General features: G+C 38.7%; 2 protein-coding genes and 1 pseudogene across 2 annotated transcripts in view; 2 read left to right on the forward strand and 1 right to left on the reverse strand.

The window, feature by feature from the left end:
• Positions 1 to 200, reverse strand: part of LOC147000483 (28S ribosomal RNA) — a 1,705-nt pseudogene extending 1,505 nt beyond the window's left edge.
• A 15,143-nt stretch (positions 201 to 15,343) lies between these two features.
• LOC115029732 (uncharacterized) lies at positions 15,344 to 30,868 on the forward strand. The gene is made up of 5 exons (XM_085833140.1): positions 15,344 to 15,517; positions 17,174 to 17,263; positions 20,863 to 20,918; positions 24,017 to 24,143; positions 28,425 to 30,868. The coding sequence occupies exons 2-5, from the start codon at positions 17,227 to 17,229 to the stop codon at positions 30,587 to 30,589; spliced, it is 2,385 nt and encodes a 794-aa protein (XP_085689266.1). The 5' UTR covers positions 15,344 to 15,517; positions 17,174 to 17,226; the 3' UTR covers positions 30,590 to 30,868.
• A 33,637-nt stretch (positions 30,869 to 64,505) lies between these two features.
• LOC147000484 (uncharacterized) overlaps positions 64,506 to 72,089 on the forward strand; it is a 9,660-nt gene continuing 2,076 nt past the window's right edge. Inside the window, exons 1-2 of the mRNA XM_085833141.1 lie at positions 64,506 to 64,628; positions 68,909 to 72,089. The exon at positions 68,909 to 72,089 is cut by the window's right edge and continues 2,076 nt beyond it. Of these exons, the coding sequence (XP_085689267.1) occupies positions 64,586 to 64,628; positions 68,909 to 71,073 (2,208 nt within the window). The 5' untranslated portion in view covers positions 64,506 to 64,585 and the 3' untranslated portion in view covers positions 71,074 to 72,089. The remainder of the gene's footprint in view (positions 64,629 to 68,908) is intronic.

Below are 72,089 nucleotides of genomic sequence, written 5' to 3' on the forward strand. Positions count from 1 at the left end.
CTGCAAGGGCAGAGAGACGGTGGCGTGGGGGACGAAGGGGAGAGGAGAGGGCGTACGGGAGCGGAAAGGAGGGGGTCTCCCCAGAATGGGAGGGGGCAGCCCCGCTTTGCGCCCCAGCCTGTCAGACCCAGCCCTTAGAGCCAATCCTTATCCAGAAGACACAGATCCAGTTTGCTGACTTCGCTTAGCTACATATGCCGGAGGAGGCTGTTCACTTTGGAGACCTGCGAGGGATATGGGTATGGCCTGGCGCCAGATTTACACCCTCTCCCCGGATTTTCAAGGGCCGCCTAGAGCTCACCGGACAAATGCCACCAGAACCTTGAGGCTTTCCAAGGCATGGGCCCCTATCTCACAGCGAACCCATTCCAGGATGCCTTGCCCTTCACAAAGAAAAGAGCTGTTGTTTCATTTATATGAAAATATTTTTTACTAAAGAGTTTCCATATATTTACAATTAAAAAAAATTAAGTCTTGTTGTTTTCAGAGTTTTGGTTTTTGTTTTGTTTTGGAGACAGGGTCTTTCTATGTAGACATTGCTGTTCTGGAAGTCCCTGTGTAGACCAGAAGAACCTTGAACTCACAGAGATACATCTGCCTATGCTTCTTGAGTACTCAGATTAAAGATGTATGCAACCCTACTGGTTCTTAATACAAACTTCTCATATTTACCATACATAATTGTTCTCTGAAATAAGCACAAGTAAGACCAATACTGATGCATGATGAAACAGATACAGTAAATGACATCTTCTGAAGTACTCTAAGACAAGTAAACTAAGAAATCTTTTGGATAACACTAGTATTGGAGGCCTTTAGTGTTTAACATCATACATACGGAGAGGAGGTCACTCTTTGTTCAGAAGAAGCCTCATTCGGATCTCCACAGCCTCACAAGAACTGATAAAAGCTTTTTCATTCTTTTTTTTTTTTTTTTTTTTTTTTTTTTGGTTTTTCAAGACAGGGTTTCTCTGTATAGCCCTGGCTGTCCTGGAACTCACTTTGTAGACCAGGATGGCCTCGAACTCAGAAATCCTCCTGCCTCTGCCTCCCAAGTGCTGGGATTAAAGACATGCTACGTGCGCCACCACCTCCCAGCAAGCTTTTTCATTCTTTTTTTTTTTAATTTTTAATATTTTTATTACATATTTTCCTCAATTACATTTCCAATGCTATCCCAAAAGTCCCCCATAGCACCCCCCACTTCCCTACCCACCCATTCCCATTCTTTTGGCCCTGGCATTCCCCTATATTGGGGCATATAAAGTTTGCAAGTCCAATGGGCCTCTCTTTCCAGTGATGGCCAACTAGGTCATCTTTCGATACATATGCCGCTAGAGACAAGAGCTCCGGGGTTCTGGTTAGTACATCATGTTGTTCCAACAATAGGGTTGCAGATCCCTTTAGCTCCTTGGGTACTTTCTCTAGCTTCTCCATTGGGAGCCCTGTGATTCATCCAATAGCTGACTGTGAACATCCACTCCTGTGTTTGCTAGGCCCCGGCATCGTCTCACAAGAGACAGCTATATTTGGGTCCTTTCAGCAAAATCTTGCTAGTGTATGCAATGGTGTCAGCGTTTAGAAGCTACTTATGGGATGGATCCCTGGATATGGCAGTCTCTAAATGGTCTATCCTTTCATCACAGCTACGAACTTTGTCTCTGTAACTCCTTCCCTGGGTGTTTTGTTCCCAATTCTAAGAAGGTGCACAGTGTCCACACTTTGGTCTTCATTCTTCTTGAGTTTCATGCATTTAGCAAATTGTATCTTATATCTTGGGTATCCTAAGTTTTGGGCTAATATCCACTTATCAGTGAATACATATTGTGTGAGTTCTTTTGTGATTGTGTTACTTCACTCAAGATGATGCCCTCCAGGTCCATCCATTTGGCTAGGAATTTCATAAATTCATTCTTTTTAATAGCTGAGTAGTACTCCATTGTGTAAATGTACCATAATTTCTGTATCCATTCCTCTGTTGAGGGACATCTGGGTTCTTTCCAGCTTCTGGCTATTATAAATAGGGCTTCTATGAACATAGTGGAGCATGTGTCCTTTTTACCGGTTGGGACATCTTCTGGATATATGCCCAGGAGAGGTATTGCTGGATCCTCCGGTAGTACTATGTCCAATTTTCTGAGGAACCGCCAGACTGATTTCCAGAGTGGTTATACAAGCTTGCAATCCCACCAACAATGGAGGAGTGTTCCTCTTTCTCCACATCCTGGCCAGCATCTGCTGTCACCTGAATTTTTGATCTTAGCCATTCTGACTGGTGTGAGGTGGAATCTCAGGGTTGTTTTGATTTGCATTTCCCTGATGATTAAGGATGTTGAACATTTTTTCAGGTGCTTCTTTGCCATTCGGTATTCCTCAGGTGAGAATTCTTTGTTCAGTTCTGAGCCCCATTTTTTAATGGGGTTATTTGACTTTCTGGAGTCCACCTTCTTGAGTTCTTTATATATATTGGATATTAGTCCCTTATCTGATTTAGGATAGGTGAAGATCCTTTCCCAATCTGTTGGTGGTTTTTTTGTCTTATTGATGGTGTCTTTAGCCTTGCAGAAGCTTTGTAGTTTCATGAGGTCCCACTTGTCAATTCTCGATCTTACAGCACAAGCCATTACTGTTCTATTCAGGAATTTTTCCCCTGTGCCCATATCTTCAAGGCTTTTCCCCACTTTCTCCTCTATAAGTTTCAGTGTCTCTGGTTTTATGTGAAGTTCCTTGATCCACTTAGACTTGACCTTAGTACAAGGAGATAGGAATGGATCGATTTGCATTCTTCTACATGTTAACAACCAGTTGTGCCAGCACCATTTGTTGAAAATGCTGTCTTTCTTCCACTGGATGGTTTTAGCTCCCTTGTCGAAGATCAAGTGACCTTAGGTGTGTGGGTTCATTTCTGGGTCTTCAATTCTATTCCATTGGTCTATTTGTCTGTCACTATACCAGTACCATGCAGTTTTTATCACAATTGCTCTGTAGTAGAGCTTTAGGTCCGGCATGGTGATTCCACCAGAGGTGCTTTTATCCTTGAGAAGAGTTTTTGCTATCCTAGGTTTTTTGTTATTCCAGATGAATTTGCAGATTGCACTTTCTAATTCGTTGAAGAATTGATTTGGAATTTTGATGGGGATTGCATTGAATCTGTAGATTGCTTTTGGCAAGATAGCCATTTTTACAATGTTGATCCTGCCAATCCATGAGCATGGGAGATCTTTCCATCTTCTGAGATCTTCTATAATTTCTTTCTTCAGAGACTTGAAGATTTTATTATACAGATCTTTCACTTCCTTAGTTAGAGTCATGCCAAGATATTTTATATTATTTGTGACTATTGAGAAGGGTGTTGTTTCCCTAATTTCTTTCTCAGCCTGTTTATTCTTTGTGTAGAGAAAGGCCATTGATTTGTTTGAGTTAATTTTATATCCAGCTACTTCACCGAAGCTGTTTATCAGGCTTAGGAGTTCTCTGGTGGAATTTTAGGGTCACTTATATATACTATCATATCATCTGCAAAGAGTGATATTTTGACTTCATCTTTTCAAATTTGTATCCCTTTGATCTCCTTTTGTTGTCGAATTGCTCTGGCTAGGACTTCAAGTACAATGTTGAATAGGTATGGAGAAAGTGGACAGCCTTGTCTAGTCCCTGATTTTAGAGGGATTGCTTCAAGCTTCTCACCATTTACTTTGATGTTGGCTACTGGTTTGCTGTAGATTGCTTTTATCATGTTTAGGTATGGGCCTTGAATTCCTGATCTTTCCAAGACTTTTATCATGAATGGGTGTTGGATCTTGTCAAATGCTTTTTCCGCATCTAACGAGATGACCATGTGGTTTTTGTCTTTGAGTTTGTTTATATACTGGATTACGTTGATGGATTTCCGTATATTGAACCATCCCTGCATCCCTGGGATGAAACCTACTTGGTCAGGATGGATGATTGTTTTGATGTGTTCTTGGATTCGGTTAGCAAGAACTTTATTGAGGATTTTTGCATCAATATTCATAAGGGATATTGGTCTGAAGTTTTCTATCTTTGTTGGGTCTTTTTGTGGTTTAGGTATCAGAGTAATTGTGGCTTCATAGAATGAGTTGGGTAGAGTACCTTCTGTTTCTAGTTTGTGGAATAGTTTGTGAAGAACTGGGATTAGATCTTCTTTGAAGGTCTGATAGAACTCTGCACTAAACCCATCTGGTCCTGGGCTTTTTTTAGTTGGGAGACTATTAATGACTGCTTCTATTTCTTTGGGGGATATAGGGCTGTTTAGATCATTAACCTGATCTTGATTCAACTTTGGTACCTGGTATCTGTCTAGAAACTTCTCCATTTCATCCAGGTTCTGAAGTTTTGTTGAGTATAGCCTTTGGTAGAAGGATCTGATGGTGTTTTGGATGTCTTTAGGATCTGTTGTCATGTTTCCCTTTTCATTTCTGATTTTGTTAATTAGGATGCTTTCCCTGTGCCCTCTAGTGAGTCTGGCTAAGGGTTTATCTATCTTGTTGATTTTCTCAAAGAACCAGCTCCTTGATTGGTTGATTCTTTGAATAGTTTTTCTTGTTTCCACTTGGTTGATTTCGCCCCTGAGTTTGATTATTTCCTGCCGTCTACTCCTCTTGGGTGAATTTGCTTCCTTTTGTTCTAGTGCTTTTAGGTATGTTGTCAAGCTGCTAATGTGTGCTCTCTCTAGTTTCCTTTTGGAGGCACTCAGAGCTATGAGTTTTCCTCTTAGAAATGCTTTCATTGCGTCCTGTAAGTTTGGGTATGTTGTGGCTTCATTTTCATTGAACTCTAAAAAGTCCTTAATTTCTTTCTTTATTCCTTCCTTGACCAAGGTATCATTGAGAAGAGTGTTGTTCAGTTTCCACGTGAAGGTTGGCTTTCTATTATTTATTTTGTTATTGAAGATCAGCCTTAGTCCATGGTGATCTGATAGGATGCATGGGACAATTTCAATATTTTTGTATCTGTTGAGGCCTGTTTTGTGACCCATTATGTGGTCAATTTTGGAGAAGGTACCATGAGGTGCTGAGAAGAAGGTATATCCTTTTGTTTTAGGATAGAATGTTCCGTAGATATCTGCCAGATCCATTTGATTCATAATTTCTCTTAGTTTCTCTGTGTCCCTGTTTAGTTTCTGTTTCCATGATCTGTCCATTGGTGAAAGTGTTGTGTTGAAGTCTCCCACTATTATTGTATGAGGTGCAATGTGTGCTTTGAGATTTACTAAAGTTTCTTTAATGAATGTGGCTGCCTTTGTATTTGGAGCATAGATATTCAGGATTGATAGTTCCTCTTGGAGGATTTTACCTTTGATGAGTATGAAGTGTCCCTCCCTGTCTTTTTTAATGACTTTGGGTTCGAAGTCAATCTTATCAGATATTAGAATGGCTACTCCAGCTTGTTTCTTCAGACCATTTGCTTGGAAAATTGTTTTCCAGCCTTTCATTCTGAGGTAGTGTCTATCTTTTTCTCTGAGATGAGTTTCCTGTAAGCAGCAAAATGTTGGGTCTTGTTTGTGTAGCCAGTTTGTTAGTCTATGTCTTTTTATCGGGGAGTTGAGTCCATTGATATTAAGAGATATTAAGGAAAAGTAATTGTTGTTTCCTGTTATTTTTGTTGTTAAAGTTGGCATTCTGTTCTTGTGGCTGTCTTCTTTTAGGTTTGTTGAGGGATTACCTTCTTGTTGTTTCTAGGGCGTGGTTCCTGTCCTTGTATTGGTTTTTTTCTGTTATTATCCTTTGAAGGGCTGGATTCGTGGAGAGATAATGTGTGAATTTGGTTTTGTCGTGGAATACTTTGGTTTCTCCATCTATGTTAATTGAGAGTTTGGCTGGGTATAGTAGCCTGGGCTGGAATTTGTGTTCTTTTAGTGTCTGTATAACATCCGTCCAGGATCTTCTGGCTCTCATAGTCTCTGGTGAAAAATCTGGTGTAATTCTGATAGGCTTGCCTTTATATGTTACTTGGCCTTTTTCTCTTACTGCTTTTAGTATTCTATCTTTATTTAGAGCATTTGTTGTTCTGATTATTATGTGTCGGGAGGTATTTCTTTTCTGGTCCAGTCTATTTGGAGTTCTGTAGGCTTCTTGTATGTTCATGGGCATCTCTTTCTTTAGATTTGGGAAGTTTTCTTCTATAATTTTGTTGAACATGTTTGCTGGTCCTTTGAGTTGAAAATCTTCATTCTCATTCACTCCTATTATCCGTAGGTTTGGTCTTCTCATTGTGTCCTGTATTTCTTGGATGTTTTGAGTTAGGATCTTTTTGCATTTTACATTTTCCTTGATTGTTGTGCCGATGTTCTCTATGGAATCTTCTGCACCTGAGATTCTCTCTTCCATCTCTTGTATTCTGTTGCTGATGCTGGTATCTATGGTTCCAGATTTCTTTCCTAGGGTTTCTATCTCCAGTGTTGCCTCATTTTGGGTTTTCTTTATTGTGTCTACTTCCCTTTTTAGGTCTAGTATGGTTTTGTTCATTTCCATCATCTGTTTGGATGTGTTTTCCTGTTTTTCATTAAGGACTTCTACCTGTTTGATTAGGTTATCCTGTTTTTCTTTAAGGATTTGTAACTCTTTAGCAGTGTTCTCCTGCAATTCTTTAAGGGATTTTTGTGCTTCCTCTTTACTGTCTTCTACCTGTTTACCAGTGTTCCTTTGTATTTCTTTAAGTGTGTTATTAAAGTCCTTCTTGAAGTCCTCTACCTTCATCAGGAGATATGCTTTTAGATCCGTGTCTAGCTTTTCCGCTGTGTTGGGGTGCCCTGGACTGGGCGAAGTGGGAGTGCTGGGTTCTGATGATGGTGAGTGGTCTTGGTTTCTGTTAGTAAGATTAGTACGTTTACCTTTCGCCATCTGGTAATCTCTGGGGTTAGTTGTTGTCGTTGTCACTGTTTAAAGATTGGAGCAGAAGCTGTGTTCCACTCACCAGCAGTCTCAAAATCCTGTGGCGGGGGTCGTGGGTAGCTGGCGGTACCCCGGTGCTGGTCCAGCCGGAAGAGGCCTGTGGCCCTACTCAGGCCGGTTTCTGCTTCCCTAACTAATCCAGTCTCAGGTCCCACGAGCAATTGGATTGGAGCAGAAGCTGTGTTCCACTCACCAGAAGTCTTAAGATCCTGTGGCGGGTGTTGTGGGTAGCTGGCGAGTTTCAGCCAACCCTGCGCCCTAGCTACCCCGGTGCTTTTCTGACCGGAAGAGGCTTGTGGCCCTATGTAGGCCGGATTTCTCTCTCCCCAACCAGAGCAGTCTCAGGTCCCGCGTGATTGGACTGGAGCAGAAGCTGTGTTCCACTCACCAGCAGTCTCAAAATCCTGTGGCGGGGGTCGTGGGTAGCTGGCGGGTGTCAGCCGACCCTGCGCTCTAGCTACCCCGGTGCTGATCCGGCTGGATGAGGCCTGTGGCCCTACTCAGGCCGGTTTCTGCTTCCCTAACTAATGCAGTCTCAGGTCCCATGCGCCGCTTTTTCATTCTTAACTGAACTGCATACCATGCAGAATTTGGGACAAATAGATAATGAGGCAATAAAGAATTTGGGAAAAGAGCATTCCAACTGTTGATATTTAGAATGTTTCTCTGTTTTTAATTTGTTTTTTTTTTTTTCAGAAAATTTGAAGAAAAGTTTAGTCCAACTCTAAAATCATGGTATTTCATTAAGTGTTCTACAATGAATATCCTTGCTCAGAATATTCAAATTTCTTTTAAGATTAAAGCCTTTTTTAAAAAACTTAGTGAAGATTTTTAGATTTATTTTAAGTTATATGTATGAATGCTTTGCTGGCATGTATATATTTGAACTATATATATACCTTCAAAACCTTGGGATCCATTAAAGGGCTATTGGAAACTGAACTGATATTTTCTATAAGAACAGCAAGTACTTTTAAACACTGATCCATCTTTTCCACCCCAAGGAATTTTTTCTTACACATTATGTCCATTAAAAGTAATAGACAATATTTTTTCTAGATATTACATGTTCTGTGTCATGGCAGTTTGTTATATTGCTGATTTCTAGCTCTACATTGTGTGACTTCTACACACACACCTGTGTATTCCCCATCTTTCTTTAAATGGACATTCTCAATGTTACTTCTTTAACCCATTACTAAGATGATTTTTATGGAAAAATGTTTGTGTGTTCGCCCATGGAAAACGTTGAAAGTTATAATAGAAAGACATATCTGCAATAAAGGAAATTAAATAATTTTCCTACATCATCAATTGACATCAGATTTATAATATGCAACATTAGTACAATCTGAGGAAGGGACAGAAAACTTCACACACTTATTCTGGAAGAATGTACAGACACAGAAATCTAAATTTTAGCAACTTTCTTCTCTGAAATCTCTAAAACAATTAGAAAATCCTGCCTTTACATAGTAGAACATGATACCAAGATCACTTGTGAAGAATAAGGAATGGCAACTTATGAATCAGTAGCTGGGATAGTTCAGTTATGAAGAGGCTGGGACAGGAAGTCCAGGTGCTGAAAAGCCACAGAGCTTATGTGAAATGGATGTAAAAAGGGGGCTGGATCAGGGCAGGTGCAGAAGTCATCAGGAGGAATCACATTTGGGAGAAGGAAACCCAAAATATGGAGTCATGGGCTGAAAAGATAACACACTAAAGAGAAATTGTTCCTCTTCCAGAAGACACAGGTTTGCTTCGCAGCACCCATTATGGCTGAAAACCCTCAGTAACTCCAGGTCCAGGGCTTCAAATAACATTTTTTGACTTCTGTGGTTAACACTCACTCACATGTCTCATACACATATCTACATACAAGTAAAACCACGATATACATAAAATAGAAAAAAATAAATTTGAAAACATCTTTTTTTGTTTGTTTGTTTTTAATTTTGTAATTATATTTATGTACAGAAAACTTAGTGTACATTTAACACAATTTAGTGGCAAGTTCTTTAGCCTTTGCCTTTTCCAGCTTGGCAATGCGAGCCACAGACTTAGGACCCAGGATGTTGCCTCCCTAGTGTCATTATAATTGGTCCTAATAGCTTCCACCAGCTTAGCCAGAGCACCCTTGTCTTCTGAGTTAACCTGTGTGAAGGCAACACTGGTGCATGTCTTCCTCTGGACCAGGCGCCCCAGCCTGGCCTTTCCCTGGATGATGCAGTAGGGCACCCCCATCTTTTGACACAGGGCAGGCAGGAAAACCACCAGCTCAATGGGGTCTATGTCATGGGCAGTCACCACCAGCTGAGCCTTCTTGTTCTCCACCAAGGTGGTGGGACTGTATTAACTCCTGCTCGGAGGACAGGTGGTCTCTTAGTTGGGACGTCGCCTTTGCCAGCAGCTTTCTTCTCAGCACAGGCCAGTAGCCTTTGCTTCTTCTCTTGCTTTGTCTCTGGCCTGTACTTGTGGGCAAGCTTAAGCAGCTGATAGCTGTCTGCTTGTCCAGGGCCTGTTCACCCAGGCCCTGAAAACATCTTTTAATGTAGACGATTCACTAGAAAAAGTCAATGGGGAGAGGGCGGCTGGAGAGATGGCTCAGTAGTTAAGAGCACTGACTGTGCTTCCAGAGGTCCTGAGTTCAATTCCCAGCAATCACATGGTGGCTTACAACTATTTGTAATGGGATCTAATGTCCTCTTCTGGTGTGTCTGAAGACAGCTACAGTGTACTCATAGAAATAAAAATAAATCTTAAAAAAAGAAAAAGAAAAAGAAAAGGTCAACAGTTTGCATTGTCTCAAAGACCTATACAGAATTGTTGAAATATGAAGTGGTAAAAATAAAATAAACCTTCAAAGAAATGGAAATCTTTAGAATGAAAAGGGAGCCTAGAGAAGAACACCTTCATTGGTCATTCTTTATATGGCAGTGAAGCGAATATCCAGAATATATCAAGAAGTAAAAAAGATATTGTGTTTCTTTTCATTATCTATCACTAAATGTTAGATGTTCAAACTCCTCAGCATTACTGTCTATTTTCTATGACTGTGTCACATGTTTGGAAAGTTGTATAAAATACATTCATATGGATAACATAGCCTTCTAGCAAATGGTATGTTTTATTATTGCTCAGTATTCTTCCTTTTGTGTTTTGATAGTCTTGCGTTTGATTGTCTGCTATCTTCCATTGCCTTGGCCACCCGTCTTCTTTATTGCTGTTTATACTCAATGATGTAACTTTTAAAACCTTCCTTTACACTCAGTCTTTTGCATCCTTACAATCTGAATAAAGAAGGCAAAATATTCAAAAGAAGTGGTTGTTTTTCTAGTAAATACATTCAAAATCAATGTAATATATATTTATTCTGGGTATGTCATGTATTTAGAACATGCAATCTGTTAATTCTCAATTTTTCAGATTTTTACATGAGGGCTTGAGAAATGGCAGAGCAATAAAGAGCGCTTGATATTCTTGCAGAGGACTGGGATTCAGTTTATAGCATCTACTGGTGGCTTACAACAGTCCATGATTCTAGTTCTAGAGGGCTTAATGACCTCTTTTGACTTTGCATAATACTATGTGTACACTCTGTCAACATGGATATGTGCAGGCAAAAAACCAGTCATACACATAAAAATAAATCTTAAGCCAGGCAGTCGTGGTGCTCACCTTTAGTCCTAAGAATTCTGAGGCAGGGGCAATTAGATCTCTGAATTTAAGGCTGGCCTCATCGACAGAGTGAGTTCTAGAACAAGCAGGATACACAGAAAAAAACCCTGTCTCTGAAAACCTAACTAATTATATATATATAAACTGTCATCTAAAGTATTTCTTGGCCATGATGCCCCTTTTCTGATAGTCAAAATGTACCCATTAATTTCATGGCTCTTATGTAGCACAGCCTGTCTTCATTCTGTCATCCCTGGATTTTTGCTGCTATTGAAGAGGTATGGGTCTGCTGCCTTTATGTCTAAATATTTTAGTGTGTGACATGTATAATCCATTTCCCTCTATTCCTCTCTTTCAGTCATTTTACAAAACATAGCTGCATATGTTACCAATGTGTTAACTATACACACGTGTGCATACAGATATACATTATTTAACTAACGTGTCTTTAGTGTTTGATTCAGGCCAAATCAGACATTGATTATTTACTCCCAAAAGCTTTGTGCCACATTGCCCTAGCATATTTTGCAGTAAGAACAGATTATAGATCAAAGGCTTTTTGGTTGCATTGGTGTTCACATTTCTTGATATGTAGCCTGCAAAGTGCCTTCCAAATCACGGATATTAGAACATATGAATGAAGATTCTATGTAGGCATCAGCTTGACCTCTCCATATTCAGTGAGTTGTGGGAGTCTTGTCTTCATCAATGAGGCCTTGCAATCAATTTGTAGAGAGCACCCTATTTGGTGGCAACAGCCTGGATTATTTGGGTATTTCCATTGAACTCCTTTTGCCAACAAGTCAATTGGATATAACCCAGTCCTTGTACATGAAATTTCTTTTCTGGACAAGAGATGTCCAAATGGGATTCAATCTCTCCCAGTATTTGGAGAATTCATCAAGATCATCTTCATATCTTTACAAAATAGCACTTTTCAAATTTTATTGTTTTCTTACAAACATCCTACAAGAAAGTACAGACAACAGAACTTCGAGGAGTGTTGCTCTGTAGTTTTCCTTTCTTACCCATTGGCAGAACCATAGTGTGGCAATGCAATATTATGAAAATATATCTTATATTCTATGAGCATGTATATCACTTGCTGAAAACATCAAATACAGAGGCTGAAAGTAAACTTCTAAAATGAGCATGCATTTATGGATAATGGTTGATAAACAGTGATGCTTGTAATACTGTTTGTTATCTTGATCATTTGAGGTCAATTGGATCCTGTAACCTAATCCCTTGTAAAACTCCCTTAAAGATTTCTGCAAAATGTCCCATTCCTTCTCCACGTGATGCTTTCAATGCTATTCAATAAAGACAGCAAAACTCTTTGTTAGGGACAGACATAGTGACAACAAAAAGATGCATACACAGAGACAGAAGGGAGACATGGGGATACATTCATAAGACAGCCTTCAGGCTGGCATATGTTCAAACTCATGCAATAGACAGAGGTTGGAAGGCACAGGAAGCATGAAGTAGAAAATTCAAATGTGGACTTACTGGTAGTCAAATAACTCCTAGAGAAAAGGCTTTCAGGTGACAGCAGATGCTGGCGAGGATGTGGAGAAAGAGGAACACTCCTCCATTGTTGGTGGGATTGCAAGCTTGTACAACCACTCTGGAAATCAGTCTGGCGGTTCCTCAGAAAATTGGACATAGTACTACCGGAGGATCCAGCAATACCTCTCCTGGGCATATATCCAGAAGATGTCCCAACCGGTAAAAAGGACACATGCTCCACTATGTTCATAGCAGTCCTATTTATAATAGCCAGAAGCTGGAAAGAACCCAGATGTCCCTCAACAGAGGAATGGATACAGAAATTATGGTACATTTACACAATGGAGTACTACTCAGCTATTAAAAAGAATGAATTTATGAAATTCCTAGCCAAATGGATGGACCTGGAGGGCATCATCTTGAGTGAAGTAACACAATCACAAAAGAACTCACACAATATGTATTCATTGATAAGTGGATATTAGCCCAAAACTTAGGATACCCAAGATATAAGATACAATTTGATAAACGCATGAAACTCAAGAAGAATGAAGACCAAAGTGTGGACACTGTGCACCTTCTTAGAATTGGGAACAAAACACCCAGGGACGGAGTTACAGAGACAAAGTTCGTAGCTGTGATGAAAGGATGGACCATTTAGAGACTGCTGTATCCAGGGATCCGTCCCATAATCAGCTTCTAAACGCTGACACCATTGCATACACTAGCAAGATTTTGCTGAAAGGACCCAAATATAGCTGTCTCTTGTGAGACGATGCCGGGGCCTAGCAAACACAGGAGTAGATGTTCACAGTCAGCTATTGGATGTATCACAGGGCTCCCAATGGAGAAGCTAGAGAAAGTACCCAAGGAGCTAAAGGGATCTGCAACCCTATTGTTGGAACAACATGATGTACTAACCAGAACCCTGGAGCTCTTGTCTCTAGCTGCATATGTATCGAAAGATGGCCTAGTCGGCCATCAATGGAAAGAGAGGCCCATTGGACTTGCAAACTTTATATGCCCCAATATAGGGGAATGCCAGGGCCAAAAGAATGGGAATGGGTGGGTAGGGAAGTGGGGGGCGCTATGGGGGACTTTTGGGATAGTATTGGAAATGTAATTGAGGAAAATATGTAATAAAAATATTAAAAAAAATTAAATTCTAAAAAAAAAAAAAAAAAAAAAGAAAAGGCTTTCATTTCCTTCCTTAACTCGACTTGGATGCTCTATTAATCACTAAAGTGTTTAATCCATTCACATATGCAGAATCTATTAGCTAGTGACATTTTTGTTTGCTTGTTTGTTTTGCATAAACATAAGCTGGGAAACAATAAAACTCACCACAGTGTGAAACAGTTAGCCCTGTCATTTGAAAGGTGCCCATGGGCTCAGAACCCTGAGCTTTCAGGACAGACCTTGAGCTCTAGGTTTGTGTTTCTGAACTCCCATCTACTTGCAGAGCTGGGATGCCTTTTAACCTGTTATGATCATGACAGCAGAGTTTGAACCTCAAAACACACCAGAGAAATATGGTCCTCATTATAATCATGAAAAATCTATTTCTTAGCTAGACTCTGTAAAGAGAAGAGGGTAATTCTAGAGTATCTTTCCCCCAGCCTATGCAGGCACAGATAGGTGTACACAGAGAATTATAGAGAACAATCAGGAAAACATCTACAAACAAATTGTTCTTTTGCTAGTTTAAAAAAAAAATGTCTGGGGGGATGCTAAACGTGCTATTTCACTCTTCTTTTTTTCCTTCCTTCCTTCCTTCCTTCCTTCCTTCCTTCCTTCCTTCCTTCCTTCTGTATGAAATTCAGTATGAAAACTCCGTATGAAAATTCAGTGATCATGCAGAAAGGTGAGGCTGTCAAAGATGCAGAAAATAAGCAATGTATATGGGCACAATCATAAACAAGTCAGTTACATCATGCCATCTATAGCTCTGGGAATATTAAGGAAGAGGAAGGAGAAAGAAGTAAGGAGAAAAGATGAGATGGCCATGACATGTCATTCTCCAGATTCCATACAAGTATTGTAGTCAGTGACTCAGAGCACCTGTATTTACCTGCACTGACCTCACTCAAGACTAACCCTAGCTACAATCAGTCTCCAAAGAGGAGAGGGTCACAGGGCCCCACCCTGACTGTGGCAATAAGTCAGTTTTAGGAGAAGGGGAAATCACCGTGCTTAGTTGCTTAGTTGTGTCTCATCTGCTGAGACCAGCAGGTTCCAACACAGTTCCAAACCCAGGGTCTCACAGATGATCCTGATTAATCATGATGGGTCACAAAACAAAATGAATCGAAATGAATATGAGAGAGAGAGAGAGAGAGAGAGAGAGAGAGAGAGAGAGAGAGAGAGAGAGAGAGAGAGAGAGATTAGTTGGAAGTATGGGCCAGAATTGTAGGGAGTGGGGAATTACAGTGTGCACTACTTATTAAATTCAGTTTGCGTATTCTACATCGTCCCTACTTCCTTCAGGCATTTGCTATTGTTTTGTTGCCCACAACCATTTTTTTCCTATTTTGAGTTCATTAACATACTTTACAAACTTTGACCTCCTTGAACATGACTCTGGTTTTCAGTTCTGTATATTGGATATTTAAGCTCCTTTCCTTAGGGGATACAGATATGATTAGTGTTTAGAGGCAACAGTGTTCAATTTTTGTTTTACTTTGTTTTGGGAAAAGGATCTGAGTGAGCATCAGAATTTACTCCATGTGTGTGCATCAGAATTTACTCCTGTGTGTGTGTGTGTGTGTGTGTGTGTGTGTGTGTGTGCTGGTATTCCAAGGAGGGGAAGTTAGAATAACATATCTGATGGGATCAGAACCCATGTTGGAGGTCAGATACTGGATGCATCATCCTATTTGATCCAATTCTGGTCAAGCCTGGCAACAAGTATAGGGGAGGCTGAGAGCAAAGATCAAGTCCAGGTCTGGCTGCTGGAGCTGTCTGGCAGGCTGCCCAAGACTGAGTGGGAGGAGCTGTTCCTGATGGGTGGACACCCCTGCCTGAGCAGATGATTTGGGAGGACGGGGGGCGGGGGGGGGGGGGAACAAAACAAAACCAGCTGGGAAGTATTGGAAGCTAATTAAAGTAAAAAAAAAAAAAAAAAAAAAAAAAAAAAAAAAAAAAAAAAAAGGCCTATAGTAAGCGGGTTTAAAGGAATCGCATAACCGGAAGTGGGCTATGTTGGGCGGGTCCAGGAGGAGCTTCTCTAAGAAAACAAGTGTGAGTGACAGGAAATTCCACCTTTCCCTGAAGAACTCAGGGAGCCACACGGTCTGGAAGTGGGGTTGGAAGAACCCGGCCGTGTATTAGGGTCCCCGAAAACTTCCTTAAGACTCAGGTGCCTCTGGGAACATTTTGGAAGCGTCAGCAGCCCAGCAGCGGGAACCTCCCAGGTCAGAGGGGCTTGGGGGCTGGGAAAAGGGTGGGAGCGGAGGAGCAGGGGTGTGTTTTCCTCCGCGGCTCTTAAGGACGCCGCTTTCTTAATTCTGCTGTGGTTATTTTAGCGTTGTCGGGAAGTTCGAGATCCTATGAACTGGGGGTTTATCGTGATGTTTTCATTTATCTATTGGTTGCCAGAATATTTTCCGAAAATAATCTCGTAGAGCATTTGCAGAATCTGCAGTTCGCACGCAGAGTTCTCTTTGCTCCAGCAGTTATAAAGCTCCTCGAATTCAAATTCACTCATGCTTTCTTAACTCCCCTGTTCCACCATTTCCTATTCAAGAGAGTGGCCATTGGCCCGGAGAATGGGCATCCTCGGAGAGTTTTGCAGATATTAGTCATATGAAGAACCAATTGAGATTTGATTGAGTTAGAAAATATACATGACTAAGCACCATAGTTACAGCTGTGAACTTTAAATATTACTGGGCAAAGCTTTACTCCCCGTTTTGGTTTTGGTTTTGGTTTTTTGGTTTTTTGTTTCCATCTTAGATGTACACACTCTGTGATGTAAATACTGCAGTCAGAAAGTGTCTTTATATGTTGAGTTACAACTGAAAACTGAGGACATGACTGCTCTAAGGTATGGTTGAGGAGAAAATTTAATACGTTATGTTAATCCTGAGATTTGCCTGAGACAAATCAGTACCACCATTTGGGCAAGTATTATTAAATATTAAATACTGACCAAGCTATGGACTTTGGCCTCCTGCTACAGGAGTTTATAAAGACAAACCTGCATACATTCCCATGAGAGTTTGTTATTTTTCCAAGAGCTACAACTCCCAGCATTTTAGGAAGTTATTTGGTTCTTGGGTAGGCAGTGCTTACATGTTAATTTTGGGCTTCACAGTATGAGAGAACAGCCAGAGGTATCTGGAAGGGTCCAAACTTAACCTGGCCGTGACTTGGGGGTGCGAAGGGGGAGTTAGGGAATAGGAGGCTCCCAAGAGAGGAACTAGGTGCCAAGGAAACACCTATCCAAAGATGTCCACTATGATATGTTAATAGGCACCTCAGTTAGCCATTATTCCTAAGTTCCTTTGATATCTAACAAGGCCACACCAGTATGCATGCTGTGGAAGGGCAATGTCAAGCCACCTTATTGTTATAGATAGAAAACTCACTATAAATTAAATAAAATTAGAAAGCCCTTTTTGAATAATTATGATTGCTCACTTACATCAGAAACGTGTCTCCTGAGTTCAAGAAAAGCACATGTGGCCAAACTGTTCGTTATTTCATGGTTTGTTGATATTGGATTCTGTGACTGTGGACTTCTTACCTACACCCTGCAGTCAGGGCTCTTTTTCAGAGATCTCCTTTTGGAAAAGTGCATCAGTTTGGATTCTGTGAGTCACAGTAGTTTTCGTGGAGTCTTCCTTGGGGTTCTTGGGAAAAGAACTCCTCAGAATGTGTGTGAACTGTGTGTGAATGAGTCTCACACCTCATAGAATAGAGTAAAATCCTCAAAGAAAAGAGACATTTTTTTCATGTTATTTTGTCTTTCCTTCATGTTTATCCTCTTGGGAAGTGTCAGCATCTTTCATATTTTGTGGCATGAAAAGTTCCAGGTGCTTTCTGAAGAATCTCTTCTCCATATGCAGGTCTGCACTGCTCAGCCAGATCTGCTCACCAGCGACTCAACTAAGAGCCCTGGATGGTGAAGAGAGAGGAGACTATAGTAAGGAATCCAGGTATGTTAGAGGAACTGAACAAGGGGTGAGGTGGGCCTTAAGTGACAATAAAATGAGAATGTGACATTGGTTTTTCCAGATTCTATTTCATTAATCATTCAGGAAATTTTCACTGAGAATAATATTAGATATTGTAAAATGGATTTCTCCTTATAGGTTGTACAGTAAACAGTTTTTTTCAGTATTAATTAGCTATGGATCTCTGAATTAACTGTTGCCCATTAACAAGTTTCTTTGACATAGACTGAAAGCAGCACCAAGCTATCTGTGTGACCAAGCCATTTGCACATGTAGCAAACGTCAGAAGTGAATTTTCTTCTAGGGCCTGAGGTTTCCACTATAACCCATGTATTTCACACACATACACTCCATACCCCATATGGAGCTAGTCTCAGATTGAACCAGAAAATCTTCTGTTACCCACAAGTTTTCTTGGCACTATGGCACCAATGGACATGGCCTTGCATGGCAGATTGAGATTGGAGCACACAGCATACTATAGCTGGGTATGGACATTGATACCTCTGTCCCCTCTGCAGAGCAGTTTTTGACACCATGAATGCAACCACCAGGCTGTCCAAGACATTTGTAGACAGTGTGAGTAGTCTAATCTGAGGTGTTTGGTTTTTTTGTTTTTTGTTTTTTTTCTTTCAAGAAGGTCGACTTTTTTCTGCCTATGTCATATTGTCCTCTTTAAGCATGTCTCCGACCTTGAATTGTGTACTGAGTATGCTCTGAGTTAGTTCTGATTAGAGCACAGTAATTCCACTTGTCCTTTGTTTTGTACTCTGCATTAGCTGTGCCTCTGTTCCTGTCCTATGTTTCATCTGTTCTCACATTCTTGAGGGCTTTTATATTCAGCAAATGTCGTAATGTTACAGAGCTTTCATGTGTCTGTTGACATAGTCATTTTTCTTTTCTCACTGACTCTACATCTTTAGAGTCTGACATTGATTAGTTCGTAGGTGTTAAAATAGTCTTGCATTCTGGATGTGAACTCACCTTTGCTTCCATTTCTGTGTAATATAGAGACCTTGTCTATGTAGATCCTAAAAACTGGTCTGGTTTTAGGTAATAATCTCCTTTAGGCAGATCTCCTAAGGTTTGCTTTTGGAAAGGAGAATTCCGTATAATCTCGTCCTCAGATGCTGTTAGAGAAAACTCCCTGCTTCAGTATCAGCACCTGCTTGATGCGGGTTCTAGTTTTATGATGTAGGAGGTTGATTTATTCACTTGTTTCTAGGAACTCTTCAATTCTTCTTCAATTCTGACTCCTTCATGTATGACTCTTTCCATAGCCCTGCATAAGGTAACACTGACATCCCCACATAGATTGTGTCATGTGGATTATATCAGTACAAATTTTCTAGAGATAATGCTTGATATAGTGCACAAGCCATCTATTTGAAAGCATTAATTAATGTCTCTTCTAATTACTTTGTTCTCTTCTTATCTTTCAGAGGTGGAAGGCTACCCCACTCCATGTTTTTCCTTTCCCTGTAGCTATGTTTTATATAGGTAGAGATTTTCAAGAGAGGTTTTATTAGACAGAATTCCAGTTATTTCTTTAAAATATTATTTAAGTGTGGGAGTATACATCTTCATTTTTTATGTGTACTGTATTTATTTATGAAGCCCATTGAGCCCTGATATAGTCATTAAACCCATGGCACAGGAGACACACAAAATCATAATTTGCCTTGTGTGTAGAGAGAATTAGATTATTTCTATTCAGAAACAGTGAGTACCCTTTTGCCCTAGAGACATTACTCCAGCCCCTACATTTAAATTTCTGGTGCTCTTTCACAATGGAGCCAGAATTTAACACTGAGTTCTATTTTATTGAAAAATGAAGGAAGAGTCAAAAATGATATTTACCTATGTAACTTAAAATCATGTTAGATGATTGAGCTCAAAAAGTGAAGAAAAAATTAGAGCTTGAAATCAAAAGATTCAGATTTCAAATTGAGCAATAATATTCATAAATAATGAAGAGTTAGTATAATTCCTACACAACTTAGTACATTTTTTTTCAATCACAGAAACTCTTTCTCCTTCATCTGAATGCATTGTCATATATGCATTTATTTAGATAGATATTTCTAACTATTTTGTAGTGAAATCTCATGGAATTACTGAAATTTTTATCTATCTGTAGTGGCTGTGTCACCTTTTAGAAAAGTTAGATAGTATTAATGCTAACTTTTCTGTTTACTTCATGGTTGTTAGATATTGTTATAAAATAATGGCATAATGTATTTGATTCTATGTGTTGTTTGTCATGTTCTATGTATGCACTAGTGTTATGCTCCTTACTGTCTCAAGGAAAAAAAAACAAGGCTGACAGCTGTAGAATTTGGAAGCACAGTTTTAATCACTGTAATTTACCATCTGAGATGTGACACTGGTATCCTACTTGAGATCAACAATAGAGTTCTTAGATGTACATTCCTGCATCTAGAACTCAAGTGTTTACCCTATATTCCCTGAACCTTTGCTGATTATGAGACTATCATATCATCCTGCTTTAGAGAGAAAAGAAGATGCAATATATAACTATTTTAAAAAAAATAAATTTTATTAAAATTATATTTTCCTTTTATTTATGTGTGTTAGTATATTTGCCTAAATATATGCATGTGTGCTATGTAGGCCTCATGCCTGTAGAGTTCAGAGTAGAGGACTGGATCCCATGGAACTAGACTTAAAATCTGTTGTGTAGCTTGGGAATGGAGGCGCACACGCACTGAGGAGGCAGAGGCAGTTGAATCTCTGAGCTCCATGCCAGCTTGGTCCAAAAAAACCTCTGGCTTGTAATTCATCCATGCACTCTTCATTTCAGACTCTACCTCCTTTTTTCTAGAAAAGGTACAGCATTGTATCTAGGCCTCAGGATCTCAACTGAGCATATTAGAATAGTTAAGCAGGTGAGACCTAACTGCAGACAGTTGGACAGGATTTTAGGTGATCAATATTCTCACACAAAGGTGTGCGTGTAACTTAGAAAACAGGTTCACATGGATTGGATGAATAAATTTGAAAGATACATTTTTACCTCGGTACGAATGTAAAGCCTTTGTAGGTGATAATGAAAATTGCTGTAACTAGATATTATGACAATTAATTAAAAAAAAAAAAACCACCATGGTATTTAGCAAATAAAGGATCTGTTTCTTATCCAAGACAACAGGGCACACATGGAAAAGAAATGTACTATATGTACAAGGTAAAATGAAATTTTATGAAATGTGACTGAAAAAATCAGATACTGTTTTTTAGTATTGATGACTGATGAAATTCCATTTTAACCTAGGTGCCCACCAGCCATTGGCTAGGACTCCAGTCCCTGCAAGATAAGCTTCCAGTAATAACTCTGAGTAATAGTGTTTTGCGCCAGATATGCATGTTCTGTATTATCCTGGTGGCAGCTGAGGTTAGGAAAAAAACCTCAAGTTGTAGTCAAGTTTTCTGTTATCATTTTGGTTCTTGCGTCTATGCTTGGCATTGTTTGTAGAAGAGTTACATTAATTTTAGCTTTGTAGTTTTGGCACCTTGATATGAAATTTTAAGAAGAATTCCTATCTTTGTTCCTGAGACAGAAACTTGGAAAAGAGCAATAAGAAGAATGACTGCTTCTTTGGTAAATGCTCCCCAGGTCAGTGTCCTATTCACCTTTCTTTGAAAGTCATTTTTATTATTGAACTCATTCAAAACTTTAATTCTTTACATCTGGTAATGTTATCTAAAGTGTATTTTCAATGATTTATTCTCCTTTTATCCTGATAGTCAAAATTATGTCTTTAGATCTTTCACTTATATGGCACAGCCTTTTCCCATTGTATTTAAGCTGGATTTTATACTGTGAGGACATAAATTTCCATGGACTTCAGACCTGGAATTCTGAAAATTGTCTATTCTAAATGATGCTCAAAGAATATATTGATGGGGATTTCTTCATATGATACACTTGTATCCTTGTATATTGTTGAGGAAGGAATGTCTCTTGTGCCACATAAATTTCTTTTCAGGAATGGTCATGTTTCCAGAAATAGGTTTATGAATGATGCACAAATATATAGACAGCATTGAACAATATATGGAAGAGTAGAACGATAAGTATGACTATCTGTCTTTAATCCTAATAGTAAACATGTCAGCTCCCTAGAGGAACAGAGGATGGAAGGAATATTTTGATCACTCTTCCATAACATTGATTTGTCTGTGAGGTGATGAAGGTTGCAGTATTATGGTGTCTTTCTTAGGCATCTTATGTTTGTTACACAGTGATCATGGGTGGGTTGATACTAGAAATCTATTTATTTCAAGAGAGGTTCTGCTCAATGCTCAATGGTAAGTTTTTAATAGATGATTATTTTCTCTATTTAACTTTATATCATGTTTTAGATTTGGCATAAGCACTATTGTCTCCAACTTTACGTTACATCATGTGGACTGTATTAGTAAAAATCGTCTAGAGAGTATTGACTAGAGAGTATTGCTGTGCTTAAGCCGTCAGTTTTCAACCATAAACAGACGTTCTTCTTAATTTATTCTCTTAATTTCTTTAAGAGGAAGAATACTCACTTCACCTGTATTTTTCCTCTTTTAGAATCTACATATTATATAGGGGGAAATTCTAAGCAATATAATGAGGTTTCTATTTTCCTTTATAATAATATTTTATTTAAGTATAAGACTGTTCATCTGCATTTTTTATGTATACTGCATGAGCTATTATGCCCCTAGGTCCCTGTATTCAGCACCAAACCATTGGAGGTGAAGTCAGGCATTGTAGTGACTTGCCATGTGTGTAGAAAGAATTGAATCAGGATTCTATGGAGAAATAATAAGTTCCTTTGCCTCTAAGTCATTTCTCCAGGCCGTAGTTTTACATTCTGATGCACATTTGTCACAGAGGTACTGTATAACTTTGTGTGTTCTAGTTTTTGAAAAGCAAAGGAAGAATTATAGTTAATATTTATCTATGTAGCTGACAATCATGTTAGACAAATGAGCTCAAAATACTGAAGGAAAGAAAATAAAGTTGAATTGGAAGTGTCTTAGTCAGGATTTCTATTCCTGCACAAACATCATGACCAAGAAGCAAGTTGGGGGAGGAAAGGATTTATTCAGCTTACAATTCCGTACTGCTGTTCATCACCAAAGGAAGTCAGGACTGGAACTCAAGCAGGTCAGAAAGCAGGAGCTGATGCAGAGGCCATGGAGGGATGTTCTTTACTGGTTTGCTTCTCCTGGCTTGCTCAGCCTGCTCTCTTATAGAACCAAGACTACCAGCCCAGAGATGGCACCACCCACAAGGGGACCTCCCCCATTGATCACTATTTGAGAAAATGCCTTGCAGCTGGATCTCGTGGAGGCATTTCCCCAACTGAAGCTTCTTTTTCTGTGATAACTCCACCTGTGTCAAGTTGACACAAAACTATCTAGTATAGGAAGATTCAAATTTCAATTCAGTCAATCTCATGAGCAAAAAAAAAAAAAAGTATTAAAAATTCATACAAGATTCTCAATTTAAAACTTAATTTGATCAAAAATAGCTTATCTATATCTATTGTCACATATACCATTTATTTATAGCTAATAATTCTGTAGTGAAGATCATGGAACATATGAAATTGTTAATATCTGTATTTTTTATGTCATCGTTTAGGAAAATGTGAATGATTTCAATGTTGCCTAGTGCTGATTTTTCTATTTATGTTGTAGTTGTGATATATTCCCAGAAAATAAATTCGCAAAGTAGTTGACTGAATATGTACCCTGATGTTACATTCTCTACTGCTTAAAAAGAAAACTCTGACTTTTAATTCACCAAACATTCAGCATTCCATATTCAGTCTTTTTTGTTCTAGAAAGGTTGCAGCATTGTGCCTAGGCCTCAAGATGTCAACAGAGCATTTTAGAATAGAGTCACGTGAGATCCGGCTGCAAACAGTATTGTTCTAGTGTCCATATTTGACCAAAATTGACACTGGTAGAATTTGGAAACATAGTTTTTCTCTCCATAACTTTACCATTTATGACATTAGTAACTGACATAATAATGCTGTTTGATATCAACATATATTTCATAAAGGTACATTCTTGCATCTAGACCTCAAATGTGTTTCTTATATTCCCTAAACATTTGCTGACTTTAAGGCTATCATGCTCTTCCTGTTTTCAGTGAGATAGAAAAATACAATAAAGAGCCGGGCGTGGTGGCGCACGCCTTTAATCCCAGCACTCGGGAGGCAGAGGCAGGCGGATTTCTGAGTTCAATGCCAGCCTGGTCTACAAAGTGAGCTCCAGGACAGCCAGGGCTATACAGAGAAACCCTGTCTCGAAAAACAAAAACAAAACAAAACAAAACAAAAAATACAATAAAGACTATGAGTATTTTTAAAACTATCTTTTATTGCACATAAATTGTAATTTAATTTCATGTATTTCATTATATTTGTCCAAATATGTGCATGTATGTTATGATGGCCTCCAGCCTGTAGAGTTCAGAAAAGAGGACTGGATCACATGGAATGTGAACAATAATAAATCATTCCATATATTGTCTATAGAAGAGTAGCAATGTTTAACTTCTGACATATCTCTGCAGGATTTCTAGAAAATGTTTGTTCTTAAATGTTTGCCATGACTCATCGATATCACAAAATATCTTGTTCTTTATATCTTTTTTTTACCTAGAAAAGCATTTTTGTCTAGCACCACATGATAAATAGGTAATTTTTATTATAGGAACTGTTAACATTCAAGGATGTGGCTGTGGACTTCTCACAGGAGGAATGGGAATGTCTTGACTCTGCTCAGAGGGCATTGTACATGGATGTGATGCTGGAGAATTACAACAATCTACTCTTTGTGGGTAAGAATACTCTTCTTGTAGAATTCCAATTTCATCCTTTGAATTTACCTACTTTGTGATAATGTAAACTCTCCGAAATGTCTAGAGACTCCCAGAATGAGAGAAATTCTACTTACCAACATAACTTTTTCATGGTGTTTCCTTTACATGTTTCTCCATTCTCTGGAAGAGTAACCAGTGGTATGTTCTTTGTAATCTGTTATCTAGCTTTTAATCAAAACTTCAAAATTCAAAGAAAATTGAATGTTCAATGCATAGAAATATATTACTATATACATAATAATGGAAATATTTTAAACTTACTATTGCATTAAAGTTTTCATTATTTAAAGTTTTTCTAATTTATGCTTTAAGTTTTTTATTCACTTTACATCCTGATCACAGACTTCTCTCCACCCATTGCCTCCTTCACACGGTACCCTATCCTCTGAGAAGAAGGAGGTGCCCCCCTGGTTACCAACCCACCCTGACACATCAAATAACTACAGGACAGCATATCCTCTCCCAGACAGTGCAGCACAATTAGGGGAAACAGGATCCACATGGAGATAACAAAGTCAAGGTCAGCCCCCCTTCTAGTTGTTGGGGTGCCCTGGCATGAAGACCAGGCTTCATATCTGCTACATATGGAGGGAACATTGTCCAGCCCACATATGCTCATTGGATGGTGGTTTTTATCTCTGGGAGCTCCCAACGTTCCAGAATAGTTGACTGTGTTGATATGTACATGGAGTCCCTATCCCCTCTGGGTCCCTCAGTCCTCCCCCCAACTCTCCACAATCCTCACTCAGCTCCATCTAATGTTTGGCTATGGTTCTCTGCCTCAGTTTCCATCAGTTGCTAGGTGGAAGCCTCTCAGAGGACAGTCATGATAGGCTCGTGTCTGCAAGTATAACAGAGAGTTATTAATAGTGTTAGGGATTACTTTTTGCCTGTAGGGTGGGTCTCACCTTGGGTCAGAATGGTTGACCATTCTTCCAGACTCTGCTTCATCTTTGGCCCTATATTTCTTGTAGACAGGACAGATTTTTGGTCAAAGGTTTTTTGGGTGTGTTAGTGTTTTAGACTTCTTCTTTTCTAATATGTATTTCTTCAATCTTCTTTAGTTGTTTTACTACTTTAACTAGAACTTCAAGTACATATTGAATAGATAGGGAAAGAATGGACAGCCTTGTCTTGTCCCTGGAATTAATGGGATTGCTTTAAGTTTCTCTCCATTTAATTTGATATTTGCTGTTGGTTTGCATTTATTGTGTTTTTTGTATCTACCTCATATCCTTTATCTCTCCAAGCCTTTTAACATGAGTGGTGATGGATTTTGTCAAAGGCTCTTTCAGCATCTAATTATGATCATGTGACTTTTTTCTTATGTTGATGGATTTACATATTGAACCACCCCTTTATCCCTGAGGTGAAGCCTACTTGATCATGGTGGATGATGTTTTTAATGTGTTCTTGGATTTGCTTTGCAAGTATTTTATTGAGTATTTTTGCATCAGTGTTCATAAGGAAAATAAGTCTGAAATTCTCTTTCTTCTTTGAGTCTTTGTGAAGTTTAGGTATCAAGGTGACTTTGGCATCATAGAATCAGTTGGGAAATGTTGCCTTGGTTTCTTTTTTGTAGAATAGTTTGAGGAGTATTGGAGGTGTCTTTAAAAGTCTGGTAGACTGCCACTTTGATTTCATTTTGAATTAATGATTATTGAGTAAAGAGTTGTTCAATTTTCTTGAGTTTGTTGGCTTTCTGTTGTTGTAGAAATCCAGTCTTAATCCATGGTATTCCAATAAGATGGCAAGGGTTATTTCCATTTTCTTTTATCTGCTGAGGCTTGTGTTATGGCTGAGTATATGATCAGTTTTGGAGAAGGTTCTGTGAGGTACTGAGAAGGTATATTCTTTTTTGTTTGGTGAAGTGTTCTATACCCATGTTAGGTAAATTTTATTCATAACATCTGTTTGTTTCATTATTTTTCTCTTTTGTTTCTGTTTCAATGACCTTCCTTTGATGAGATTGGGGCATTGAAATCTCCCAATATTAATCTGTGGGGTTCATTGTGCAATTTAAGCTTTAGTAATGTCTCTTTTATGAATATGGGTGCCCTAGGATTTGGGTCATAGATGTTTAAAATTAACATCATCTTAGTGACTCTTCCGTTTGATCAGTATGAAGTGTACTTCTCCATCTTTTTTCATTACTTTTGGTTGAAAGTCTATTTTATTAGATATTAGAATGGCTACCTCTGCTTGTTTCTTGGGGCTGTTTGCTTGAAAAACCTTTTTCTAGTACTTTACTCTGAGGTAATTTCTACCTTTGTTCCTGAGGTATGTTTCTTTTATGCAGCAGAATAATGGATCCTGTTTTCATATCCATGGTGTCAGCCTGTGTCTTTTTATTGGGGAAGTGATTCCATTGATATTGAGAGATACAAATGACCAGTGAATGTTAATTTCTGTTATTTTGATGTATATGGTAGTAGTGTGTGTGTGTGTGTGTGTGTGTGTGTATGCGTGTGTTTCTCTTCTTTTGGTTTTGCTGGTGTGCAATTACTTATTTCTTTTCTTGGATGTAGTTACCCTCTGTATGGTGGAGTTTTCATTCTGTATCCTCAATAGAACTGGATTATTAGAAAGACACTGTTTAAATTTTCTTTTTCTTGTATTCCTTATATTTTTAGGTTTGGTCTTTTCATAGTATCCCAGATTTCTTGAATGTTTTGTGTCATACTTTTATATTTATCGATCTCTTTGATCAACATATCAATTTTGTCTATTATATCTTCTACACCTGAGTTTTTCTCTTCAGTTTCTTATACGTTTGTGTCTTTAGTTCCTGTTCTCTTTCCTAGGTTTTCCATCTCCTAGATTCCCTCATATGGTGTTTTCTTTATTGCTTTTATATTTGTTGTCAACTCTTGATCAAGTTTTATTCATTTTTCACCTTTTTATTGTATTTTCCTGTATTTGTTTGTACTTAATCATTTCTTCTCTAAAAGCCTCTACTGTTTGATTGTATTTTCCTGAATTTCTTGGAAGGATTTATTTATTTCCTCTTTAAAGTCCTCTGTTATCTTTATACGATTAGATTTAAGGTAATTTCTTGCACTTTAGGTGTGATATGATATCCAGGGCTTGCTTTACTAGGATAGCTGGGTTCTGGTGGTACCATATAGCCCCAACTTTTAGCCCCAACTTTTGTTGATCATGTCCTTACACTAGCTTTTCACCATCATATTGTCCCTGGTGTTATCAGGCCTAGTAGGTCCTGGTTGCAGCAGAATCTGGGACTGCAGATAGGACTCTTAGACCTAGGTGGCAACACACCTTTGGGGATAAAGACAGAGATGGTAGTCTCAGATAACAGCTGGCCTTCTTGGGTTGCAGGTATTCCTGCTTGTCCCAGATGGTAGTAGGCCTTCAGGAATGTAGACAGAGCTTTTCCTCCATGATGTTATAGGCCTCTGGAGTTGCAGATAGAAGTATGGACTGGAGGATAGAACACCGTGGAGGTAGGGAGGTTCTCACCACTGCTTGGGCTTGCTGGGGATCGCAGTGGGCAGACTTGGGACATGGGGATCTCACCTGGTTGTCCCAGGTTCCAGGAGGCCCCCAGAGAGAGGCAGAACTGTGGCTCAGAGAATAGAGGACAGGGAAGGGACAGGACAGGACTCACTGCTGCTGATCCCTGATGGCTGCTAGTCTCTAAGATTCTTATTTGTGGTTTTTGGAAATATAGATTTTAAGTAGAGAAAGAACTGTTGGTTGGGAGAATTTAGATTTTGCTAATGTATTTACTTTTTCCGTATGGACTGTATGTTTAGTACTGATACAGTATGCTCTCTATCCCAGTACTTCAGATACAGAAGCAAGGAGAGAGGTTGAGTACTAAGGATAGAGGTGAGTTATATAGTGAATTCCTAAGTGACCAAAGCTATACTCTGTCTTAAAACATAAACAAGAAAGTAGAGAAACATTGCTTATATGATACTTCCAAAAGCTCCTTTCACAAAGTTCTTCACTACATGATCACTTATTTGTCATATCTTCTGTAGGATACACTATTTAAATAAGAATTATCATCTCCATTCATTTGATGTAGATCAGATTTGAGTTTCTTCTGAGCATCCAGTTAATGATTTTGAAACATAAAAGAACTCTGTTGAGACCTTTATCCTTGAGACTTGCTAATTTAGCTTTCTTAGAAAATGTACAAGAAGCATCCACTATTGAATCTCTTATTCATGCATTAATCACTGTCATCCCTAATTGCACATTTTTTTTCAGAGAATAATCATCATGTATGTGTCAAACATGATGAAGTCTTGGACAAAGGCTCAAAGTATAGTGCCCCTGAGCATGTGAATATTCAAGAGAAGTCTAATAAATGGAATGAATGTGGCAAAATGATTCATGAATTCTCCAAAAGTACATCTTATCAAACCAACAACAGAGATGCCTCCATTGAATCATCTAACAGACACAAAACTGAGAATGCCAGGGAACCATGCAAGTATAAAGACTGTGTGAATGGCTTAAATTTGTATTCTATCACTTGTCACAATCAAACAGTGCACCTAGAAATGAAAGAACATAACAAAACACTGTATGATAAAGCTTTTCTCTCTAAATATAAACTCATGCTAAAAGGAAACAATAGTGGAATGAAAGCACACAAGTGCAGGAAGTCTGGAAAATTCTTCATGATGTACTCAAGCCTGAGTGGGCAGCAGAGAGCTCATGCTAGAGAGAAGCCCTATAAATGTACAAAGTGTACTACATCCTTTCTGCATTTGTCACACCTCAAACTACATTACAGAATCCATTTTGGAGGATATCCCTACCAATGTATAGAATGTGGTAAGTGCTTTTATCATGTATCAGGCTTTGAAAGACATTACAGAATCCACACTGCAAAGAATACCTACAAATGTAGTTTTTGTGGCAAATCCTTTATCTGCCGCTCAGGTCTTAGAAAACATCAGAAAATTCATGAAGAAAACAGGCTTTTTGAATGTAACCAAGGTACTAGATCATTCTGTACATTTTCCTACCGTGAATGCCATTACCGTGCTGAGATAAGAAAGAAATGTTACAGATGTAAAGAATGTGGCAAATCCCTTTCTACATCCTCAGGACTTAAAATACATCAGAGAATTCATACTGGAGAAAGACCTTACAAATGTAGCGACTGTGACAAATCTTTTACCCAGAAGAGCAATCTTAGAATGCATCAGAAAATTCATACAGGAGAGAATACTTACAAATGCAGTGAATGTAACAAATGCTTTACACAGAAATGCCTTCTTAGAACTCATCAGAGAACTCATTCAGGAGAAAAACCTTACAAATGTAGTGAATGTGGCAAAGCCTTTGCTGGTGGCTCATATCTTAGAAGTCATCAGAGAATTCATTCAGAAAAGAAGCCTTACAAATGCAGTGAATGTGACAAATCCTTCCACCGGAAAGACCATCTTAGAATTCATCAGAGAATTCATACAGGAGAGAAACCTTATAAATGTAGTGAATGTGACAAGTGCTTTACCCAGAAAGGCAGTCTTAGAATTCATCAGAGAATTCATACAGGAGAGAAACCTTACAAATGTAGTAAATGTGATAAATCTTTTACCAAGAAAGACTGTCTTAAAATTCATCAGAAAATTCATACAGGCGAAGAACCTTACAAATGTAATGAATGTGACAAATCCTTTAACCGGAAAGACCATCTTAGAACTCATCAGAGATTTCATACAGGAGAGAGAATTTACAAATGTAGTGAATGTGATGAATTCTTTACCCAGAAAATTAATCTAAGAATTCATCAGAAAATTCATACAGGAGACAAGTCTTACAAATGTAGTGGATGTGACAAATCCTTTAACCGGAGAAACCATCTTAGAACTCATGAGAGAATTCATGCAGGAGAAAAGCCTTACAATTGTAGGGAATTTGAAAATTCCTTTATCCAGACCGGCTCTCTTAGAATTCATCAGAGACTTCATTCAAGAAAGAAACTTTACAAATGCAGGGAATGTGACAAATCCTTTACTAGCAGCTCATATGTTAGAATACATCAGAGAATTCATTCAGGAGAGAAACCTTACAAATGTAGTGAATGTGACAAATGCTTCACTAGTGGCTCATATCTTAGAATGCACCAAAGAATTCATACAGGAGACAAACCTTACAGATGTAGTGAATGTGATAAATGCTTTACTCAGAAATGCAGTCTTAGAATTCACCAGAGAAGTCATACAGGAGAGAAACCTTACAAATGTGGTAATTGCGACAGATCTTTTACAAGTGGCTCATATCTTAGAATTCATCAGAGAATTCATAGAGGTGAGAAACCTCATAAATGTAGTGAATGTGACAAATCCTTTACCCAGAAAGGCTATCTTAGAATTCATCAGAAAATTCATAAAGGAGAAAAATCTCACAAAGATAGTTAGTGTGAAAAATCTTTTACCCAGAAACCCTAACTTGTGGAACTTTTCAAAGAATTCATATAGGAAAAAAACCTTAAATATAGGGAATATAGCAAATCCCTTCACAGGAAAACTGTCTTAGAACTTATCAGAAATTTCATACAGGAAATAAAACATACAAATGTATAGAATCTGATAAATCTTTTATCCAGAAAGGCTGTCTTAGAATTTATGAGAGACTTCATTCAAGAAAGAAACTTTATAAATATGACAAATCTTTTACCAGGACAAACTATCTTAGACCTTGACAGAGATAACAGGAGAGAAACTTTACAAATTTGGTGAATATACAAATCCTTAACTATTGGCACACCTCTTAGAATATCCCTCATGACACATAAGCTTCCACACTAGAGAATAATTATGAACATAAGAAACTTGTGAAAACCTTGAGTAATGTTCAAATCTTAGAAAATACCAAGAGTTTATGCTGAGGGAAAATCTGAAAATGTGACAATGTAGGAAATTTTTTATTCAACCTTTTTACTTGTTAAACTTAATACTTTGTTTGACTTTTAGTCGGTCTTTCAACTTTGCTCAAACTTTATTAAACTTGTTCATCCTCAAATAATTCATAATGAGGACAAAATGGAGAAGCCAGAAGAATGTGATATTGTGTAACAGTTTTCTGCAGACTGAAATGACCCATTCCGAAGGGATTGTGATTAAGACAGCAAATACATACCTCAAAATAGCTTCAAGAAATCCCTGAAAGTGACAGCATTGTCTGCTTAAATCAAATGATGAAACCCAGAAAAGAATATACCTCTTAAAAGAGGATTTGACAAAGTGTCACCAAAATAGGATGCATTACTAAATGAATTATTACACATTAATTTTTCCATCTGAGAGGTGTAAATAGTAGAATGTAAATACTGTTTTCAGAAATATATAATTATATGCTAAACTGTTAATGTTACCCCTTATGGTGTAATATAGCTGCACTATGTATGCTGTGAGAATATCAGGCTATACTACATTTATAGATGGAAAATTCAATATACATTAGGACAAAATTCAAAACCATCTTTTAAATAGTTATGATTCATCAATTATGTTAGAAAAATTTACTCTAATTTTCTTATGTCTCTTGCGTTCATCAAAAGCACTATTCACATTGATGAGTTGTTAGATTACCTTGGTCTTGTTTCTTTTTGCTGGGTATATATTTCAGTGTGCTACCCTGTCTGTGTCAGAACAGCCAGTGTAGACCAAGGCTGGACTCTGCCTCCTGGATGCTAGAATTACAGCACTGTACAGAATTTGATGATAGTTCTTGTCATCATGCACTTCATTCAGGAGGAATTGTAATGCCCAGACCCTAATTACTGTGCTTGGTACATAGAATTGATATTGAAGAATTGCAGTGGTCTGGTTTGTGTGAATGCAAATAGCATGCTGCACTCTTGTATCCAGCCTTGGGGTTCTAGTGAAAACATCAAATGTGTGATTTCCCTGGGAATGATTCATCTCACAGAAAAAAGGAAGAACTTCAGAGTAGAAATAAACATTGCATGGTATTTTCAATTCTTCATATTGGTCCTTTGGGCAGTTGTAAGGCTTCTTTTATTTTTGTTTTGTGATAAGCTCAGGAGTGTAAAATAGTCATCCCAATTATTCTGCTTCATGCCAGTGTTGGAGTTTCAGTTGATCTTTGCATAGGAGTGGTGGAAATCAAGTTATGCTACCTAAAACCTTTCTCTAAGGAGTTATTACTGTGACATTACATTACAGTTGAGTCTTGTAGAATATCTTCTATGTAGTCTTCCCTTTATTTTCAGAGCATAGTACTGGGTTAGAAATCCTAGATATTTTGAAAAGTCTCTTTCCCATAGCTTGGGCTGAATGAAACAGAACAGAGACCTGGAATGTATACAGAACTTAAAATGAATAAATGATACCAGATATCCTGCAGGAAATTGAGGTAGGAGTAATGGAAGATTCAAATGACATTGGAAATAGAATGAAGAAACAAGTTGGCTCAGCAGCAGGTAACACTTGATTTTCTTGAAGAGGGCATGAGTACATTTCCCACCACCAGTACAGTGGCTGACAAACTTCATAATTTTAATTACAGTAGCTCAGGTGCTTTCTTTCTGGCCTCAGTACCTACCAGCCACAAGCAAGCTACATGCATACATGTTGCAAAACATTGATACATAGAAGCTAAAGTAAATAATCTAATGAACATTTTAAAGACAAACATGTAAATGGGAAATGAAATATTGATTTTCTACATTCTGTTTCTCTAGAAATTAATCTAGAATATACTGTAATGTCAAGATTATCCTATTGTGTATGTTACTGACATTTTATGTAAGCATAATAGGGGAAAATATAATTTGTTTGACTGTGCATGCATCCCATGTGTTCACATATATCTATTATATGAATGTCATTGCTTTCATTTTAGGATACTTATTTGTAAAACTAGAAATATTTCTGCCTCTAACTTTTTCCCCTAATCTAATGTTAATTGTTTCTGTTGTTCCTTTAATGTCTTTCTTTTGTGGTCAGTTTTGGGGTTTTTTTGTTGTTTGTTTTTTGTTTTTCCATTTCCTAATGTAATACCAGCAGGACTTTGGTTAAAATTGCTTAGTATGTTTACACAGTATTATACTTTGTCTATATTGTCTTCTCCTTGACATCTCTTGTTTTCTCTCTTCACACCATTACTCTATGATATCCTTTGCAATAATTGTAAGAGATTTTGGATCTTGGTTCAACCTTCTGAACAGTTTTTTAATTCTTTCAGCTTTCTTGAATGTTGATATCATTTTAATATTGATTTGTTCACTTTGCAGTAATTGCCCATTCCTCTTGAAACAATTTGATTACAAACTTTAGGGAAGTGAAAACTCTTGCTGATGGTGTTCCCATATGATGAGAATTGGATAGAGGTTTCTCAGTGTTGACATGTTATACATTTATTTTTCTTGTTGTGTTGCTATTTATGTGCATGTGATCAGTGCGTAACGACTCATTGCAAGAATCTACTACAATTAGTCATATCATAAAAAAGCATATGTGTAATAAAGTTAATTTTATGTGAACTTTTGCCTGTTTGATTATTGAAGTTACACCCTGACTTATATGTTGCCTGCAGTAAGTTGGTAGAGTGTGTCTCAGTTCTTTCATTTACATTTTCTGCAGAATTGATTGTTTTTTTTTAGTATAGTTCGTATGCACAGTGACAAGGCAGACAGGGATTTTGAGTTATACTCTCTGCTGTGGTCAAAAGCTATTGACTTATGGCAATTAACTCCTATCTTAGCAGCAGGGAATTTAGTAAAGAAGTTGGTTACTTGGGTTCTTTGTTCTTTGACTTGTGGACCCCTCTCTACTCACTTGAGAGGTGCAGACTTTAACTCTTTGTGAGCCAAAAAAAAAAAAGAAAAAGGCAGAAAGTCACACATACAAGAAACACACTCTATATGGAGCAGAAAAAAGCTCTCAAAAACTTTTGTTGCTGAGATAAAGAAAAGCTCCAACCTCTCCTTTTATATCTGTTCTCAGTATGTATACTGTCTCTAAAAAAACTACCTCATATAAAAATCAAGTAAAACTATTACAACAGGACAATTGATTATGACTTTCTAAAAACGTTTACATTCTAACAAGTTCATAGTAAGTTTAAGGCAATAATTCTTGTCATAAATTGATAAGACCTCCAGTAGATAGAGATGATACCCACCCATCTTCAAATTTTTTGACCCATAATTGTTCCTGTCTAAAGGAAATGCAGGCAAAAACATGGAGCAGAGACTGAAGGATAGGTCATCAAGTGACCAACCCACCTTGGGATCCATTCTATGTGCACACACTAAACTCTGTTGTGCTTGCAAACAGGAGCCTTGCCTGGCTGTCCTCTGAGAGGCTTTACTAGCCTCTAGGGTATGGAGACAGATGCTGATACTTATAGCCAACCATTGGACTAAGGTCTGGGCACCTTTGGAAGAATTAAGGGATGAACTTAAGGAGCTGAAGGGGATAGGAACTTTAAAGGAAGAACAATAGTATCAAATAACCTGGACCTCTCAGAGCTCCTGAAACTAAGCCACCACCCAAAGAGCATGCATGGGCTGGCCCATGGCCCCTGCTACATATGTAGGAGAGAACTGCAGTGTCTAGTCTCAGTGGGAGAGAATACACTTAATCCTGTAAAGACTTGATGCCCCAGGGAAGGTGGATGCTGGCAGGCGGTGGGAGATTGGGGGTGGGGGCATTGCCCTTTCAGAAGCAAAGGGGAGGGGGCTGGTGAGGAACTCATGGAGGGAGGACCAGGAAGGGGTGCAACATTTGGAATGTGTATAAAATATATTTATAAAATGTTTCTTTATTGTGTTAATATGAAAGGCTATGTGGACTTTTGAAGTTCCACTGAATGCATTATTCATTTGACTTGAATATAGGCCTATGTGTCTCAGGGTATTGAATGTAGTAGTTTAAAGGATAAAGACCTCTATGTGCAAACATTTGAGTATTTGATCCCCAGTAAGAGGAACTATTTAGGAAGGCTTAGGAATGCCTGCCACCATGCATCCCACCTTCTACTCATAAACTAACCTTTGAAGCTATAAGCAAGCCCCTGATTTAGTGTTTCTTTTTATGAGAGGTTTTATCATGGTGTCTCCTCATAGCAACAAAGTAGATGCTTTTAATAAGTAGCCTTTGTTGACTTCAGTTCTGAAAACCTCCCTCCTATTCTGCCTACCAAGTGCTGAATTTTATATTGAACCAATCCACACCTAGCTTCTAAAATATTTTGTTTGTTTGTTCATTTTGTTTTTTAGTTGTTTTGTATGCATTTATTCAGGATAACTCAATTTTATTTGTCCAGCACACATAAAATTTAAGTTTCTTCCATCTTCCATTCTAAAAGGAAAGTACTCTGCATTTGTATTATGAAAATAAATCATCCTTGTCCCTTATTAACTGAGAGTGGATTTGTAAGACAACAGGCAGCAAGCAGCAATGGCTGTCTGTGTAAGGTACTCTCATTCAAGAATCTTGCTCATTGACAATCAAAACTGAAAGATAACTCTTACAGCTGTAGGAGCAATTCTCAATATATGGGGGTCAAGCAGTGCTTTCACAGAGACCATCAAAGACCACCTGCATACCTAATATTTACTTAAAATTCATAACCATAACAAATGATACTTATGAAGTAGCAACAAAAAGAATTAATTCCTTCGTTGGGGTTGGCAGGAGCCATCAGGAACTTGCCAACAGGAGTCTGTACAGATGTTTGGAGTCCCCAGGTGATTAATGACCATTCTCAAACTGCGTAAATTCTCTGATATCGATCTTAGGATCATCACCCCTGATGTACCAACATTTTATGCACATTAACATGTAATCATTTGTAAAGTAGACAACAGGACTCTTATTGTAGCTTATGATGGCTATTTTTGGTTGTCAACTTTTACTACCAATTATCTGTGAGGGATAAACTAGACCTGTGAAGCAGAAAAAAGGCTAGGATGGTATTGAGAAAGAAAACAGTAGCAAATATACCAGGTATTTTGCAGAGATTGATGTAGGAGTGGTGAGGGGTTCAGTATACATTGGAAATGGGATAGGAGCTGAAGAGATGTCGCATTTAATAACACTTATTACTATTAAAGAGGATGTAGATTCCATTCCCAGCATTGGTATTGGTATCATGTCAGATAATAATCCAGAACTTGAATACCCGAAGATTAGATGGCTCCTTCTGACCTCAGCAGGTACCATCTTCAAATATACTGCATACACACACAAATGCATATATGCTGCAAAAATACTAATACATATGAGCTATAATGTTAATTGAAAATGTCTTTGGGTTTTCCATATTCTGTTTCTCTAGAAATGATAGTGAAATAATCTACTGTAAATAATCTCAAGACTATCTTAATATACATTACTGATTTTAACATAAGTATTAATACTATGGGAAAAATATAATATATATCTTATTGTACAAATATGATTTTCATGACATTTATTTTAGGATACTGTAATATTTGAAATATACTTGCTTCTAATACCGTTCCCTAATCTACTAACTTGGATGGTTTCAGTATGTTCTCTCTCTCTCTCTCTCTCTCTCTCTCTCTCTCTCTCTCTCTCTCTCTCTCTGTGTGTGTGTGGTCAATTTTCCCCTTTGCTAATATAATATCAGCAGAATTTTGATAACAATTTCTTAGTATCTCTACAGAGTATTAAACTCTTATTTTATTTTCTAGCTGATTTTCCAGTTGTCTGTCTTATCCCATTGTGCCGTAGATTTTATTGCAATAACTTTAATAGATTTTTAATCATGGTTTAATATTTTGAAGGATTTTGAACTCTTGGAGCTTTCTCAAATTTTTACATCTTATCACCATTACTTTGTTTCTTCTGCAGAAATTGTACATTCCTCATGGGAAAATTGCTTCCAATCTCTAGGAAAGAAAAAACTCTTGTCTTCCCATATTCGAATGAGAATATGCTAGTTATGTGTCAATGTTCACGTCACATATGCAGCTTTCTGTTTTCTGTTGCTATTGATACAGTATTAAGTGAGTAATTATTAATTTTTAAAATAACATACTATCTTATTAATCATTTTAGATTAAAGCACATGTGATATACCTGAGCCTTATATGAATATTTTTGGGTTTTGGTCTTTAAAGAAGCAGCATACCCACTTTTGTGGTGATTAGAGCAAGTTGGATTTCCACCGATACTGTCAGTTCTGTTGTGTTACTTATATGATTTAGTGGTTTTGAATATTACTAGTGTAGACACTAAATAACCAAAAAGTGAATCTTGGTACACATTAGTTGGAATTTTGTTCATGACAAATGGTGTGTAACAAGGAAATTCCAGGAAAAAGATTGTTTTTCAGAAAGACTCTCTATAAAACACAAGATATTTGCAATTATGAGAGCTACACACTGACTGTCAGGAACCCTGAATGGCAGACAGTAGGATAGCATCTCTCATTTCACAGATTATCATAAAAAGGATATAAATTGTAGTTACTGAGCAAAAGTGGTAACACTTATTAAACAGATGGGAAAAATCCCCATAATTTATAGGAAGGGTAAATGTGTGGGGTGTTAACTCTATAGAGCAGCATTAGGGAACTTACTTTAGAAAGGACAAAGGTGTTTCCCTGTGTTGTTGGCCATGATCCTAATTCAACTAAGAGTTTTGATAGAATGCAATGGTTATTCTGCCTGGGGGCAGGGGAAATCATGAAGGGCATGGACCCAGATCTGGAAATCCATCATTTGAATCTTTTGCACCATCACCACAATTACTCAAAAGTAGTATACTTGCACACTCTTAACTCCTTTGTTTCCAGATCACTCTTCTGTTTTGTGTGTGTGTGTGTGTGTGTGTGTGTGTGTGTGTACTTGGTGTATTTTCTCCTATCCCTGCTAGAATCCTAAAGAGAGCTTTTGGCCTGGGAAGGACTTGGGGAGCCAGAACTGGGAGACATAGTGGATCTAAGAGAGGAGGGAAAACCTGAAAGCCTGGATTAACTGGAAGTCCTGAAGGCACTTGTAGACCTGAAAGTAATGAAGGGCTTTGAGGCAATTGGAGACAATGGGGCATTAGGGGGGCTAGAGGCATACAGAGATCAAGGGTCATTGGAGTTCCAGAGAGCCAATGTATACTTGACATCATTGTGGGAACTTCCTTCATTGGAAAGCCTGGGAGAAGAAATAAAATAGATTGGAGTTTCCCCACAATCCCCAATGGCTGATCTTTAATCCTTCCTATCTGGCTTTATATGCAGCAGAGGTTTTAGGGTTGTATCTCTGCAGAAGAGCAAAGCACAGAGCATACCTAAGAACCAGCACCATTGCTCACACCATGACTTCAACATGCCTGTCCCAGTCTCAGTATACACAAAATCTTCAGTGTTGACATTTTAAAAATGAACCAACAAACATTTTCTGTTTTAATTCAGGACCCTTAACCACGAGAGACTGTGGCTGGGGAAATATCTTACTCTGGAACTGTCAGGCTGCTGCCAAAAATCTGTTCTCCCTCTCCCAGCTCCCTTCCTCCCCAAGCGAGGATAGTGTTCCACACCACTCATAGTATCCATCAGCTTCTCCAGACCTCACTTCACCTGGAAAATACAGAGGCCCCTGCATCTTGACACCCTCTGTTCTGTAATTTTAATTTTTCAAACCTTATTTTTAATGATGCTTCTTAAACACTTTAACCTTGCTTGTAGCCCACCCACCAGAGGTAGTGGAAAAGAAAGGATGCCAAGGAAGGAGACCTCTTTAAAAAGGTTCTGTAGAGACCTGCCCATCTGTGTTATCTGGAAATTGGTAGTTCAGTTCACTGGTTAGCATAATCCACTTGCAAACATATTATGGATGCACCAGCAGTCCAGCTCAGTAGAGTCAGGATAGCAGACATGAATCAGAAGCAGTGGCACCTTCCTAGCAGAGACAGCCAGGCCTCAGCCTCAGTTGTGCCTCTCTCAGTGAAGACTCGAAACCAACAAACATTGTATAGCTAGCTCTCTATATACAAGCCTAACTCCATTCATCACTGTCCATCTAGTTCTATTTATACCCTCCAATCATTGAATGTCCTCCACTGGTCTTACCTCAGCATGTGTCTTACCTCAGCTGACATCACTCTGACAATCAGCCCAAGTCTGAGGAAGCAACAAGAAACTAGTGCACCACCAGAAGGTTGTTGTTGTTGTTGTTGTTTTTTTTTTTTGGTTGTTGTTGTTGTTGTTGTTTTTGTTTGTTTGTTCGTTTGTTGCAAATCATCATGTTCCCATCCACGTACTTGCTTTAGCAGAACATCCTCTCTACTGTGTCTGCTTCAGCAAAACATTCCTTCACAAATTGACTTAGTCTTTTACCTGTTTCCCCATCAGCTAAACATTCCTTCATGTGTGTGCCCCAACCAACCGACTTTCCAAAGGACCCCTAAGTTTCCACTTCACTGGTACTTGAACTTAAACCACCTCTGATAGTTGGGCCTTCTCTACCTACTCTGAACCTTTCCCACCCTGAAGTTCAGCCACAGTTTCTCAGTTCCACTCTGTACATAGCCCTCACCTACTACTCACTCTTCAGACACACCTCCTGAAGGTGTTGTCATTATGGCTGCAACTTCTCTTTCATATTTTTGAGACAGGGTCGCTCAAGCTCCAGATTACCTACATGTAAGTCCCTATGTAACCTGAATGATTTCCTAGACTTCCAGAAATCTGCCTGACTCTGCATCCTTCCCAAGACCTGGGATTAAAGATGTGAGGGACCATGCCCATCAATCCATCTTTTCTGATTGGGCAGATTCTGAGTGCTGCTTTGTGCTGAAAACTTGGAAATTGACAGCCCTTGGCAACCTTGTTCCTCAGCTCTCCACATCAGGTTATGCATCTTGATTTTCAGTTAGCCATCTTGATTTTCTTCCTTATCTCTTTCCAATTATGTTTGCTCCTCCACTAAAAACAAGCCTCTCAGTTCAAGTCCAGTGTGGACTATAGACAGAATTCCAGGACAGCAGTCCTCATTACCACACCCTCACTCTGTTCTCATATCTCCATCAACCCCTGTCCTACCACCTAGCTCTTCTCTACCTTCCCCTATCTTATTTTTTTTTTTTAGGTATTTTCTTCATTTACATTTCAAATGCTATCCCCAAAGTCCCCCAACCCTCCCCCCGACCCTCCCCACCCACTCCCACTTTTTGGCCCTGGCGTTCCCCCCTACTGAGTCATATAAAGTTTGCAAGACCAAGGTGCCTCTCTTCCCAATGATGGCTGACTTGGCCATCTTCTGATACATATGCAGCTAGAGACATGAGCTCCAGGGGTACTGGTTAGTTCATATTGTTGTTCCACCTATAGGGTTGCAAACCCCTTTAACTCCTTTGGTACTTTCTCTAGCTCCTCCACTGGGGGCCCTGTGTTCCATCCAATAGCTGACTGTGAGCATCCATTTCTGTGTTTGCCAGGCACCGGCATAGCCTCACAAGAGACAGCTATATCAGGGTCCTTTCAGCAAAACCTTGCTGGTGTATGCAATGGTGTCAGCGTTTTGAGGCTGATTATGGGATGGATCCCCTGGTATGGCAGTCTCTAGATGGTCCATCATTTAGTCTCAGCTCCAAACTTTGTCTCTGTAACTCCTTCCATGGGTGTTTTATTCCCAATTCTAAGAAGGGGCAAAGTGTCCACACTTTGGTCTTCGTTCTTCTTGAGTTTCATGTGTTTTGCAAATTGTATCTTGAATCTTGGGTATTCTAAGTTTCTGGGCTAATATCCACTTATCAGTGAATACATATCATGTGAGTTCTTTTGTGATTGGGTTACCTCATTCAGGATGATGCTCTCCAGGTCCATTAATTTGCCTATGAATTTCATAAATTCATTCTTTTTAATAGCTGAGTAGTACTCCATTGTAAGAACCTCTGGTGGAATCACCATGCCTGACTTAAAGCTGTACTACAGAGCAATTGTGATAAAAACTGCATGGTACTGGTATAAGGACAGACAAGTAGACCAATGGAATAGAATGGAAGACCCAGAAATGAACCCACACACCTATGGCCACTTTATCTTTGACAAGGGAGCTAAAACCATCTAGTGGGAAAAAGACAGCATTTTCAACAAATGGTGCTGGCACAACTGGCAGTTATCATGTAGAAGAATGCGGATTGATCCATTTCTCTCTCCTTGTACTAAGGTCAAATCTAAGTGGATCAAGGAACTACACATAAAACCAGAGACAGTGAAACTTATAGAGAATAAAGTGGGAAAAAGTTTCAAAGATATGGGCACAGGGGAATAATTCCTGAATAGAACAGCAATGACTTGTGCTGTAAAATTGAGAAGTGACAAATGGGACCTCATAAAATTACACAGCTTCTGTAAGGCAAAAGACACCATCAATAAGATAAAAAGGCCACCAACAGATTGGGAAAGGATCTTCACCAATCCTAAATCAGATAGGGGACTAATATCCAATATATATAAAGAACTCAAGAAGGTGGACTCCAGAAAATCAAATAACCCCATTTAAAAAATAGGGCTCAGAGCTAAACAAAGAATTCTTACCTGAGGAATACCAAATGGCTGAGAAGCACCTGAAAAAAAAATGTTCAGCATCCTTAATCATTAGGGAAATGCAGATCAAAACAACCCTGAGATTCCATCTCACAGCAGTCAGAATGGCTAAGATCAAAAATTCAGGTGACAGCAGATGCTGGCGAGGATGTGGAGAAAGAGGAACACTCCTCCATTGTTGGTGGGATTACAAGCTTGTACAACCACTCTGGAAATCAGTCTGGCGGTTGCTCAGAAACTTGGACATAGTACTGCCGGAGGATCCCACAATACCTCTCCTGGGCATATATCCAGATGATGTTCCAACTGGTAAGAAGGAGACATGCTCCATTATGTTCATAGCAGCCTTGTTTATAATAGCCAGAAGCTGGAAAGAACCCAGATATCCCTCAACAGAGGAATGTATACCTTCCCCTATCTTATCAACCCCCTACAAGCTCTAGCCTACTGCTCACAATCTTTTCTAAACCCTACATGCATCAGGGGATCTGGTATTATAAGCCCCCCACGTCACCTTTCTTCAGACCCTTTTTCTGGGTTGACATGTCTTTCTGTCCATGTTCCCTTACACATACTTTCTGACAATCATTACCTCTGGATGTAGAACTTTCAGTACCAGTACCATGTCCACTTGGACTGTGCCATGCTTCTTGCCATGAATATAAGGGACTGAACCTCTGAAAGTGTAAACCAGACTCAATTACTCAATTAAATGTTGTTCATATAAGAGTTGCCTTTGGTTATGGTGTCTTTTCAAATCAATAATACCCAAGCTAAGATAATGTTACTTTCTCCTTATAGATATCTGCAGCACTAATTCAGATTCCTTAATTCCTCTAATTGATTCTAATATTTAAAATCATTTCCTCATGTGGGAGTAACTATCAGCAGATTCTCTGTACTCTCTTCGCTATCAGAGAAAGGGAACAGATTCTTGCAAAAGCAATTGAAAGACTCCCTGTAAGAGCTTGAGTGGCTTATTGCCAGAGAATAGAGGCAATTGATTGCACTCTGCCAAGATCAAGACCACAAATGGGACTACAACACAGAAAGAGGTAGAATATCACACAGTAAGGAACACCAGGTTCTGTTAGAAGGGATGGAATGGGCAGCCTGAAAACCCACTAACATATCTAAGGTGGCAGGTGGGAAACAGGGCCCAGATGAATTTCCTTCAGCTTTTCTGAAGCACCTCCTGGACACCTATCAGTTACATACACTTATAATTTACTAACTTGATCATCCATCACAAAAACAAAAACAAACAAAATCTAGAAACATTGATACTCAATGATATTAAAGATGGTCCCTTATCAAAAATTAGGCAGAAACACACAAGTCAATTTGGGGAATAAGGAACATGACAAATTCAATTCTGAAGGTAGGAGTCATATTGTGTTGTTAAAAAATAACTTCATTAACTGTAAGTTCTTTGTTGCTCTTGATAAGTCTGTTTTCTGGGGCCTGTTCTGCCCCAAGGGATGAACATGACTTGATTTTGAAAAAACCCCATCTTCTCAAATCACCCTTCCTAATAATTTTGAAAAAAAAATGAAAGCCCACATGGTGTTAAGATTTTTCTGTATTTCCTTATTGCTCCATTGTCTCTCTTCTGTAAACCTGCTTTGAAACTACTTATGATTTTACTTGTTAAAAAGGGCCCAAGCAATGGATGTGCATTATTCTCTTTAACCCAACTTAGGAGGCAGTTGTTGGCCAGCTCTGGGTTGGTCCCCAATAAAAATTAAGCTTGCTTTAAATTTGACTAAAATATATGGCAGTGGTCTTATTCTTTCCAGGTGGAATTAACAAAACCTAGTCTTGTGACCCATAGAAAATGAACACTTAATTCTAAATCTAATGGAAAATTTGTCAAAATATGCTGTGCTAGGGTCAGTGAGCACCAGAGAGATCACTTGCCTAGCTTCTAAAATGACATGCAGTCAATACCTAGTCCTGAGTGGAGGAAGGAGTGAAAAAATACTATTTTAAAAGCAGTTATTACATGTATTTATTTATTGTATATGTGGGTTCACTTATGCCACAGAACACTTATAGAGGTCATAGGATATTTATAGCCACCTGCTATCAAATGCTCTGTATAACTGAAGATGTCTGTAAACTTCTGATTCCCTTGTCTCACAAATGCTAAGACTACATGCCCAGACCTACTGAGAATGCCTTTCTGTGATCTTTAGATGACACTAAGTATCTCCTAGTGACATTCTGACCTAGTGGATTATCTTTTCCTTTCTGGAAACCTTGTCTTGTAATTTACCCTGCTTCTTCAGTAGCTTGGAAATCATTGGTCATCCAGCTGCCAGTCCAGTGAGAAGAAGGCAGGAAATCAATTTCTTTCTTTTTTTTTTTATTTTTATTACATATTTTCCTCAATTACATTTCAAATACTATCCCAAAAGTCCCCCATAGCGCCCCCCACTTCCCTACCCACCCATTCCCATTCTTTTGGCCCTGGCATTCCCCTATATTGGGGCATATAAAGTTTGCAAGTCCAATGGGCCTCTCTTTCCATTGATGGCCGACTAGGCCATCTTTCGATACATATGCAGCTAGAGACAAGAGCTCCAGGGTTCTGGTTAGTACATCATGTTGTTCCAACAATAGGGTTGCAGATCCCTTTAGCTCCTTGGGTACTTTCTCTAGCTTCTCCATTGGGAGCCCTGTGATACATCCAATAGCTGACTGTGAACATCCACTCCTGTGTTTGCTAGGCCCCGGCATCGTCTCACAAGAGACAGCTATATTTGGGTCCTTTCAGCAAAATCTTGCTAGTGTATGCAATGGTGTCAGCGTTTAGAAGCTGATTATGGGACAGATCCCTGGATACAGCAGTCTCTAAATGGTCCATCCTTTCATCACAGCTACGAACTTTGTCTCTGTAACTCCTTCCCTGGGTGTTTTGTTCCCAATTCTAAGAAGGTGCACAGTGTCCACACTTTGGTCTTCATTCTTCTTGAGTTTCATGCGTTTATCAAATTGTATCTTATATCTTGGGTATCCTAAGTTTTGGGCTAATATCCACTTATCAATGAATACATATTGTGTGAGTTCTTTTGTGATTGTGTTACTTCACTCAAGATGATGCCCTCCAGGTCCATCCATTTGGCTAGGAATTTCATAAATTCATTCTTTTTAATAGCTGAGTAGTACTCCATTGTGTAAATGTACCATAATTTCTGTATCCATTCCTCTGTTGAGGGACATCTGGGTTCTTTCCAGCTTCTGGCTATTATAAATAGGGCTGCTATGAACATAGTGGAGCATGTGTCCTTTTTACCGGTTGGGACATCTTCTGGATATATGCCCAGGAGAGGTATTGCTGGATCCTCCGGTAGTATTATGTCCAATTTTCTGAGGAACCGCCAGACTGATTTCCAGAGTGGTTGTACAAGCTTGCAATCCCACCAACAATGGAGGAGTGTTCCTCTTTCTCCACATCCTCGCCAGCATCTGCTGTCACCTGAATTTTTGATCTTAGCCATTCTGACTGGTGTGAGGTGGAATCTCAGGGTTGTTTTGATTTGCATTTCCCTGATGATTAAGGATGTTGAACATTTTTTCAGGTGCTTCTCTGCCATTCGGTATTCCTCAGGTGAGAATTCTTTGTTCAGTTCTGAGCCCCATTTTTTAATGGGGTTATTTGACTTTCTGGAGTCCACCTTCTTGAGTTCTTTATATATATTGGATATTAGTCCCTTATCTGATTTAGGATAGGTGAAGATCCTTTCCCAATCTGTTGGTGGTTTTTTTGTCTTATTGATGGTGTCTTTAGCCTTGCAGAAGTTTGTAGTTTCATGAGGTCCCACTTGTCAATTCTCGATCTTACAGCACAAGCCATTACTGTTCTATTCAGGAATTTTTCCCCTGTGCCCATATCTTCAAGGCTTTTCCCCACTTTCTCCTCTATAAGTTTCAGTGTCTCTGGTTTTATGTGAAGTTCCTTGATCCACTTAGACTTGACCTTAGTACAAGGAGATAGGAATGGATCGATTCGCATTCTTCTACATGTTAACAACCAGTTGTGCCAGCACCATTTGTTGAAAATGCTGTCTTTCTTCCACTGGATGTTTTTAGCTCCCTTGTCGAAGATCAAGTGACCATAGGTGTGTGGGTTCATTTCTGGGTCTTCAATTCTATTCCATTGGTCTATTTGTCTGTCACTATACCAGTACCATGCAGTTTTTATCACAATTGCTCTGTAGTAGAGCTTTAGGTCCGGCATGGTGATTCCACCAGAGGTTCTTTTATCCTTGAGAAGAGTTTTTGCTATCCTAGGTTTTTTGTTATTCCAGATGAATTTGCAGATTGCACTTTCTAATTCGTTGAAGAATTGATTTGGAATTTTGATGGGGATTGCATTGAATCTGTAGATTGCTTTTGGCAAGATAGCCATTTTTACAATGTTGATCCTGCCAATCCATGAGCATGGGAGATCTTTCCATCTTCTGAGATCTTCTATAATTTCTTTCTTCAGAGACTTGAAGTTTTTATTATACAGATCTTTCACTTCCTTAGTTAGAGTCACGCCAAGATATTTTATATTATTTGTGACTATTGAGAAGGGTGTTGTTTCCCTAATTTCTTTCTCAGCCTGTTTATTCTTTGTGTAGAGAAAGGCCATTGATTTGTTTGAGTTAATTTTATATCCAGCTACTTCACCGAAGCTGTTTATCAGGCTTAGGAGTTCTCTGGTGGAATTTTTAGGGTCACTTATATATACTATCACATCATCTGCAAAAAGTGATATTTTGACTTCATCTTTTCCAATTTGTATCCCTTTGATCTCCTTTTGTTGTCGAATTGCTCTGGCTAGGACTTCAAGTACAATGTTGAATAGGTATGGAGAAAGTGGACAGCCTTGTCTAGTCCCTGATTTTAGAGGGATTGCTTCAAGCTTCTCACCATTTTTTTTGATGTTGGCTACTGGTTTGCTGTAGATTGCTTTTATCATGTTTAGGTATGGGCCTTGAATTCCTGATCTTTCCAAGACTTTTATCATGAATGGGTGTTGGATCTTGTCAAATGCTTTTTCCGCATCTAACGAGATGACCATGTGGTTTTTGTCTTTGAGTTTGTTTATATACTGGATTACGTTGATGGATTTCCGTATATTGAACCATCCCTGCATCCCTGGGATGAAACCTACTTGGTCAGGATGGATGATTGTTTTGATGTGTTCTTGGATTCGGTTAGCAAGAACTTTATTGAGGATTTTTGCATCAATATTCATAAGGGATATTGGTCTGAAGTTTTCTATCTTTGTTGGGTCTTTTTGTGGTTTAGGTATCAGAGTAATTGTGGCTTCATAGAATGAGTTGGGTAGAGTACCTTCTGTTTCTATTTTGTGGAATAGTTTGTGAAGAACTGGGATTAGATCTTCTTTGAAGGTCTGATAGAACTCTGCACTAAACCCATCTGGTCCTGGGCTTTTTTTAGTTGGGAGACTATTAATGACTGCTTCTATTTCTTTGGGGGATATAGGGCTGTTTAGATCATTAACCTGATCTTGATTCAACTTTGGTACCTGGTATCTGTCTAGGAACTTCTCCATTTCATCCAGGTTCTCCAGTTTTGTTGAGTATAGCCTTTGGTAGAAGGATCTGATGGTGTTTTGGATGTCTTCAGGATCTGTTGTTATGTCTCCTTTTTCATTTCTGATTTTGTTAATTAGGATGCTTTCCCTGTGCCCTCTAGTGAGTCTGGCTAAGGGTTTATCTATCTTGTTGATTTTCTCAAAGAACCAGCTCCTTGATTGGTTGATTCTTTGAATAGTTTTTCTTGTTTCCACTTGGTTGATTTCACCCCTGAGTTTGATTATTTCCTGCCGTCTACTCCTCTTGGGTGAATTTGCTTCCTTTTGTTCTAGTGCTTTTAGGTGTGTTGTCAAGCTGCTAATGTGTGCTCTCTCTAGTTTCCTTTTGGAGGCACTCAGAGCTATGAGTTTTCCTCTTAGAAATGCTTTCATTGCGTCCCATAAGTTTGGGTATGTTGTGGCTTCATTTTCATTGAACTCTAAAAAGTCCTTAATTTCTTTCTTTATTCCTTCCTTGACCAAGGTATCATTGAGAAGAGTGTTGTTCAGTTTCCACGTGAAGGTTGGCTTTCTATTATTTATTTTGTTATTGAAGATCAGCCTTAGGCCATGGTGATCTGATAGGATGCATGGGACAATTTCAATATTTTTGTATCTGTTGAGGCCTGTTTTGTGACCAATTATGTGGTCAATTTTGGAGAAGGTACCATGAGGTGCTGAGAAGAAGGTATATCCTTTTGTTTTAGGATAGAATGTTCTGTAGATATCTGCCAGATCCATTTGATTCATAATTTCTCTTAGTTTCTCTGTGTCCCTGTTTAGTTTCTGTTTCCATGATCTGTCCATTGGTGAAAGTGGTGTGTTGAAGTCTCCCACTATTATTGTATGAGGTGCAATGTGTGCTTTGAGATTTACTAAAGTTTCTTTAATGAATGTGGCTGCCTTTGTATTTGGATCATAGATATTCAGGATTGATAGTTCCTCTTGGAGGATTTTACCTTTGATGAGTATGAAGTGTCCCTCCCTGTCTTTTTTAATGACTTTGGGTTGGAAGTCAATCTTATCAGATATTAGAATGGCTACTCCAGCTTGTTTCTTCATGCCATTTGCTTGGAAAATTGTTTTCCAGCCTTTCATTCTGAGGTAGTGTCTATCCTTTTCTCTGAGATGAGTTTCCTGTAAGCAGCAAAATGTTGGGTCTTGTTTGTGTAGCCAGTTTGTTAGTCTATGTCTTTTTATCGGGGAGTTGAGTCCATTGATATTAAGAGATATTAAGGAAAAGTAATTGTTGTTTCCTGTTATTTTTGTTGTTAAAGTTGGCATTTTGTTCTTGTGGCTGTCTTCTTTTAGGTTTGTTGAGGGATTACCTTCTTGTTGTTTCTAGGGCGTGTTTCCTGTCCTTGTATTGGTTTTTTTCTGTTATTATCCTTTGAAGGGCTGGATTCGTGGAGAGATAATGTGTGAATTTGGTTTTGTCGTGGAATACTTTGGTTTCTCCATCTATGTTAATTGAGAGTTTGGCTGGGTATAGTAGCCTGGGCTGGAATTTGTGTTCTTTTAGTGTCTGTATAACATCCGTCCAGGATCTTCTGGTTTTCATAGTCTCTGGTGAAAAATCTGGTGTAATTCTGATAGGCTTGCCTTTATATGTTACTTGGCCTTTTTCTCTTACTGCTTTTTGTATTCTATCTTTATTTAGAGCATCTGTTGCTCTGATTATTATGTGTCGGGAGGTATTTCTTTTCTGGTCCAGTCTATTTGGAGTTCTGTAGGCTTCTTGTATGTTCATGGGCATCTCTTTCTTTAGATTTGGGAAGTTTTCTTCTATAATTTTGTTGAAGATGTTTGCTGGTCCTTTGAGTTGAAAATCTTCATTCTCATCCACTCCTATTATCCGTAGGTTTGGTCTTCTCATTGTGTCCTGTATTTCTTGGATGTTTTGAGTTAGGATCTTTTTGCATTTTACATTTTCCTTGATTGTTGTGCCGATGTTCTCTATGGAATCTTCTGCACCTGAGATTCTCTCTTCCATCTCTTGTATTCTGTTGCTGATGCTCGTATCTATGGTTCCAGATTTCTTTCCTAGGGTTTCTATCTCCAGTGTTGCCTCATTTTGGGTTTTCTTTATTGTGTCTACTTCCCTTTTTAGGTCTAGTATGGTTTTGTTCATTTCCATCATCTGTTTGGATGTGTTTTCCTGTTTTTCTGTAAGGACTTCTACCTGTTTGATTATGTTATCGTGTTTTTCTTTAAGGATTTGTAACTCTTTAGCAGTGTTCTCCTGGAATTCTTTAAGGGATTTTTGTGCTTTCTCTTTATTGTCTTCTGCCTGTTTAGCAGTGTTCTCCTGCATTTCTTTAAGTGTGTTATTAAAGTCCTTCTTGAAGTTCTCTATCATCATCAGGAGATATGCTTTTAAATCCGTGTCTAGCTTTTCCGGTGTGTTGGGGTGCCCTGGACTGGGCGAAGTGGGGGTGCTGTGTTCTGATGATGGTGAGTGGTCTTGGTTTCTGTTAGTAAGATTATTACGTTTACCTTTCGCCATCTGGTAATCTCTGGGGTTAGTTGTTATCGTTGTCACTGTTTAAAGATTGGAGCAGAAGCTGTGTTCCACTCACCAGCAGTCTCTAAATCCTGTGGCGGGGGTCGTGGGTAGCTGACGGTACCCCGGTGCTGGTCCAGCCGGAAGAGGCCTGTGGTCCTACACAGGCCGTTTTTCTGCTTCCCTAACTAATGCAGTCTCTGGTCCCGCGTGCACATGGATTGGAGCAGAAGCTGTGTTCCACTCTCCAGAAGTCTTAAGATCCTGTGGTGGGTGTTGTGGGTAGCTGGTGAGTGTCAGCCGACCCTGCGCCCCAGCTGCCCCGGTGCTTTTCTGACCGGAAGAGGGTTGTGGCCCTATGTAGGCCGGATTTCTCTCTCCCCAACCAGAGCAGTCTCAGGTCCCGCGTGATTGGACTGGAACAGAAGCTGTGTTCCACTCACCAGCAGTCCCAAAATCCTGCGGCGGGGGTCATGGGTAGCTGGCGGGTGTCAGGCAACCCTGCGCTTCCGCTACCCCGGCTCTCATCCAGCCGGATGAGGCCTGTGGCCCTACTCAGGCCGGTTTCTGCTTCCCTAACTAATGCAGTCTCAGGTCCCGCGCAATTGGATTGGAGCAGAAGCTGTGTTCCACTCACCAGCAGTCCCAAAATCCTGCGGCGGGGGTCGTGGGTAGCTGGCGGGTGTCAGGCAACCCTGCGCTCCCGCTACCCCGGTGCTGATCTGGCCGGATGAGGCCTGTGGCCCTACTCAGGCCGGTTTCTGCTTCCCTAACTAATGCAGTCTCAGGTCCCGCGCAATTGGGTTGGAGCAGAAGCTGTGTTCCACTCACCAGCAGTCCCAAAATCCTGCGGCGGGGGTCGTGGGTAGCTGGCGGGTGTCAGGCAACCCTGCGCTCCTGCTACCCCGGCGCTGATCCGGCCGGATGAGGCCTGTGGCCCTACTCAGGCCGGTTTCTGCTTCCCTAACTAATGCAGTCTCAGGTCCCGCGCAATTGGGTTGGAGCAGAAGCTGTGTTCCACTCACCAGCAGTCCCAAAATCCTGCGGCGGGGGTCATGGGTAGCTGGCGGGTGTCAGGCAACCCTGCGCTCCCGCTACCCCAGTGCTGATCTGGCCGGATGAGGCCTGTGGCCCTACTCAGGCCGGTTTCTGCTTCCCTAACTAATGCAGTCTCAGGTCCCGCGCAATTGGGTTGGAGCAGAAGCTGTGTTCCACTCACCAGCAGTCCCAAAATCCTGCGGCGGGGGTCGTGGGTAGCTGGCGGGTGTCAGGCAACCCTGCGCTCCCGCTACCCCTGCGCTGATCCGGCAGGATGTGGCCTGTGGCCCTACTCAGGCTGGTTTCTGCTTCCCTAACTCCAGGAAATCAATTTCACTTGAGCCTTTTCTTCACCTTTTTGTATTTTTTTTTATTTAAAGATTTTTTTCATGCAATATACTCTGAGTATAGTTCTCATTCCTAACCCATACTCCCCATAACCCATACTCCTTTCACAACTTTTTAACCATTGAATGTATTAGTGGTTTGTCTGCATGTTCCTGTGTACCATGTGCAGGCTGGGTGCTTGTAAAAGCCAAGAGGGTGTGCCAGACTCCCTGAGACTGGAGTTACAGATTGTGAGTTGACATGTGGGTACTGGTAGTTTTTTTATTAGATGTTTTCTTCTTTTATATTTCAAATTTTATCCCCTTTCCTAGTTTCCTCTCTGAAAATACACTATATCCTCCCCTGCTCCCCAAACCAGCCACTCCCACAACTGGCCCTGGCATTCCCTGTAATGGGCCTAGAATCTTCACGAGAACAAGGGCCTCTCCTCCCACTGATGGCCAACTAGGCCACCCTCTGCTACATATGCATCTAAAGACACAAGCTCTGGAGGTACTGGTTAGTTCATATTGTTGTTTCTCCTATAGGGTTACAGACCCCTTCATCTCCTTGGGTACTTTCTCTAGCTCCTTCATTGGGGGCTCTGTGTTCCATCCAATAGTTGACTGAGAGCATCCATTTCTGTATTTGCCAGGCACTGGCATATCCTCACAGGAGACAGCTATATCAGGGACCTTTCATCCAAATGTTGCTGGCATATGCAATAGTGTCTGGGTTTGGTGGTTGTTTATGGGGTGAATCCCCAGATGGGGCATTGTCTGGATGGTCCTTCCTTCAGTCTCAGCTCCAAACGTTGTCTCTGTAATTCCTTTCATGGGTATTTTGTTCCCCCTTCTAAGAAGGAATGAAGTATCCAAAATTTGGTCTTCCTTCTTCTTGAGCTTCATGAGTATTGCAAATTGTATCTTGGGTATTCTAAGTTTCTGGGCTAATATCCACGTACCAGTTAGTGCATATCATGTGTGTTCTTTTGTGATTGGGTTACCTCAATCAGGATGATATCCTCCAGATACATCCATTTGCCTAAGAATTTCATAAATTCATTGTTTTTAATAGCTGAGTAGTATTCCATTGGGTAAATGTACCACATTTCCATATCCATTCCTCTGTTGAGGGATATCTGGGTTCTTTCCAGCTTCTGACTATTATAAATAAGGCTGCTATAAACATAGTGAAGCATGTGTTCTTATTACTAGTTGTTATATCTCCTGGGTATGCCCAGGAGTGGTATTGTTGGATCTTCCAGTAGTACTATGTCCAATTTTCTGAGGAACTGCTAATCTGATTTCCAGAGTGGTTGTACCAGCTTACAATCCCACCAGCAATGGAGAAGTGTTCCTCTTTCTCCACATCCTCGCCAGCATCTGCTGTAACCTGAATTTTTGATCTTAGCCATTCTGACTGGTGTGAGGTGGAATCTCAGGGTTATTTTGATTTTAGTTTCCCTGATGATTTATGATGTTTAACATTTTTTTCAGGTGCTTCTCACCCATTCATTATTCCTCAGTTGAGAATTCTTTATTAGCTCTGTACCCCATTTTTAATAGGGTTGGTTATTTGGTTTTCTGGAATTTCTTGAGTTATTTATATATATTGTATATTAGTCCCCTGTTGGATTTTGGATTGGTAAAGATATTTTTCCAATCTGTTGGTGGCCTTTTGTCTTATTGACAGTGTCTTTTGCCTTACAGAAGCTTTGCAATTTTATGAGTTACCATTTGTCGATTCTTGTTCTTACAGCCCAAGCCATTGGTGTTCTGTTCAGGGATTTTCCCCCTATGCCCATATCTTCAAGGCTCTTCCCCACTTTCTCCTCTATAAGTTTCAGTGTCTCTGGTTTTATGTGGCATTCCTTGATCCACTTAGACTTGAGCTTTGTACAAGGAAATAAGAATGGATCTATTCACATTCTTCTACATGAGAGCTGCCACATGAGCCAATACCATTTGTTGAAAATGCTCTCTTCTTTCCACTGGATGGTTTTAGCTCCTTTGTAAAAGATCAAGTGACCATGGGTGTGTGGGAAAATTTCTGGATCTTCAGTTCTATTCCATTGATCTACCTGTCTGTCGCTGTACCAGTACCATGCAGTTTTTTTTAATCACAATTGCTCTGTAGTACAGCTTTAGGTCAGGCATGGTGATTCCACCAGAGGTTCTTTTATTGTTGAGAAGAGTTTTTGCTATCCTAGGTTTTTTTGTTTGTTTGTTTTTTGTTATTCCAGATGAATTTGCAAATTGCCCATTCTACCTTGGTGAAGAATTGAGTTGGAAATTTGATGGAGATTACATTGAATCTGTAGATTGCTTTTGGCAAGATAGCCATTTTGACTATATTAATCCTGCCAATCCAGGAGCATGGGAGATCTTTCCACCTTCTGAGATCTCCTTTGATTTCTTTCTTCAGAGACTTGAAGTTCTTATCATACAGATCTTTCACTTCCTTAGGTAGAGTCACACCAAGCTATTTTATATTATTTGTGACTATTGTGAGGGTGTTGTTTCCCTAATTTCTTTCTCGGCCTGTTTATCCTTTGTGTAGAGAGAGGCCACTGATTTGTGTGAGTTAATTCTATATCCAGCTACTTCACTGAAGTTGCTTATCAGGTTTAGGAGTTCTATGGTGGTATTTTTAGGGTCACTTATATATACTATCATATCATCGCAAATAGTGATATTTTGACTTCTTTCTAATTTGTATCTCCTTGATCTCCTTTTGTTGTCTAGTTGCTCTGGCTAAGACTTCAAGTACTATATTTAATAGGTAGGGAGAAAGTGGGCAGCCTTGTCTAGTCCCTGATTTTGGTCGGATTGCTTCCAGCTTCTCTGCCTTTACTTTGATGTTGGCTACTTGTTTTCTGTATATTGCATTTATTCTGTTTAGGTATGGGCCTTGAATTCCTGATCTTTCCAAGACTTTTATCATAAATGAGTGTTGGACTTTGTCGATCATTTTCTCAGCATCTAACAAGATATTCATGTGTTTTTTTTTTTTTGAGTTTGTTTATATAGTGGATTACTTTGATGGATTTCCATATATTAAACCATCCCTGCATCCCTGGGTTGAAGCCTACTTGATCATGATGGATAATCGTTTTTATGTGTTCTTGGATTTGGGCTGTGAGAATTTTATTGAGTATTTTTGCCTCGATATTTATAAGGAAAATTGGTCTGAAGTTCTCTATCTTTGTTGGATCTTTGTGTGGTTTAGGTTTCAGAGTAATTGTGGCTTCATAATATGAATTGGTTAGAGAATCTTCTGTTTCTATTTTGTGGAATAGTTTGAGGAGAATTGGAATTAGGTCTTCTCTGAAGGTCCGATAGAACTCTGCACTAAACCCATCTGGTCCCGGGCTTTTTTTTTTTTTTTTTTTTTTTTTTTTTTTTTTGGTCAGGAGTCTATTAATGATTGCTTCTATTTCTTTAGGGGATATGGGATTGTTTAGATCATTAATCTGATCCTAATTTAATTTTAGTGCCTGGTATCTGTCTAGAAAATTGTCCATTTCATCCAGGTTTTCCATTTTTGTTGAGTATAGCCTTTTGTAGAAGGATCTGATGATGTTTTGGATTTCCTCAGATTCTGTTGTTATGTCTCCTTTTTCATTTCTGATTTTGTTAATTAGGATACTGTCCCACTGCCCTCTAGTTAGTCTGGCTAAGGGTTTATCTATCTTGTTGATTTTCTCAAAGAACCAGCTCCTCGTTTGTTTGATTCTTTGAATAGTTCTTCTTGTTTCCACTTGGTTGATTTCACCCCTGGGTTTGATTATTTCCTGCTATCTCCTCTTGGGTGAATTTGCTTCCTTTTGTTCTATAGCTTTCAGGTGTGCTGTCAAACTGCTTGTGTGTATGCTCTCTCTGGTTTCTTTTTTGAGGCACTCACAGCTATGAGTTTTCTGCTTTCGTTGTGTCCCATAAGTTTGGGTATGTTGTGGCTTCATTTTCATTAAGCTCTAAAAAGTCTTTAATTTCTTTCTTTATTTCTTCTTGACCAAGTTTTCATTGAGTAGAGTATTGTTCATCTTCCATGTGTATGTGGGCATTTTATTATTTATGTTGTTATTGAGGATCAGCCTTATTTCGTGGTGATCTGATAAGATGCAAGGGATTATTTCAATGTTTTTGTATCTGTTGAGGCCTTTTATGTGACCAATTATATGATCAGTTTTGGAGAAGGTACCATGAGGTGCTGAGAAGAAGTTATATACTTTTGTTTTAGGATAAAATGTTCCATAGACATCTGTTAAATCCATTTGTTTCATAAGTTCTCTTAGTTTCACTCTGTCTCTGTTTAGTTTCTGTTTCTAGGATCTGTCCATTGATGGGAGTGGAGTGTTGAAGTCTCCCACTGTTATTGTGTGAGGTGCAATGTGTGCTGTGAGCTTTACTATTCTTTCTTTAATGAATGTGGTTACCTTTTCATTTGGATCATAGATGTTCAGAATTTACAGTTCATCTTGGAAGATTTTTACCTTTAATCAGTATGAAGTGCCCCTCCTTGTCTTTTTTTGATAACTTTGGGTTGGAAGTCGATTTTATTCGATATTAGAATGGCTACTCCAGCTGTTTCTTTGGACCATTTGCTTGGAAAATTGTTTTCCAGCCTTTTACTCTGAGGTAGTGTCTGTCTTTGTCATTGAGGTGGGTTTCCTTTATGCCACAAAATGTTGGGTCCTGTTTATATAGCCAGTCTGTTAGTCTATGTCTTTTTATTGGGGAATTGAGTCCATTGATATTAAGAGATGTTAAGATAAAGTAATTGTTGCTTCCTGTTATTTTTGTTGTTAGTGTTGGGATTCTGTTCTTGCAGCTGTCTTCTTTTAGGTTTGCTGAAGGATTATTTTCTTGCTTTTCCTAAGGCGTAATTTCCATCCTTGTGTTGGTGTTTTCCCTTTATTATCCTTTGAAAGGTTGGAATCATGGAAAGATATTGTGTGAATTTGGTTTTATCATGGAATACTTTGGTTTCTCCATCTATGGTAATTGAGAGTTTTGCTGGGTATAGTAACCCGGGCTGGGATTTGTATTCTCTTAGGGTCTGTATAACATCTGTCCAGGTTCTTCTGGCTTTCATATTCTCTGGTGAGAAGTCTGGTGTAATTCTAATAGGTCTGCCTTTATATGTTACTTGACCTCTTTTCCCTTACTGCCTTAATAGTCTATCTTTATTTAGTGCATTTGTTGTTCTTCTTATTATGTGCTGGGAGGAATTTCTTTTCTGGTTCAGACTCTTTGGAATTCTGTAGGCTTGTTGTATGTTCATGGGCATCTCTTTCTTTTGGTTAGGGGTCCTTTAAGTTGAAAATCTTCATTCTCATCTACACCTATTATCCTTAGGTTTGGTCTTCTCATTGTGTCCTGTCTTTCCTGGATGTTTTGAGTTAGGATCTTTTTGCATTTTTCATGTTCTTTGATTGTTGTGTCCATGTTCTCTATGGAATCTTCTGCATCTGAGAGTCTGTCTTCCATCTCTTATATTCTGTTACTGATGCTCACATCTATGGCTCCTGCTTTCTTTTCTAGGATTTCTATCTCCATAGTTGTTTCCCATTGGGTTTTCTTTGTTGTTTCTATTTCCATTTTTAGATCTTGGATGGTTTTGTTCAATTCCTTCACCTGGTTGGTTGTGTTTTCCTATAATTCTTTAAGGGATTTTTATTTTTCCTCTTTAAGGAGTTCTACCTTTTTAGCTGTATTCTCCTGTATTTCTTTAAGGGAGTTATTAATGTCCTTCTTAAAATCCTCTACCAGCGTCATGAGACATGATTTTAAATCTGAATCTTTCTTTTCTGGTGTGTTGGGGTATCCAGGACTCGCTGTGGTGGGAGTAATGGGTTCTGATGATGCTGAGCAGTCTTCGTTTCTGTTAGTAAGATTCTTACGTTTGCCTTTCACCATCTGGTAATCTCTGATGTTAAATATTCTAGGTGTCTCTGGCTGGAGCTTGTTTCTCCTGTGAGGCTGTTATTCTCTGTCAGCACTCCTGGGAGACCTGCTCTCTCCTGAGTCCTGGGAGTCAGAGCATTCTCTGTAGAGAAGCTCTCCTCTGGCTGGGAATGTGCAGAGAGGTCTGAGGTTCAGCTCTGCCTCTTGGCTGAGGATGAAGGCCTGAAGGGACCCTTCCAAGAAGCTCTGTTGCTTCTGAGTCCTGTGCCTCTCCTGGGTGGACCAGCCTCAGAGAGACCCCAGATAGAAAATGGAGATCTCACCTGAATTCCGGGGTCAGAGCACTCTCTGGAGGCAAGCTCTCCTCTGGCTGGAAAGGTGCACAGAGCTCTGAAGATCAGCTCTGTCTCCTGGCTGAGCATGAAGGCCTGAAGGGACTCTGTCCAAGGAGCTCTGTTGCTTCTGTGGCCTGCACCTCTCCTGGGCTGACCAGCCTCAGAGAGACCCTGGATAGAAAATGCACAGTTATGTTTTAAGTTTTCAAAGCATAGAAGAGATAGTTGAACTTTAATTATAGATTTCATTTTTCCTTTAATTTAGATCAAAGTCACAACTTTATGGCTTGCATGCCATTATTTATCTATTACTGAAGACCTGTGCAAGGCTAGTATGTGTTTAGATGATATATTTGAAAGTTTATATATTCTCAGAGCAAGACCAGCAGTAGGATACCATTGAGATTGTTGAGATAAAGGCAACACTCACCTGTGATGATGCTAATAGAGAAGCTTGATGAACAAATATAAAGAACTGGATTGATGGTTGGATTAATAATTGCTGTAATCCTGATAATTATCTCATTAACTTCTACTGCTAACACAGCTGGAGTAGTTCTTCATAAAGAAGTTCAAAGTGCTGAATTTGTTGAACACTGACATAAGCATTTTCATGAACTTTGAACTCAACAAAATGAGATATATAGGGAAATATTTGATGAAACAGCTGAATTGAGACATGCTGTAACATGTTAGGTTCCTTATCACAACTGCTAGAAGTCTCAACTACAGTCAGCCATACACTCCTGGGAGCATCCCCCATCCCAGCTCTCTGTCCTATTCTCAGGAAGCTCCTCCAACCTGTGCCTGGTCCAGATTTCCATCCATTCTCCTGGCACTTTAGCTCTCTCTCTTGTCTCTTCCCACACCTGGTCACACACTGACATCCCCTCCCCTCCCCAGTTCCCTATGTCCATCTACCTCCTATGACTATTTTATCCCTCCTTCCAAGTGACATTCAAGCATCCTCACTGGGGACTTCTTTTTAGCTTCTTTGAGTCTGTAGAGTAGAGCATGGATATCCTGTACTTTATTGCTTAATGTCTACACACAAGTGAGTACACATCATGCACATACTTTTTGATCTGGGTTACATCATTCAGTATGTATATTCTGGTTCAATCCATTTGCCTGCAAATTTCCTGGTGTCAATGCTTCTTTTTTCTTAATAGATGAATAGTATTCCATTATGTAGATGTACCACATTTTCTTTATGCATTCTTTGGTTGATGGGCATCAGAGGGTTACATTTCCTGGATGTTATGAGTAATACTACTATGAACACAGTATAGCATGTGTCCTTGTGCTATGGTAGAGCATCTTTTGGGTATATGCCCAGGAATTGTATGGGTGGGTCTTCAGGTAGAACTATTACCGATTTTCTAAGAAACTTACAGATTGATTTCCAGAGTAGTTGTACAAGTTTGCAGTCTCACCAGCAAAGGAGGAATGTTCACCTTGCACCACATCTTCAGAAGCATGTGTTGTCACTTGAGTTTTCTATCTTACCCATCCTGGTGGGTAAAAGATGGAATTTCAGGATCATTTTGATTTGCATTGCCCTGATGATTCTGGATGTTGAACATTTCTTCAGGTGTTTCTCTGATATTCAAGAGTCTTCTGTTGATAATTATCTCTTTAGTTCTGTATCTAAAATTTACTGCCTTAAAGTAGAGGTATTCACAGCAAAATTTTGTGAACTTCTCCTGTGCAGCAGCAGATCACATCTCTAGTCCAGTCATATGCCTGTTTCCCAACTCTGTAGCTCCACTGGGCTTCTGTCTCTGCCTTCATAGCACAGCTGACTCATAGTGTCTTCAGACTATACTACAGGGTGTTCTACAGATGAAGCTAGTTTCTTGTCCCTAAAAGATCTTGTTTTGGCTACCAAAAATTTAGCCCCTGAAGAACCTCTAGGAATGCCTAGCAAGTTTCTGTAATTGGGCTCTTACCATGCCCTTCCACAAATACAGCTCAATATTCTATTCCCACAGATCTCTGTTTAATTGGTCATCAGCCCTCTGATATGGTGATTGTCCCTGTTCCACAGACTTGCATCCTTTTCAATATGTCAGTGTTCTTTCACGTAATTCCAGCTGTGAAGCAGCCTGGACCTATTTTGTCCTCAATACAGGCTTACTACCACCATAGATAAGAATTATGTCTCTTAATAGTTACAAAATGAAGAAAACAATATTGTGTGAGAGGTACAAGGTAAGATGTCTTTTTATTGTGCAAAAGTTTCCAAACTTGTCATGATACTAGAAATCTGTACCAATTTAGAATGATGATCTCAGGGTCAGCACACAGAGCATGCTTGATCCATTGAACATATGAAACTGGAATCCCCAGCGTCTGTTAAGGTGGTTTGAATTTCCATATTGTTTAAGGCCAGACCTCAACATTAACTTTCAACTGTCTGATATTTGAGGTTCAACATCCTCAATGCAGCACTTGATAGAAATTATCTGTGATCATTTGAAAACAGGGGTCTCTATTTACTCAAGATAATACTACCCACAGCAAAATGTCCCCAGTCAGTAATTTCTGATGGGTTGAATATGACTTTCTTACTTTACTAAAATCAGTGAAAAAGTTATGTAATGGTATGGATTTGTTCAGTAAAACACACCACTCTGTCTCAGGTCCACAAGTTTTGAGTTTTCCTGAATTGAATAACAATAATATAATATAATGATTTGGAGTTGGAACAAATACATTTTCATCACTAATTGGGTCCTTAGTTCTCATGACCTATCATACTACCTGTTCTTGATCAGGTTTCAGAACATGACATTTATCAGAAAATGGTTTACTGTGATTGTTTTTTTGTCTCTGCCTTCATAAAGCACAATAACTGAGGCAACTTCTGAAAGAAATAGATTACTTCAGCTATTCTTCAGAGGTTACGAGTACATCATGTCACGGAGGCCTGAAAGCAAGCAGCCATGTTGTTGAAATCCTCAACAAATGTCTTAAGGAGGGAGAGAGAGAAGTAAGGTTACTTTGAGATATTTTTTTTCTAAGCCTACCTTCAGTGACATCCTTTATTCAATAATGATCTAACAACTGAACCTTCCAAAACATTATGACCAGCTGGGGAATTAACTTCAAATCCATAAGCCAGTGAGAGACATTCTCATTGAAAGCAATATAACCTGTCTTCTAATATTCATGTTATAATTATGCCAAAAAACAGATTTTAGAGGATTTTGATATTAATATAGAAAATATACCTTTTCAGGTGGTTCTCTGCCATTCGGTATTCCTCAGGTGAGAATTCTTTGTTCAGTTCTGAGCCCCATTTTTTAATGGGGTTATTTGATTTTCTGGAGTCCACCTTCTTGAGTTCTTTATATATATTGGATATTAATCCCTTATCTGATTTAGGATAGGTAAAGATCCTTTCCCAATCTGTTGGTGGTATTTTTGTCTTATTGATGGTGTCTTTTGCCTTGCAGAAGCTTTGCAGTTTCATGAGGTCCCACTTGTCAATTCTCGATCTTACAGCACAAGCCATTGCTGTTCTATTCAAGAATTTTTCCCCTGTGCCAATATCTTCAAGGCTTTTCCCCACTTTATCCTCTATAAGTTTCAGTGTCTCTGGTTTTATGTGAAGTTCCTTGATCCACTTAGATTTGACCTTAGTACAAGGAGATAGGAATGGATCAATTCACATTCTTCTACATGATAACAACCAGTTGTGCCAGCACCATTTGTTGAAAATGCTGTCTTTCTTCCACTGGATGGTTTTAGCTCCCCTGTCGAAGATCAAGTGACCATAGGTGTGTGGCTTCATTTCTGGGTCTTCAATTCTAATCATCAGGGAAATGCAAATCAAAACAACCCTGAGATTCCACCTCACACCAGTCAGAATGGCTAAGATCAAAAACTCAGGTGACAGCAGATGCTGGCGAGGATGTGGAGAAAGAGGAACACTCCTCCATTGTTGGTGGGATTGCAAGCTTGTACAACCACTCTGGAAATCAGTCTGGTGGTTCCTCAGAAAATTGGACATAGTACTACCAGAGGATCCAGCAATACCTCTCCTGGGCATATATCCAGAAGATGTCCCAACCGGTAAGAAGGACACATGCTCCACTATGTTCATAGCAGCCTTATTTATAATAGCCAGAAGCTGGAAAGAACCCAGATGCCCCTCAACAGAGGAATGGATACAGAAATTATGGTACATTTACACAATGGAGTACTACTCAGCTATTAAAAAGAATGAATTTATGAAATTCCTAGCCAAATGGATGGACCTGGAGGGCATCATCTTGAGTGAGGTAACACAATCACAAAGGAACTCACACAATATGTATTCACTGATAAGTGGATATTAGCCCAAAACTTAGGATACCCAAGATATAAGATACAATTTGCTAAACGCATGAAACTCAAGAAGAATGAAGACCAAAGTGTGGACACTGTGCACCTTCTTAGAATTGGGAACAAAACACCCAGGGAAGGAGTTACAGAGACAAAGTTCGTAGCTGTGATGAAAGGATGGAACAGAGGATGGAAGGAATATTTTGATTACTCTTCCATAACATTGATTTGTCTGTGAGGTGATGAAGGTTGCAGTATTATGGTGTCTTTCTTAGGCATCTTATGTTTGTTACACAGTGATCATGGGTGGGTTGATACTAGAAATCTATTTATTTCAAGAGAGGTTCTGCTCAATGCTCAATGGTAAGTTTTTAATAGATGATTATTTTCTCTATTTAACTTTATATCATGTTTTAGATTTGGCATAAGCACTATTGTCTCCAACTTTACGTTACATCATGTGGACTGTATTAGTAAAAATCATCTAGAGAGTATTGACTAGAGAGTATTGCTGTGCTTAAGCCGTCAGTTTTCAACCATAAACAGACGTTCTTCTTAATTTATTCTCTTAATTTCTTTAAGAGGAAGAATACTCACTTCACCTGTATTTTTCCTCTTTTAGAATCTACATATTATATAGGGGGAAATTCTAAGCAATATAATGAGGTTTCTATTTTCCTTTATAATAATATTTTATTTAAGTATAAGACTGTTCATCTGCATTTTTTATGTATACTGCATGAGCTATTATGCCCCTAGGTCCCTGTATTCAGCACCAAACCATTGGAGGTGAAGTCAGGCATTGTAGTGACTTGCCATGTGTGTAGAAAGAATTGAATCAGGATTCTATGGAGAAATAATAAGTTCCTTTGCCTCTAAGTCATTTCTCCAGGCCGTAGTTTTACATTCTGATGCACATTTGTCACAGAGGTACTGTATAACTTTGTGTGTTCTAGTTTTTGAAAAGCAAAGGAAGAATTATAGTTAATATTTATCTATGTAACTGACAATCATGTTAGACAAATGAGCTCAAAATACTGAAGGAAAGAAAATAAAGTTGAATTGGAAGTGTCTTAGTCAGGATTTCTATTCCTGCACAAACATCATGACCAAGAAGCAAGTTGGGGGAGGAAAGGATTTATTCAGCTTACAATTCCGTACTGCTGTTCATCACCAAAGGAAGTCAGGATGAACTCAAGCAGGTCAGAAAGCAGGAGCTGATGCAGAGGCCATGGAGGGATGTTCTTTACTGGTTTGCTTCTCCTGGCTTGCTCAGCCTGCTCTCTTATAGAACCAAGACTACCAGCCCAGAGATGGCACCACCCACAAGGGGACCTCCCCCATTGATCACTATTTGAGAAAATGCCTTGCAGCTGGATCTCGTGGAGGCATTTCCCCAACTGAAGCTTCTTTTTCTGTGATAACTCCACCTGTGTCAAGTTGACACAAAACTATCTAGTATAGGAAGATTCAAATTTCAATTCAGTCAATCTCATGAGCAAAAAAAAAAAAGTATTAAAAATTCATACAAGATTCTCAATTTAAAACTTAATTTGATCAAAAATAGCTTATCTATATCTATTGTCACATATACCATTTATTTATAGCTAATAATTCTGTAGTGAAGATCATGGAACATATGAAATTGTTAATATCTGTATTTTTTATGTCATCGTTTAGGAAAATGTGAATGATTTCAATGTTGCCTAGTGCTGATTTTTCTATTTATGTTGTAGTTGTGATATATTCCCAGAAAATAAATTCGCAAAGTAGTTGACTGAATATGTACCCTGATGTTACATTCTCTACTGCTTAAAAAGAAAACTCTGACTTTTAATTCACCAAACATTCAGCATTCCATATTCAGTCTTTTTTGTTCTAGAAAGGTTGCAGCATTGTGCCTAGGCCTCAAGATGTCAACAGAGCATTTTAGAATAGAGTCACGTGAGATCCGGCTGCAAACAGTATTGTTCTAGTGTCCATATTTGACCAAAATTGACACTGGTAGAATTTGGAAACATAGTTTTTCTCTCCATAACTTTACCATTTATGACATTAGTAACTGACATAATAATGCTGTTTGATATCAACATATATTTCATAAAGGTACATTCTTGCATCTAGACCTCAAATGTGTTTCTTATATTCCCTAAACATTTGCTGACTTTAAGGCTATCATGCCCTTCCTGTTTTCAGTGAGATAGAAAAATACAATAAAGAGCCGGGCGTGGTGGCACACGCCTTTAATCCCAGCACTCGGGAGGCAGAGGCAGGCGGATTTCTGAGTTCAATGCCAGCCTGGTCTACAAAGTGAGCTCCAGGACAGCCAGGGCTATACAGAGAAACCCTGTCTCGAAAAACAAAAACAAAACAAAAAATACAATAAAGACTATGAGTATTTTAAAAACTATCTTTTATTGCACATAAATTGTAATTTAATTTCATGTATTTCATTATATTTGTCCAAATATGTGCATGTATGTTATGATGGCCTCCAGCCTGTAGAGTTCAGAAAAGAGGACTGGATCACATGGAATGTGAACAATAATAAATCATTCCATATATTGTCTATAGAAGAGTAGCAATGTTTAACTTCTGACATATCTCTGCAGGATTTCTAGAAAATGTTTGTTCTTAAATGTTTGCCATGACTCATCGATATCACAAAATATCTTGTTCTTTATATCTTTTTTTTACCTAGAAAAGCATTTTTGTCTAGCACCACATGATAAATAGGTAATTTTTTATTATAGGAACTGTTAACATTCAAGGATGTGGCTGTGGACTTCTCACAGGAGGAATGGGAATGTCTTGACTCTGCTCAGAGGGCATTGTACATGGATGTGATGCTGGAGAATTACAACAATCTACTCTTTGTGGGTAAGAATACTCTTCTTGTAGAATTCCAATTTCATCCTTTGAATTTACCTACTTTGTGATAATGTAAACTCTCCGAAATGTCTAGAGACTCCCAGAATGAGAGAAATTCTACTTACCAACATAACTTTTTCATGGTGTTTCCTTTACATGTTTCTCCATTCTCTGGAAGAGTAACCAGTGGTATGTTCTTTGTAATCTGTTATCTAGCTTTTAATCAAAACTTCAAAATTCAAAGAAAATTGAATGTTCAATGCATAGAAATATATTACTATATACATAATAATGGAAATATTTTAAACTTACTATTGCATTAAAGTTTTCATTATTTAAAGTTTTTCTAATTTATGCTTTAAGTTTTTTATTCACTTTACATCCTGATCACAGACTTCTCTCCACCCATTGCCTCCTTCACACGGTACCCTATCCTCTGAGAAGAAGGAGGTGCCCCCCTGGTTACCAACCCACCCTGACACATCAAATAACTACAGGACAGCATATCCTCTCCCAGACAGTGCAGCACAGTTAGGGGAAACAGGATCCACATGGAGATAACAAAGTCAAGGTCAGCCCCCCTTCTAGTTGTTGGGGTGCCCTGGCATGAAGACCAGGCTTCATATCTGCTACATATGGAGGGAACATTGTCCAGCCCACATATGCTCATTGGATGGTGTGGTTTTTCATCTCTGGGAGCTCCCAACGTTCCAGAATAGTTGACTGTGTTGATATGTACATGGAGTCCCTATCCCCTCTGGGTCCCTCAGTCCTTCCCCCAACTCTCCACAATCCTCACTCAGCTCCATCTAATGTTTGGCTATGGTTCTCTGCCTCAGTTTCCATCAGTTGCTAGGTGGAAGCCTCTCAGAGGACAGTCATGATAGGCTCGTGTCTGCAAGTATAACAGAGAGTTATTAATAGTGTTAGGGATTACTTTTTGCCTGTAGGGTGGGTCTCACCTTGGGTCAGAATGGTTGACCATTCTTCCAGACTCTGCTTCATCTTTGGCCCTATATTTCTTGTAGACAGGACAGATTTTTGGTCAAAGGTTTTTTGGGTGTGTTAGTGTTTTAGACTTCTTCTTTTCTAATATGTATTTCTTCAATCTTCTTTAGTTGTTTTACTACTTTAACTAGAACTTCAAGTACATATTGAATAGATAGGGAAAGAATGGACAGCCTTGTCTTGTCCCTGGAATTAATGGGATTGCTTTAAGTTTCTCTCCATTTAATTTGATATTTGCTGTTGGTTTGCATTTATTGTGTTTTTTGTATCTACCTCATATCCTTTATCTCTCCAAGCCTTTTAACATGAGTGGTGATGGATTTTGTCAAAGGCTCTTTCAGCATCATGTGACTTTTTTCTTATGTTGATGGATTTACATATTGAACCACCCCTTTATCCCTGAGGTGAAGCCTACTTGATCATGGTGGATGATGTTTTTAATGTGTTCTTGGATTTGCTTTGCAAGTATTTTATTGAGTATTTTTGCATCAGTGTTCATAAGGAAAATAAGTCTGACATTCTCTTTCTTCTTTGAGTCTTTGTGAAGTTTAGGTATCAAGGTGACTTTGGCATCATAGAATCAGTTGGGAAATGTTGCCTTGGTTTCTTTTTTGTAGAATAGTTTGAGGAGTATTGGAGGTGTCTTTAAAAGTCTGGTAGACTGCCACTTTGATTTCATTTTGAATTAATGATTATTGAGTAAAGAGTTGTTCAGTTTTCTTGAGTTTGTTGGCTTTCTGTTGTTGTAGAAATCCAGTCTTAATCCATGGTATTCCAATAAGATGGCAAGGGTTATTTCCATTTTCTTTTATCTGCTGAGGCTTGTGTTATGGCTGAGTATATGATCAGTTTTGGAGAAGGTTCTGTGAGGTACTGAGAAGGTATATTCTTTTTTGTTTGGTGAAGTGTTCTATACCCATGTTAGGTAAATTTTATTCATAACATCTGTTTGTTTCATTATTTTTCTCTTTTGTTTCTGTTTCAATGACCTTCCTTTGATGAGATTGGGGCATTGAAATCTCCCAATATTAATCTGTGGGGTTCATTGTGCAATTTAAGCTTTAGTTAATGTCTCTTTTATGAATATGGGTGCCCTAGGATTTGGGTCATAGATGTTTAAAATTAACATCATCTTAGTGACTTTTCCGTTTGATCAGTATGAAGTGTACTTCTCCATCTTTTTTCATTACTTTTGGTTGAAAGTCTATTTTATTAGATATTAGAATGGCTACCTCTGCTTGTTTCTTGGGGCTGTTTGCTTGAAAACCCTTTTTCTAGTACTTTACTCTGAGGTAATTTCTACCTTTGTTCCTGAGGTATGTTTCTTTTATGCAGCAGAATAATGGATCCTGTTTTCATATCCATGGTGTCAGCCTGTGTCTTTTTATTGGGGAAGTGATTCCATTGATATTGAGAGATACAAATGACCAGTGAATGTTAATTTCTGTTATTTTGATGTATATGGTAGTAGTGTGTGTGTGTGTGTGTGTGTGTGTGTGTGTGTGTGTGTGTTTCTCTTCTTTTGGTTTTGCTGGTGTGCAATTACTTATTTCTTTTCTTGGATGTAGTTACCCTCTGTATGGTGGAGTTTTCATTCTGTATCCTCAATAGAACTGGATTATTAGAAAGACACTGTTTAAATTTTCTTTTTCTTGTATTCCTTATATTTTTAGGTTTGGTCTTTTCATAGTATCCCAGATTTCTTGAATGTTTTGTGTCATACTTTTATATTTATCGTTCTCTTTGATCAACATATCAATTTTGTCTATTATATCTTCTACACCTGAGTTTTTCTCTTCAGTTTCTTATACGTTTGTGTCTTTAGTTCCTGTTCTCTTTCCTAGGTTTTCCATCTCCTAGATTCCCTCATATGGTGTTTTCTTTATTGCTTTTATATTTGTTGTCAACTCTTGATCAAGTTTTATTCATTTTTCACCTTTTTATTGTATTTTCCTGTATTTGTTTGTACTTAATCATTTCTTCTCTAAAAGCCTCTACTGTTTGATTGTATTTTCCTGAATTTCTTGGAAGGATTTATTTATTTCCTCTTTAAAGTCCTCTGTTATCTTTATACGATTAGATTTAGGGTAATTTCTTGCACTTTAGGTGTGGTATGATATCCAGGGCTTGCTTTACTAGGATAGCTGGGTTCTGGTGGTACCATATAGCCCCAACTTTTAGCCCCAACTTTTGTTGATCATGTCCTTACACTAGCTTTTCACCATCATATTGTCCCTGGTGTTATCAGGCCTAGTAGGTCCTGGTTGCAGCAGAATCTGGGACTGCAGATAGGACTCTTAGACCCAGGTGGCAACACACCTTTGGGGATAAAGACAGAGATGGTAGTCTCAGATAACAGCTGGCCTTCTTGGGTTGCAGGTATTCCTGCTTGTCCCAGATGGTAGTAGGCCTTCAGGAATGTAGACAGAGCTTTTCCTCCATGATGTTATAGGCCTCTGGAGTTGCAGATAGAAGTATGGACTGGAGGATAGAACACCGTGGAGGTAGGGAGGTTCTCACCACTGCTTGGGCTTGCTGGGGATCGCAGTGGGCAGACTTGGGGCATGGGGATCTCACCTGGTTGTCCCAGGTTCCAGGAGGCCCCCAGAGAGAGGCAGAACTGTGGCTCAGAGAATAGAGGACAGGGAAGGGACAGGACAGGACTCACTGCTGCTGATCCCTGATGGCTGCTAGACTCTTAAGATTCTTATATGTGGTTTTTGGAAATACAGATTTTAAGTAGAGAAAGAACTGTTGGTTGGGAGAATTTAGATTTTGCTAATGTATTTACTTTTTCCGTATGGACTGTATGTTTAGTACTGATACAGTATGCTCTCTATCCCAGTACTTCAGATACAGAAGCAAGGAGAGAGGTTGAGTACTAAGGATAGAGGTGAGTTATATAGTGAATTCCTAAGTGACCAAAGCTATACTCTGTCTTAAAACATAAACAAGAAAGTAGAGAAACATTGCTTATATGATACTTCCAAAAGCTCCTTTCACAAAGTTCTTCACTACATGATCACTTATTTGTCATATCTTCTGTAGGATACACTATTTAAATAAGAATTATCATCTCCATTCATTTGATGTAGATCAGATTTGAGTTTCTTCTGAGCATCCAGTTAATGATTTTGAAACATAAAAGAACTCTGTTGAGACCTTTATCCTTGAGACTTGCTAATTTAGCTTTCTTAGAAAATGTACAAGAAGCATCCACTATTGAATCTCTTATTCATGCATTAATCACTGTCATCCCTAATTGCACATTTTTTTTTCAGAGAATAATCATCATGTATGTGTCAAACATGATGAAGTCTTGGACCAAGGCTCAAAGTATAGTGCCCCTGAGCATGTGAATATTCAAGAGAAGTCTAATAAATGGAATGAATGTGGCAAAATGATTCATGAATCCTCCAAAAGTACATCTTATCAAACCAACAACAGAGATGCCTCCATTGAATCATCTAACAGACACAAAACTGAGAATACCAGGGAACCATGCAAGTATAAAGACTGTGTGAATGGCTTAAATTTGTATTCCATCACTTATCACAATCAAACAGTGCACCTAGAAATGAAAGAACATAACAAAACACTGTATGATAAAGCTTTTCTCTCTAAATATAAACTCATGCTAAAAGGAAACAATAGTGGAATGAAAGCACACAAGTGCAGGAAGTCTGGAAAATTCTTCACGATGTACTCAAGCCTGAGTGGGCAGCAGAGACCTCATGCTAGAGAGAAGCCCTATAAATGTACAAAGTGTACTACATCCTTTCTGCATTTGTCACACCTCAAACTACATTACAGAATCCATTTTGGAGGATATCCCTACCAATGTACAGAATGTGGTAAGTGCTTTTATCATGTATCAGGCTTTGAAAGACATTACAGAATCTACACTGCAAAGAATACCTACAAATGTAGTTTTTGTGGCAAATCCTTTATCTGCCGCTCAGGTCTTAGAAAACATCAGAAAATTCATGAAGAAAACAGGCTTTTTGAATGTAACCAAGGTACTAGATCATTCTGTACATTTTCCTACCGTGAATGCCATTACCGTGCTGAGATAAGAAAGAAATGTTACAGATGTAAAGAATGTGGCAAATCCCTTTCTACATCCTCAGGACTTAAAATACATCAGAGAATTCATACTGGAGAGAGACCTTACAAATGTAGCGACTGTGACAAATCTTTTACCCAGAAGAGCAATCTTAGAATGCATCAGAAAATTCATACAGGAGAGAATACTTACAAATGCAGTGAATGTAACAAATGCTTTACACAGAAATGCCTTCTTAGAACTCATCAGAGAACTCATTCAGGAGAAAAACCTTACAAATGTAGTGAATGTGGCAAAGCCTTTGCTGGTGGCTCATATCTTAGAAGTCATCAGAGAATTCATTCAGAAAAGAAGCCTTACAAATGCAGTGAATGTGACAAATCCTTCCACCGGAAAGACCATCTTAGAATTCATCAGAGAATTCATACAGGAGAGAAACCTTATAAATGTAGTGAATGTGACAAGTGCTTTACCCAGAAAGGCAGTCTTAGAATTCATCAGAGAATTCATACAGGAGAGAAACCTTACAAATGTAGTAAATGTGATAAATCTTTTACCAAGAAAGACTGTCTTAAAATTCATCAGAAAATTCATACAGGCGAAGAACCTTACAAATGTAATGAATGTGACAAATCCTTTAACCGGAAAGACCATCTTAGAACTCATCAGAGATTTCATACAGGAGAGAGAATTTACAAATGTAGTGAATGTGATGAATTCTTTACCCAGAAAATTAATCTAAGAATTCATCAGAAAATTCATACAGGAGACAAGTCTTACAAATGTAGTGGATGTGACAAATCCTTTAACCGGAGAAACCATCTTAGAACTCATGAGAGAATTCATGCAGGAGAAAAGCCTTACAATTGTAGGGAATTTGAAAATTCCTTTATCCAGACCGGCTCTCTTAGAATTCATCAGAGACTTCATTCAAGAAAGAAACTTTACAAATGCAGGGAATGTGACAAATCCTTTACTAGCAGCTCATATGTTAGAATACATCAGAGAATTCATTCAGGAGAGAAACCTTACAAATGTAGTGAATGTGACAAATGCTTCACTAGTGGCTCATATCTTAGAATGCACCAAAGAATTCATACAGGAGACAAACCTTACAGATGTAGTGAATGTGATAAATGCTTTACTCAGAAATGCAGTCTTAGAATTCACCAGAGAAGTCATACAGGAGAGAAACCTTACAAATGTGGTAATTGCGACAGATCTTTTACAAGTGGCTCATATCTTAGAATTCATCAGAGAATTCATAGAGGTGAGAAACCTCATAAATGTAGTGAATGTGACAAATCCTTTACCCAGAAAGGCTATCTTAGAATTCATCAGAAAATTCATAAAGGAGAAAAATCTCACAAAGGTAGTTAGTGTGAAAAATCCTTTACCCAGAAACCCTAACTTGTGGAACTTTTCAAAGAATTCATATAGGAAAAAAAACTTAAATATAGGGAATATAGCAAATACCTTCACAGGAAAACTGTCTTAGAACTTATCAGAAATTTCATACAGGAAATAAAACATACAAATGTATAGAATCTGATAAATCTTTTATCCAGAAAGGCTGTCTTAGAATTTATGAGAGACTTCATTCAAGAAAGAAATTTTATAAATATGACAAATCTTTTACCAGGACAAACTATCTTAGACCTTGACAGAGATAACAGGAGAGAAACTTTACAAATTTGGTGAATATACAAATCCTTAACTATTGGCACACCTCTTAGAATATCCCTCATGACACATAAGCTTCCACACTAGAGAATAATTATGAACATAAGAAACTTGTGAAAACCTTGAGTAATGTTCAAATCGTAGAAAATACCAAGAGTTTATGCTAAGGGAAAATCTGAAAATGTGACAGCGTAGGAAATTTTTTATTCAACCTTTTTACTTGTTAAACTTAATACTTTGTTTGACTTTTAGTCGGTCTTTCAACTTTGCTCAAACTTTATTAAACTTGTTCATCCTCAAATAATTCATAATGAGGACAAAATGGAGAAGCCAGAAGAATGTGATATTGTGTAACAGTTTTCTGCAGACTGAAATGACCCATTCCGAAGGGATTGTGATTAAGACAGCAAATACATACCTCAAAATAGCTTCAAGAAATCCCTGAAAGTGACAGCATTGTCTGCTTAAATCAAATGATGAAACCCAGAAAAGAATATACCTCTTAAAAGAGGATTTGACAAAGTGTCACCAAAATAGGATGCATTACTAAATGAATTATTACACATTAATTTTTCCATCTGAGAGGTGTAAATAGTAGAATGTAAATACTGTTTTCAGAAATGTATAATTATATGCTAAACTGTTAATGTTACCCCTTATGGTGTAAAATAGCTGCACTATGTATGCTGTGAGAATATCAGGCTATACTACAT

This window comes from Mus caroli, unplaced genomic scaffold (genome assembly GCF_978045245.1).
Source record: "Mus caroli unplaced genomic scaffold, Mus_caroli_1 scaffold_18, whole genome shotgun sequence".
NCBI classification, from domain to species: Eukaryota; Metazoa; Chordata; class Mammalia; order Rodentia; family Muridae; genus Mus; species Mus caroli.

Coding starts and splice junctions, on each gene's coding strand:
- LOC115029732 (XM_085833140.1), top strand. CDS start 17,227: ATGGTGAAGAGAGAGGAGACTATAGTAAGGAATCCAG. Junction 20,919..24,016: donor CTTTGGTAAATGCTCCCCAG/GTCAGTGTCCTA, acceptor TTTTTATTATAG/GAACTGTTAACATTCAAGGA. Junction 24,144..28,424: donor CAACAATCTACTCTTTGTGG/GTAAGAATACTC, acceptor ATTTTTTTTCAG/AGAATAATCATCATGTATGT.